This window comes from Vigna umbellata, chromosome 5 (genome assembly GCF_029865625.1).
Source record: "Vigna umbellata cultivar VRB3 chromosome 5, Vumbellata_1.0, whole genome shotgun sequence".
NCBI classification, from domain to species: Eukaryota; Viridiplantae; Streptophyta; class Magnoliopsida; order Fabales; family Fabaceae; genus Vigna; species Vigna umbellata.
Window position 1 is genome coordinate 12760539 of NC_142169.1, and position 72089 is coordinate 12832627.

Here is a 72089-nt window from a genome sequence, read left to right on the forward strand (position 1 = left end):
CAAATTGAATTGAAGTCCTTAGACCGTTACTCTCATAGAGAGGATGTGTATATAATACAATTCAATCTAATAGACTCTTAAATTTTTCTTTCTTCTTACAAAATTAAGCTTATGATTTTATGAAACTTGAGAGTATTTCTGTTTTCTTTTGAGCTTTTCTTTTTTTCAAAAATATTTTCTTTCATATTCGTGTGCTTATTCTCTTATTTTTTTTCTTTTACATTCTTCAATATATAGGCTTCAAGAAAATGTTCGTTAGATAATATTTTGCTTTAATCTTCGGATCTTTTTAGCCTTGTCGTAGGTAGCATCCGTCGGTTAAGGTCAACCTGTCAAAGCATGTATGCTTTTTTAGTTTTTTTACCAAAAGTAGGTTGTAGGAACTTTATAGCACGACTTTTGATATAGAGAACATTTCGTGAATATCTTTTTTGTCTATAACGTCCACTTCTGATTTGTATATGATTAAGTAGGTGAATACTTGACATAGGTAATCTCCATATAGTATAGTAGATATGCATGCAGACATATTCATTTTTCTTATCACTTTTGTTGTTTTTAAGCGTTGTGCATTTAATGACATTTAATGTATGTTCAGAACAACAAAGTGTTTTTCACGTTTTCTACCGTTTAGATAGGATTTGATCGTTTAAGCTTTTCACTAAGATACCAAGTAGTTGATGAAGACTTCATCGTTGGACAAATCAGATTGTTTGGCACATGGTATCATCTAGACTATGAAAATGCTTCTTTAAGTTGTTTATTTTTTTGCAAAAGCGCATTTAGCAAGGTGTATTTCATTACAAGTTTTTGGATCATTGTTTAAGAATTTTAACATACTTTCCGAAAACATCTTTTGAGACTTTTATCTATCAAGACATGTTGAGAGTTTGTTTTATCATCTCTTCACAATGTAAAACACTATAGTTGCAAATCAAAATAAATTGTGGTTAGATTTCTCTTTATATCTCCACTTAATCTGACGAGTTTTGTTCAATATCATGAAAGACACAGATTTCTTAGTGCCAATAGCTTTTCATTGGCAAAGATTGTTTACAATTACAAGAACATCGTCAAAACCTAGTGCCTACTTCAATTGGAATAGTTAGTTTTGGATTGTATTCAGTGTTCTAGTTACAATTTCGTTATCAACCTTCCTGTTGTGAAAGTTGCGGACAAATGCGACTTCAAATGTGGTCAAAAATCTTAAACCAACCAAATTTAAAATCACAAAATTTCCGGCAAAATTATGGTGTAAGAATTCCTTACAGAATCTTAAATAAAATGTCTAAATGAGCTAAGATCCCAAGGTATACCGTTCATCGAAATATATTTACTGTTATTTCTATTCTTGAACAGAGCCAACAACTTAATTTAATGAGAAGTGTTTTTGCATGTGCCTACTTCTAGTCTTATATGATAAGATACAAACAAAAGTTCTATTACATAAAATAAAAAAGATAGATATAAGTTTATATATATATATATATATATATATATATATATATATATATATATATATATATATATACATATATATATATATATATATATATAATATTTTCATTGGTAAAAGACTTTTTAAAGTGGTATCAAAAATAAATTAATAAGAGTTTGACCTAAAGCAGCAAACAATTTGTGTATTGACCCTCTACGTTAATGTGGTTTATCTATATCTTAAGTACAAATCTTGAAATTTATATATGTCATTTTTTAAAATTAAATGACTAAATTGAATCAAATAAAAATTATAGATCTAATTGAATTTTTTTTTATGAAAATTAGAATACCAATAAAGAATTTTAGCCATATTTATGAAAATTATAAAGGTTCTCATAATTCTTTTTGACAAAATTACAAATCTTCTAATATCCGTATACATATAAAGAGGAGAAATGAGAAGATTACACATCTATATTCATTTAACATTATAAAAATAAAATAATATAAAAAGTAAATTTTTGTACTTTTTAAAAATAGAACAAGTAAAAAATAAGGAAAAGTTATCAACAATCATAGAAAGTGAATTTTAGTATTTTTTAAAAATAGAAAAAATGAAAAATAAAGAAAGATAATATCATGAAAAAAAAAATTTTGGTAATAATATCACTTCTAGTACTTGTCTTACAAGAGACTTGAGTTGTGGTTTCACTGCTTCCTTTTTCTGATTACTTGATGATAGATTTTGGTACACACATACAAAAGAAACAACCGGAGGTGTTGTGAATATTGTTGTTATCATAGTATACAATGCCGTATGAATGAAATTAAGAAGGTAACGACAACACTAGTTGCAACTATTCATCATGCCGGCCAATATTTGTAAAAGAAATTGAGAAAGCTGCAATCAGTATTAAAATATTTGTTAAGGTATGATAAACTAATCATGCCAACTACAAACAAACGGTCATCGAAGTATCAGCCACACGGACCAGTTCCATTTCTTTTGTACTGAAATTACAAACTCTATTTTATTCATAAACCATTTCATTTTTACTCCACCCTCTTCAGCAACAAAGCTGGTGATCTCGCATAAACTCTTCCATCAACCCAAATGAAAAGACCTTCTACATCGATAGCATTTGCCACATTCCTTTTCCTCCTAAACACGACCAGTTGTGTAGAGTACGAGGTCAAGAGAACACTGATACAATTTCTGGGACAAGTCTCTGGAAAAGATGGCCAACAGAACTCCAGTTTGGTATGGAAACAAGACTCTGATCCCTGCAAGGGCACCTGGCAAGGTGTACACTGCGATGCTCAAAACATGTCCATAAAGAAGTTGCTACTTGATAACCTCAATTTCTCTGGAACACTTGATCTTGCTATGCTTTGCAACTTGCAGCCCCTGGCTGCATCTCTCACATATCTTAGCCTTGATGGCAACAAAATCAGTGGAGGGATGGCCTCTGAGGTTGGAAATTGCAAACAACTCACTCGCCTGCACCTAAGCGGAAACCAACTTGCTGGAGACCTTCCTAGTTCACTTGCTATGCTGAGCAGTCTGAAGAGATTGGACATTTCAAATAACCAGTTTTCAGGATCTTTACCAGACTTGTATAGAATCTCAGGGCTGAACATGTTCCTCGCACAGAACAATTACCTTGGAGGAACTATACCTGCTTTTGAGTTCTCTAATTTTGACCAATTCAATGTCTCCTTCAACAATTTCCGTGGCCATATTCCAAACGTGCATGGCTATTTCTCTGCCGACAGCTTTCTTGGTAATCCTGAACTATGTGGAGATCCACTGCCAAAGAATTGCTCTGATAAGCCTATGCCTTTGAGTGAGGCTCAGACATCAGAAAAATCAAAGGGTGCTTCCAAGGAGCAGATTCTTATGTACTCAGGGTATGCTGCATTGGGTGTCATCATTGTCCTTTTCGTAGTCTTAAAGCTGTGTAGAAGAAAGAAGGGAGAGAATAAAGTTGAAGCATTGAATAATAGGGTAGGGGCCAGTGGAGGTGGTGATGTTGAAAAGCCGAGAAATGTTTCAAGTGAATACAAAAATGAGGTAAGCAGATCTGAGTTTTCAGTCCCTTCTGAAAGTGGGATGGTTTCACAATCACTGGTGGTTCTTTCGAGCCAAGCGGCAATGGAACTGAGATTGGAGGACTTGTTGGGAGCACCTGCAGAACTTATTGGAAGAGGAAAAAATGGAAGTCTTTATAAGGTGATGCTTGACAATGGGATGATGGTAGTTGTGAAAAGGATCAAGGATTGGACTATTTCAAGCCACGATTTCAAACAAAGAATGCGAATACTTAGCCAAGCAAAGCACCCTCGTGTCCTTTCACCACTTGCTTTCTATTCTTCTAAACAAGACAAGCTTTTGGTGTATGAATATCACCAGAATGGCAGTTTATTCAAGCTCCTACATGGTAAATATCACATCTTTCTTTTACTTTTGCATATTTTTTAGTTACACTTCCTTTGATGAACAAGAAATGTGACATACAAATTTATACACTTCATAGTGTTGTCAAAACGGCCAGTCCGACCATCATGGATTGATGGGTTAAACAGATTCACTCACTGGCTCACTTAATTATAAATTCTTTTCTAAAATCTAAAAAAATACTATTTTTTAATTCAAATTTAAATAATTTCACTCTAAAATAATATTAAATTCCAAAGATAATTCAAAATAAAAAATTAACAAGTATAATCTAAAAATAAACTCAAAAAGTGAATAAATAAGTTTATAATATTGATAGTTTCTGTGTTTATAAGATTAAAGTCTTGAATAGATAAATTTATATTATTTTACTCTTTTGTAACATCGTTTTCTTTATTTTCATTTACAATACAATAAAATAGATATTAATTAATAATATTGAAACACAAAACAATAAATAATTAAATTAAACTAGGTGAGTTAGTAAACCCGGTTTATCATAGATTCAATCCAAGTAAGCTGAGTCGTAAGTGAATCGAATTAAAAATGGATTCGTATAAAAAAATATTTTTTTTAAATTCAATCCCACTCAAAATCCTAACTAACATACCCACACTAATTCATATACTAAAATATAGCATGTGCTATTCAGGTACTACAAAAGCCTTAGACTGGACCAGCAGACTTGGGATTGCAGCAACAATTGCTGAGGCATTAGCTTTCCTGCACCAAGAGATAGGCCATCATGGTATTGCTCATGGAAATCTGAAATCCTCCAACATTTTGCTAAACAAGAATATGGAACCATGCATAAGTGAATGTGGCATTATGGATATGGATGATCAAAGAGGTTCAGCTTTTGGCAGTAGTAGTACTGATGGTGGTGCATCAGATATGTTAAAGGGAGATGTTTATGGGTTTGGTGTGATTGTTCTTGAACTGCTTACTGGTAAGTTAGTGAAGGGAAATGGGATTGACTTAACCGATTGGGTTCAGTCAGTGGTGAGGGAAGAATGGACAGGTGAAGTCTTTGACAAGTCTCTGTTATCAGAGTATGCAAGCGAAGAGAGAATGGTGAATTTGCTTCAAGTGGCTATAAGATGTGTCAATCCTTCACCACAGGTAAGGCCAACCATGAACCAAGTTGCTCTCATGATTAACACTATCAAAGAGGAAGACGAAAAATCATTGATCTATGAAGTCTGATTTAGACTATCAAATATTTCGATAACCCTTAATACTTGTAAGCCATACTTATAAGATGAAAAAATAAAATTAGGTCCTCTGTAAATTCATTCAAATTAACTACAATAAGTTGAAATTTGTCCATCTTCAACAATGGATCGTATCATGCCGTTGAACTTTAATTAAATATTTAGTCTATATACTTCAACGTAACAATTCCTCAAAATCTCTGCCCTTTAGTATTTATATTGACAATCTTTTTTATTCTTCTACTTATCAAAACTTTGTATTTTGATTCTTTTACCTTCAAGTTTTGTGTTTTAGTCCTCGTAATAATATTTTTTTATGTTTTAACATTTACTGTTAAAGTTTTGATAAGTAGCAAACAACAACTAATACAAAAAAAAATGAAGAATTTGGACAAATGTAATAGAAAAATATTATTCGTATATAATGGATAATACAGATAATTGTTTTTTATATAATTAATATTAAAACAAAAAACGTGAGCATATAGAAACGAAAGGGTTATCAAAGCTTCCGTTAACTATATATATTCTGTTGGTATGAAGATATACAAGCGAACTAACCGTGTCTTTTACAGAGTATTAGAAAAACTATTCTTCTTTGTATACACACACCACAAAAGATTAGCGCATATTTGTAGTATTAGTCAATAAGACGCTATTATTAAGTAAGGAGGGTTTGCATTATATAGTGAAGAGAGTTTAACATGACCTTAGGATTGGATGTGTGATCTATATTTCAAGAATCCTTCGTAAAAGTCACTAAGGCCAGACTCGTAAAAAACCATTTGTAACTTAGTTTAAATCTTTTAATCTTTAACATAAATTTCTTTGTCTATAAAAATTTCTTTACAATGTTTTTAACATTAGTAGTGTTGTCGGATTAGAACTCACGACTCAACTTGGTCCACCGTAGGTTTTGACAATTTGTTATTTTATGTGTTTAATTTGTATTTTAAAATATGTCTAATTTGTATTTTAAAATATTATATAATTTTATGAGGATGTTACAATGTATATTAATTTTAAAGTAATCAAATTTAAAATTGATATTAAATTGATTTATAAGCATTCAAACTATTATATTTTAAAAATATAAATTTGAATTTAAAGTCTAATTCAATTATTTAGATTTTCATTCTATAAAACTTCAAACTCATGCTTTTACAAAAGAAAAATACGAATATGAATTTAATTTTAATGTAATTATTTATGTTTTTCCAAGATTGAATATATGTAAATATCTTTTAGTAAAGACTCTTCATTTTTTAAACCGTAAGATTTCACGACTTGAATGTAACTTTAGATTGAGAAGAGTCATGTTTCCAATTTCGCACCTTCAAACTAAAATATTCTAAGTTCTCATCTCTTTGAGATCAAGAGTACGTATGTTTGCCAAAAGACACTATGATGTTTAAGTTAACCAAATAATGCCTCAAATAATAGTAAATGTCATAATAATAAGTACCCAAAAAAATGCCCAAATGATTATGCTATTTATAATATAATTTAGGCTTAATAGTACTGATGGTCCCTATTTTTGTCAGGTTTGTTCCAAATGATTCTAGTTTTTTTTCTGTTCAATATTGTCATAAAGAATGTAATTTATGTTCAATTTAGTCCTTTTTGCAGACGACATTTAAATCGTTAACGACCAACTGTCCAGCTATGCAATACCCAAATGAGGTGACATTTAACTGCCCACGTGGAGCTGCCACGTGTCCTAATCGAGGAGGTCATTCGCTGTTGTGATGATGGAAGCGCGCCAGTGGTGGTCACGATTCTTGTTCTCTCTCGTGGCGATGTTGGCTCAATGAAGAAGAAGATGAAGACGTTGTAGCCTTGCCCTTGTGATGGATGCTGGTGGTCTTGCACTAGGTAGATGTGCAATATTAGGATTCTGTGGGTTTCTAATTTGGGAATTTTTGGGCTGATTGTGTTTCGTTGCAGGTTGATGAAAGCACGAGGGAGAAATAGGTTCACAAATATGGTGGTTCTTAGGCGCGATAGGGTTGAGGGTTTCGAACTGCTAAGTTGCGTTAATGGAGAAGGACAAACTCGCGAAGACATCGCGAATCCCAGTAGTGTTGTTTCTGGATTTTTGTGGGTTTTCTGGATTGGATTTGATGTAGGTTTCCGGTGCAGTTAATGATGGTGGAAGTGTGCTTCATGGCGGCTAACGTGAGGTTGATGGTGGAAGGAGAGGATTGGCACAACGGCATGGTGCTGGCGGCGAGGCTATGGTGGCAGCACGAGCTGGGAAGAAGATGATGGTGAAGGCGCGCGATGAAGGTGGTGGCGCGTGGATGTGGTCGCAGCGACATCCTGGTGATGGTCTTTTGGGTTGCGTTTGAAGGTCTTTGGTGATTGCGGTGGCAGCTTGAGAGTTTAGTGTGACGACGCTAGGGTTAGGTGGCTAGAGAGAAATTACGGTTTCAGTTTCTGTTTAGGCCGAGGGTTGAAGAAGATGGTGACGTGACAACTTCTAAATGACATCTCATTTGGGTTTTGCACAGCTGAACAATGGACCGTCAACGATTTAAACGTTGTTTGCAAAAAGGACTAAATTGAACATAAATTACATTCTTTAAGACAATATTGAACAGAAAAAAAAAACTAAAACCATTAAGAACGTTCTTTTTTGTAGTGAACAAACCTGACAAAAATAGGGACCATCAATGCTATTAAGCCGATAATTTATTACATTTACTACTCTTATTTGGATGACTTAAGCTTGGATCCCGTTATCTATTTACTTTATCTAAATAAGTTGTTTTATCATATTTTACTAAGTTCTATAATAATTAGTATGTCATTAACTCTAATAACCCGATAAGTGATCAGTTAGATCGCTAAACATGTTTAAGTTCAATTATTTAAAATATAATCATTTGTGATTTTGAGTTATACCGTCCTAAGATAAAATCAATATTAATGTAATCGAAAAACACTCGGTAATATGAAATACAATTTGAATTGAATTTTTAAAATGGTAATTCGTGTTGAAGGAATGCATCTTTTTCTTAAGCAATTCGATCATAACCAATAACTATATCACTATAAAATAGATAAAAAGAAATACAATAAATTATACTATCATTACAATTTTTTTTCCATATAAGATATGGTTTTACTTTAAGGAAAAATAATTATCATTAGTTATATTAATATTTTACAATCATAACATAAGAATCTTTTTATATAGAATCACAGCTAAACAACATAAATTTATTTTCGATTTTTATCTGGATAAATATATTTGATGATTTTATTTTACCTTTTAGAAAAAAATCTTCACAATTTACAATTAAATGAACTTTCTATTTAATAATACATTTTAACTATTTATTTTAAAGTTATAATATATATATATATATATATATATATATATATATATGTGTGTGTGTGTGTGTGTGTGTGTTTCGGATATGGGTTAACGTCGTATACTCAAAGCACTCAAGATTGTGTGGATGACTGGATCGACCTTGAAGACTGGACGAACATTACGTAGCTCGCTCTCCCTCCTTCTCCAAGCCGGATGGGGGCGTACCCGTTTTAAAATGACGAAACTGTTATAACAAAAGATGCAAGTAATGCATAAGATGCAGCATGTGCAATTTGGGTAAAAGTCATACCTGAAACCTTTATTTATACTAGTTGTGATGGGTTTATGGACTTTTACCTTTCACTGGCCTGATAACGGCCCAATGACACCTTAACCTGCATTAGGGTGTTAATGAGTTATCACTATTTATAATCTAACCATGCGATTGCTCTAGTGGTTGGTCGGCCGGGATGGTCGGCATGGTCGGCCTGGTGATTGGTCGGCCGAGATGGTCGGCCGGCCTAGATAGAATCGTTCGATACACGGGATCGGGAGGAGCATACAGTACATACGGTCAGCCTGATGGTTGGTCAACTAGGATGGTCGGTCGACTAGTATAAGTGGTTGGCCTGGTGGTTTGTCGGCCAAGATGGTCAGTCGACCTAGATAAAGTTGTAAAGAGAACCATACAGTACAAAATATATATATATATATATATATATATATATATATTCAAATATATATTTTGAGATTATTTTATTTTTTTATTATAATACATTCTTTCTTATAGCAAGACACACGTCCCGTTCCCAGATTTTTAGTTCAATTTAATTATTTAGATATATACTTCTTCTAATATGTCCTTGACCTTTCACATAATTTAGAAACACCTACTTTTCATAATTAATAATTTCTCTTAATTTTAATTAAATTTAAAAATATATGAATGAAATTGACCGATACTTGCCGCTTATTTAAGATTTCATAATTCCCTGTGAAGTTAACCTGTCAACTCATTCTATCAATACAAAATATTCAATAGTCGGCAACAAATGGTGCATACAATACTGCGGCAACTGAAACCCACGCGCGAATTGTGGCGGTGAAATTGAAATTTGAGCATCTGTTTTTGTCATCATTTAACCTCACACTTTGGAAACTATCGCCTCTTTCTCTCTTCGATCACTTTGTTGTTCTAACCCACAAACACGACAAGGACGAGACAGTGTTTGAGCCAAGAGAAAGGTGTTTCACACTTCACTTTACTCTTCTCTCAGCACTCTTTGACTTGAGCAGCTAAAAAAAGTCTGCACCCTAGGGTTCCTTCACCTACCTGAAAGCCTCAAGATAAATCACAGTTTCAATGCCCTTTTCAAACAATGTGCACCTCAGAAAATAGTTGGTGAGTCAAGTTTCAGATATATTGTGCTTCTTATGTTTTTTTTTTCGAAAACAAGACCCAACACATGTTAGTTTTTGTTTACCCGTTGTTGTTGGTCCATCGCTGGTTTTACCTTTCGTTTAAAATGATTACCCAATACGAAACATAAATAATATGTAGTTGGTACTTGGTTGTGCTCACTGCTCAATTCATCGTTGCTTCATTTTTCCACAACCATCTACCACTTCTCTGTGTGCATTTATTTATCTGAGTTGCAAGTGTTCACTTTCTATGTTATGTGTAGTTTGGAAATGTTACTAGGATTATGTTGTGTGTGGATGAGTTTGAGTTTGGGTTAGGCAAGAGCATGCTTTATGGGTCCACGTTTATGACTTTTGGGATTTTAAAGAGAAAGCATGAATGGTAAGTGGTCCTTTGACCATACCCATTTGAAGATGGCTTGGATTCAGCATCAAATCCAACAAAAAGATGGTTACTTGATCTATCCACCACCGGTTTTGCCTCCCCCTTCACCCCCAAGCTGGGGTGCATTTCACAAAGAATCAATGTCTTCGTCATCACCATCATCTCCCTCACCACCCTCACCTTCATCCTCTGGGGCTAGAATTAGTCCTGCTGTGCTTTTCATCATTGTGATTCTGGCTGTTCTATTTTTCATCTCTGGCCTGCTCCACCTGCTTGTTAGATTTCTCATGAAGAACCCTTCTTCCTCAGCATCTTCTCAATCCAATAGGAACCAGGAAAATGCAACCTCTGATGCTCTTCAAAGGCAGCTGCAACAGCTGTTCCATCTTCATGATTCTGGTCTGGACCAGGCTTTTATTGATGGACTTCCTGTTTTCCAATACAAGGAGATAAAGGGGTTGAAGGAGCCATTTGACTGTGCTGTCTGTCTCTGTGAGTTTTCTGAAAAGGATAAACTCAGGTTGCTGCCTATGTGCAGCCATGCCTTTCATATCAGCTGTATAGACACCTGGCTTTTGTCCAACTCCTCATGCCCTCTTTGCAGGGGTACCCTCCTTACTCCTGGCTTTCCCCTTGAAAATCCATTGTTTGATTTTGATGATTTGAGGGATGATAATGGGGAACATGAGTTCACAACTAGGCAGAAAACGATTGAAATTGAAGAAACTGTGGTAGAGAAGGGGGTTTTCCCTGTGAGACTTGGCAAATTCAGAAGGCTTGATGTGGAGGCAGAGGTGGCTGCTGGAGGAGAGACTAGTAGCAATAATTTGGATGCCAGAAGATGTTATTCCATGGGATCTTATCAGTACGTGCTTGGGAATTCAGACCTCAGAATAACCTTGAGCCATGACCGAGAAGGTCGTCATGCACAGTTCTTGAAAGGAAGAGAAAACTTAGAGAGACTTTCAGTTGAGGGGGATATTGAAGGAAAGAAGATTACAAGTGTGTGTAAAGGTGAGAGCTTTTCTGTTTCCAAAATCTGGCAGTGGTCACAGAAGGGAAAATTTTCAGTTTCTTCTGATACCCAGATGAGTATGCCCTCTTCTCTTATCACGGATTTGCCTTGGATGAGAGAAACAAGAAGGACATGAAAGGTATCCGTAGTATACCCCTTCTCCACCTCTTACTTGAATTCATTTGAATCCATTGATTACAGCTTCTGTTTTTCCTCGAAATTTCTTCAAATATTTGGTGTTCTAATCTTGAAGATGTGGTTATTGATGTACTACGATTCTGTGACATGAGATGGAAGAAATTTATGTTTCTATAAAAACAGATTTTAGGAATGAACTGATACAAATGTTACTGATAACATACAAATTGTAACAATGACCCAATCATTGGAAACAGCCAAAATTTCATGAGATTCACAGATGGAAAGAAATTTTATCAAGGGAGAGAAAATATTTGTCAAAACTATGTAGCACGCTTATTTTTACCCCATAAATGCATTGGGTCACTGAACCGTAGTTGTTTCGAGATTGATATATTGATAAATATCAAACATTTGATATATCGTTGGTAGGAATAGCAAACGATTATGATATGTTATTCTTAAATTTGATTCCATTTTTGTTGTGATCTTGTAAGTGATATTTGATGATACGCATTTGCAGTTACAAAAAAAATCAAAAGCCTTAATAATACTGTAGTAGAAACTATTTGATAAAACCCAATTGATTTGTTATTTTCACTCGTTAAAATAGTTTGATTGGAGGAGTCTATTCGTAAAACCTTGTAGAAAAATAGTAGCTAAACTAAACTTTACTTTTCTATCAGTTGAAATTAGTTCATGCAAAGCTTAATTAGTAAACAAGCTTTTACGTAAATTTTAAATTTCTAATTTTTTTTAACTAACGGAAATACTGTCTTCGTTTTAATTATATTGTCTTATTTTATTAACATTCAATTTGATATTATCAAATTACTAGATAGGACGTTATACGATTGATAATCTGCAAGCAGAAACTAAGAACATGTTTACTTGATGGACCATTTTTTTTAACAATTTTTTGACAACAGATGATCTGTCATTGCTTTATTGGTTCGTATATTTGAAACGGACCAATCATACACTATCACATATATTGTTATTAAAAATTGTCAAAAGAAATTACTAAAGATACATTTTCCTTACTTGATTACAATCATCCTAAGTAGATATACTGAAATACAAGTAAATTCAAGAGCGTAAATTCATAACAAAAGATACATAATCTTTTAAAAAGATAAACAAGTCCATAAACAACTAAAAGGAAAAGAAATAAAAGATACATAGTCTTTTAAAAAGATAAACTAGTCCACCACAAATATTCAGAGAAACTAAACTGTTACATTATCATTCTCTTCTCGAGATGGATCAACACTTATATCCGTTTGTTTACATTAAACAGATGAAAAACAATACAAAAACACAAGTATAAGAAAAGAGCAAGCTTGTATATAAAAATAACATGCATATACCAGTTAAATTTATGGAAAATGTTTTTTTAACCATTCATTTTTGCCAACTTTTTTATAACACCAAGTGATGGCATTTGGCATTTGATTAGTTCATTTCAAATAATATTTTCAGAAATAAAATCTTACGCAGAGGGTGTTTTAGAAACAAATTTTGTTTCGCGAGTTTTGAAATATCATTTCAAAAAGGGGTTCATCTTCTTCCTCTCAAAAACTTGATATCTCTCTCTCATTGTTACCCGTTGTTCTCACCAACCACCATGACGTTCATTGAATATGTCTTCTCTGTTGGTTGTCTTCTTCATCTCTCTTTCGTCTCATTTTGTTTTCGCATTTTTGTGTTGTATTCCTCTCGCGATTTGCTTTTGCTTTCTCATCCATTGGGACCTCGAAGGTGACCTCCCCCAACGTTGCTCCACCAGCGTTGTATCATTCCGTCTCTCTATCTCTCTCGCACTCTTATCAACGATTAAAGGTGTCTCCTTTCTCCAAGGTTTGGGCTTTGTTCAACAATCAATCCCTGATAATCGATTACATGGATCCTGTAATCGATTACCAAGACATAACTTGGGCAAAAATGGTCATGGACTTCACATACCTTGGTTCAAAAACTTATATGGGCTTTTTTCTCCACAATTGAGTGGGGAAAATTGTGTTTTGATATACTTGACACCATTAATAATGAGAAACATAAGGCATCCATGCAAAATATGGAAAAAAAAAATCACCCATAGGGACACAAAAATGACCCTAGGAGTCATGTTCTCCCAACTAGGGAGTCACGTGTAACTTTTCGTACAAACCAGCAATCAGCCCCTAGTAATCGATTATGAGGTCCCTGTAATCGATTACTAGGGGAAAATTATTGGTTTGTATGAAAAGTTACATGTGAGTTGCCAACTGAGAGAACTTGACTCCCCAGGGTCATTTTTGTGTCTCTATGGGTGATTTTTTCCATTTTTTTCATGGATGACTCACGTTGCTCATCATTGATGGTGTCAAGTGCATCAAAACACAATTTACCCTACTCAATTATGGACGAAACACATGTTGTTCATCATTGATGGTGTCAAATGTATAAAAAAACAGTTTTCCCACTCAATTGTGGAGGAAAAAGCTCCTATAGGTGTTTGAATCAAGGTAGTTCAATTCCATTACCATTTTTGCCCAACTCATGCCCTGCTATGTCATTTAATGTTGTTACAATGCACAAATTTTAAAAGGCATTTTCAATAAATAATATATCTGTGAACTAGAGGAAAAGATACACGTATAAAATACATGATGTCAACTTTGACCTTTATTGACTATTTTAATCATAAATTTTCCCATAGATCTCCAAATGATGCAATTGTTTTTGTATTAGAAAATAGAGTAAAAAATCTTTCCAATGACTACTAATTTGTTCAAAAAGTTCAACATGACTCTTCAACTGGAAGAACATGACTCTCCAACATGGTTTTACTTGTGTTCTTGTGAGTTTTTCCAATTTTTGAGATGGGTGAGTGAGTTTAATTGTCATGGGTGGTGTTTAGTGCACCAACGAAAACATTAGACTATTGAATTATTGAGAAAAAAATGTCATTTAGGTGCTTTCATGTAAGTTATATGAGGTCCATGAGCATTGCTAGCCATTTTCTACCCTGGCAATCGATTACAAGGGTCTTGTAATCAATTACCAGAGGCTTGGGAGGTATTTGTACAAAAAGTTCAACGTCACTCTCCAGTTGGGAGAACTGACTCCCCAACATGGTTTTGCCTGTGTTCTTTGTAAGTTTTTCCAAATTTTTATATGGGCGAGGGATTTTAATGTTCATGGGTTGTCAAATCAATTAACACTCCATGTTGAGAATATAGGTTGGTTCAATCTATGAATATTAACATTGCAAGAAGATGTTGTGAATTGGAAATGTTTAATTAAATCCATTACAATAATCGTTAAAAGTATTAATGTTAGCATGATGACAACGTAGACATTCCATAATTTTATCAAGTAGACATTCCCATGCTCTTGAGTCAGTCTTCCATTCAAAGCAACAACAAATTTGGTTTTGAAAGAATGTCACACACACAACTGCATGAAAAATAAATCAATAAGAAAATTTTTACAATTGAGGTGGTAGTGCTACCTCGTAAGCTACTAGCCTAATAATTTTGAGAATCTCATTAGGTTTGAGAAATTTTGGTGACAACTTCCTTCAAGCTACTAGCCCTTCTAACTATCGTTGGTGTAACTTGTAGAAACAAATATCTCCTCCGTCGAACTCCAAGGATTTCCTCCTCTAATCTACATAAGACTTTTGTCTACTCTGAGTTGCTCGTAGTTGTTCCTGTATTACTTTTACTTTCTCTATTGTTTGTCGTAACAACTCAAGACCCATAGTTTTTACTTCGCCATCTTGGTACCAACACAAAGGTGTTCTATATCTCCTCCCATATAAGGTTTCATATGGTGCCATACCAATACTAGAATGATAGTTATTGTTGTACATGAATTCTACATTCTCCTAAGGGTATATATAAGCTACCTAACTAGTCTAAAGATCAAAACTAAAACTATACATGAGGTAACTTACATTACAAGTAACTAAAAGGAGAATAAACTTATTTATTCTTCTTTCTTTTAAGTCCAAAATATGGGAAGTCCCACATTGCTTGGACCTTAAAGAAAAGAAGAATACATAAGCTTCTTTACAATCAAAGTAAGAGAAAGAAACTAGAAAGCAAAAATACAAGCCTACGAAAACCTATGTTACTAAAGGCTAAAGTACATGCCATGAAATATATGCTATGTCTTTTTATGCTTCTTGTAACTCTTTTAATCTCTTCATCCTTGTCCTATCTGTGATCACATCATCCCCCCTCCCCAGGGTTGGAGAGGATTCAACCTCAGATCTTGAAAAACCTGTAACAAAGAGAGATTAATGTCTTATTGAGAAAGCATGCCATTATCAAATGACTTTATTTCTTTTGTAATCCAAAGGAACTCCTCTTGGATCAAATGTCAATCTACAGAAAACATCAAACATTTTATGAATGAATTTATGTTTTCCAAATAATGTATATAGACAAGGAATATTAGAAGAAGGTTTCTTTGGAATTGAATTGATTTTCTTAATGAAAACTAGGAATCCTTCTTTAGACAACTTTTATTTTTGTATTGAGTTAAGTGTAAAAAGCAACTCTTCAAGATTTTGAAAACTTGTTGTGTTAAGTTTCTTTTCACAAGGGTTTCTTTTATACTTTTATAGCCCTATGAATCACTACATCCAAATTCTCATCATCATGGAATTCCGTTATATCTTGAATATTGCCATTAAGTCTACTAATAGACCTTTTTATTTTTGTTGTTCATTTTCTTTAATATTAATGTGATGCATAAGCATTTTGAGGTTACGGGCATACTCCTACACACTTCGTCTACCATGATTAAGCCGTTGGATCTTAACCAAGACTTTCCTAAAGTAGTGAGGAAGTACAAAATGCTGAATTATAATGTCCTTAAAAAGTTCTATACAAGGATACAATCCAAGAGACATACTCTTTAAGAGGCAAAAAAATCAAGTGAAAACTACTAGATAATGATATAAAAGGAACCTAGTAAAGCAAGAAAAAATGGCACAAAAAATGGCACAAAAAAATGGCAGCAAACTAAAGTACTTAAAGAGAAAAAATAGCAAGGAACATGAGGAAATCAAAACAAAGGCACCTATGAAAATACTGCAGCAAAATAATACACATAAACAAGAGGCATTTACAAAAACAATTATAGGCATACATGAAGAGAAAGATCCTAAAATGATGATGATAGAGGCTTAAATTAAGATTTCAAACACACACACAAACTGGATGAGTGTCTCATCATAATCAAAATAGTAAGCACAAAACAAATTGATGCATTGGTGATTTTTTGCAAACTGTTGCAGCTATATGTTTCAAACAAATTGATGTATGTTTGAACAACACTAATTTTATGTTTCTTTAAGACCTCTACTAGTGCAGAACATATAAGCAAAGCATACACACTTAAATCCTAATTTGATTCATCTCAATTCAGCATATAAGAGCAATGATGCAAAAGACTCTAACAAGTGCAATTCAAGAAAAAATTTCTTGAAAACTCCTAAAGAGGAACCACAAATGACTGAAATCAAAGGTTAAACATAGAATAAAGATTTAATAAAGACCAACCAAGATAAGAAATAATACCTGGAAAAGAAGACAAAAGAGAATTTAGAAGCCTACTTGTTGAAGACTTCCAAAAGGTACTTATTGCTTGTGTTGGAAGGTTCTGTTTGTAGCATCTGGAGAAAAACTTTTTAGACACTTAATTAGAGTCTTTAGATCACTCTTACCTTGATGAAGTATAATATCCAGAAGAAAGAGTCCAATCAACAAACATATAAACAGTAAGGAATTAGTATCAAACAGAATATGAATGACAAAAACAACAAGCAAATTGTGGAGTATTGAATGAATTAATAACAAATGAACACAATAAAGGATGAAATTAAGGTGGAATAAGCACTGAAAGTTGTTCCTAACATGTAAACAAAGCCATAGAAAAAAGTTTCACTCAAAACAGACTTCAAAAACGCAATTTAGAAGCAAAACAAACTAGACAAAACATCAGTGTCCGCGCTGACCGAGGACTATAAGCGATGAATGCTGACAAAAAGAAGAACAATGCTTTAGCATGCCTTCCTAAAAATCACCAAACCTAAGGCTCTAGATATAAATAAAACTAAGAACTAAACAAGAATAATTAAGAAATGGAATTAAAAGACTAAAATTGAAAGAGAGAAAGGAGAGGAAACTTATGATTTGAAGACATTCCACTTGGAATGATCCAAGATAAATGCCAAGGGGGATCCCCATTTGTTCTTCATAAAATAAGACCGAAATTTAAACTAAGAGACAAATTTCTATCTCAAAGAAGTAATCATTTGAATGCAGAACAATCTCTATATTCAAATTTGAAGGTGTACTTACAAAGGAGACCTTAGGCTGCATATATAGCACTAGGAGATGAAGTAGGTGAGAAAACTAAGGAATGTTGGACTTGAAGGCCTACAAGTTTGGACAATAGCTTTCAAGGTTGTTTTAGGTTCTACATCTCTTAATTCTACATAGTTTTAAGGGTATATAAATATAGTATAAAGATCAAAACTAAAACTATACATGAGATAATTTGCACTACAAACAACTAAAAGGAGAAGAGATTTATTTATTCTTCTTTCTTTTAAGTGGAGTCCCACACTGCTTGCACTTTAAAGAAACTATAAGAAAGAAACTATAGTGTCTAATAGGTATAGAAACAATTATCCAATATTACATTTTTTTTTCACCGCGCCACTTTTATACCAGTTATATGTCTAACTAGTATAGAAAAATGAATTTATGTAATTGTTTTGAGTGCAACTGGTATAGAAATCTTTGCAATTTATTACAATTTTGCCACTACACCACTTTCTATAGTTGTTATAAGTGTAACCAGTATATAAAAGTTTTTCATATTTACAATACTATCATCGCACCACTTTCTATACCTAGTGGATTTTAATAGGTATAAAAAGTATATTTTGCACTTGTGACAAGAAGTCATCAATTCTGTTACAACACAAATGAATTACATGCAACAACAATTGACAACAACTCATAGGGCCCAAATTGCCCTGCATTAGATTTCATATGACTTCTTTGATAAGCTTCACAACAATAAGCCTATATCATCATCTTTTCTTGAGAGAGGAGTGTAGTGGTGGTGCAGCAAGACAACAAAACTTTACACATACAAACGTGTTTGTGATGATTGTTTGATATTGTCATTAGTACAAAAATTGCGTATAACGTCACGCATTCAATGTCCCATAGTAGAACAACCAACGTTAACAATGACCGATGACATTGTTGTAAATAAATTCATTTCGCACCATGTCGATTGAATTTCGTAAGCGTCGTCTTTAAGGAAATAATGTCCAATCGTACACAAAGCCGATGTAAAACTATGACCTTAGTAATCACATAACGTCAGCTAAGGAAACAACATACGTCAAATACAAAATAAATAACTACTAAATAGTGATTTACTAAATATGACGTCAATCGTAACAAACATTGGACGTTGTATATTACAGCCAACAATTATGTTTTTATTTTTCTTTTAAATCAACCCATAAAACATCGAATTGGTAAGGACTTCGACGTTTTATTGTCAACTTGAAGCCAAAGCCTCAGTCCTTTTTTATTATTTTTTTCTTTTTTCTTTTAACTTACCACAGAACGTCGAACTCTTTTATCAATTCGACTTTTTATTTGCCAGAAATTATGGATTTTATTTTTTCTTTTAAACCAACCCATAAAACGTCCTTATACTAAAGGCCTCAACGTTTTATTATGCTATTGAAGTCGAAGGGTCACCGCATAACACGTCGAACTCTGTGGGGATTGGACGTGATTGGCTCCCAACAATTATTCGTTTTTTCTATAAATACAGTTTCAGAGCCCTGGATAACCTCTACACCTCCATTTATAAAATTTCTCGTAATATTCCTTCATGGTTTCTTTATGTTAACTTTTTTTCTTTGATTTTGTATTAGCTCCTTCAAGGTTTGATTCTTTGTTATGTTGAAAAAGTTGAAGGAATGATACAAACTCAACGAAAACAGTTGATACATTTCAAAACGTTGCAACTTCCATTCATAAAATTTCTCGTAACAATCTGTTAACTTTTTTCTTTGTTTTTCTATCAACTCTTTCAATTTCACAAAAGCGAATTTCCTTGTGGTTTGATTCTTTGTGCATGGTGAAAAGCTTGAAGGAGTGATAGAAATCCAAAGAAAAAGGTTGAGAGATTTGGATTTCGTACCCTTTTAAAACGCTACAACCTCTATTCACCAAAATCCTTCTACATTTTAACTATCCCGTGGATCTTTTCGTGGTTAGATTTTCATTTTTTTTCCTATGTTTAGTGCTATTATGCTTTTCTTTTGTTTTTGTTTTCATTTATGAATATACGTTCTGTAAAAATGGATTTCTTTTAGAAATCCTTCTAAGAGTTTTACGTCGAACCCTTGTAGAACTTGACATCCCACTATATATTAACGACGAAACGCTTCCTAATTCGAAGTTTTATTATGCAAAGTCACTATGTTACACGTCGTATTCTTCTGGGGCTTCGACGTTTTACTGACTAGTCAGAAGCCAAAGGGTCAATCTCTTTTTATTATTTTTCCTTTTTTTCTTTTAAACCAACCACAAAACGTCGAACTCTTTTCCGTTTTATACATGTATTATTGTTTGTTTGGATTTTACTATCTAGTAGTGACATTATGTTTGTCTAGTAAATAGAGAATACAATCCACTCCACTGAAAACTGACTTGTCATTTATCAACGATCTTTACCCATAGTTACATCTGTCGATATTGTCTTGTACCTGATCAGTCATGTTATTACTGACAAATATTATCCATCGAGAATTATAGATAAATATATCTACGATAATTACTGAGAAACTACCGTCAGTAATTCTGACCTATAACACTTTTACTAATGAATTTTTGTCTGTCCAAAATCTAACGAAAAATAATAATTAGTAATGAACACTAATTATTGGTAAATCTATTTTTTTTTTCTTTGTAGTGGTCAGGCATTCTATTTTGTTTTACTATTTCTTTTTAACTAAGACCATTTCTATGGGACAAGGCTATTGTCTAAAATGAATATGCTTTATCTTGGTTTTGACCTTTATACGAATAATTTTTTTTTCGTTAATTGATTAGGAATAAAAAACAAATTATGCATCACCCTAATCCCCTACTAGTTAAATAATAACATTAACAAACACGTTGGAGCATTATTATTTAATGGTTACAATATTTTTAACATGCAATAAATGTGTCCAACACTTCCAATACCTAAATCAAAGAATAAAAATAATTTGACAAGAATTTTTTTTGTCATTAGCTTCGAATAACTTCACCAAACCAGAATTAATCAACAGTTCATGGTGAACACATTTTCTTTAGCGACGAAATCCTTACCTAGTTAGTTAGAAAAAAAGTATAAAAAAAAAAGATAAAAAAAACTCAAACTATATTATTTAGAAAATGAAAAGACTTGTTCGGTGTGTGTATGTTTTTGAGAGTTTTAGTAGAAAACAAAAGAAACCATTGATCATGAAATAAGCACATTCTCCAGCAGTCAAACGAAGGAGGGGCCATACTTTCCAAGGTCCATGGAAGACTTAGCCGACGAAGGAACAGAAGCATAACGAGACGAAAAATCATAAGCATAATGTTCCTCTCGTTTCTCTTTAGTTCCTTCATCAAAGTTTCGGGCATAACTTCGAGCATCATAGCGGAACGAGCCTTGCTTTCTATACCCAATGGCGCGATTTTTATTATTCAACCGACGAACCAAGTTTTTCCATTTGGAACTTGCCACATGTTTTGACCATTCCCTTATCTTCCTCCACCATTGCACCTTCTCTCTCACTATCTTCCTCTGCGACGACGTCGTTCTGGAGCTTTCTCCGAAGCAGGAAAAGTTGAAGCAACAACCTCTCTCGAAGAACGCATTATCTTGCATGTCGTCATCGACGAATCTTATCCTGTTCGACGATGGTGTCATCTTCGCCGGAGAAAGGAGAGAGGTAATCGGAAATGTTTGTGATATCAAAACTCTCTCTCCCTTTCTGTCTTGGGTTTTGCATTCTGCGAGATAATGAACCAATGAAGAACCTGTTTTAGCAAAATAACACCGCAGAACAGATCGGTTGCCAGATTAATAATTAGTTACCAACTTCCCTTCGAAAGTCCCTAGCTATGACAGTTGGCTCCACATAATAGTTTTTCCCAAAACCAACTTGCATAGAATTAGAATCTTCTAATCTAAATTAATCGTAACATTTCATTGTATATGCTTCTTACATTTTCATTCTATTTTATTAGAATATTCTATCTTTCTAGATTCCTCAATTTTGTATGACCATAAATAAATTACCTTGTTAATTAATAATATATTTGATCCGACCTTAACTTAGTACCTTGTTAATTAATAGAATATTTGATCCCACCTTAAATTAGTATCTTATTAATTAATAATATTTTTATCCAATGTTAAGTTAGTTGATAGAGTCAAATTTTAAATATGAAGTATTATCCATTTTAAAACTCTTGCTACTATTATTAAGACAACACTTAAGAAAAATATATTTAAATTGTGATTAATCATAGTTACTAAATAATATGAAATTATTAAATATATCAAAATAATAGACAATAATGAAATAAATAATAGACAAAATGATGATGTATTTACGAATTAAGTATGGTCTAGACCGAATAAGATCGAAGATCAGAGAGGTCAAATATGACTTAAGTTGGAGAATCTAAACAAAATCGAGAGTTGGAGAGATCAAACAAGGTCGAATATCGTTAAGGTCGAACAAGGCAAAAGCTAGAGAAAGCAAACAAAACCGTGAGTTAGAGAGACCAACTAACGCTGAGTACTGGAGAAGTCGAATACGGATGAAATTGAGATAAACCAAACAAGACCAAGGACCAACGAGGCCGAACATAAAATGGACTATTTTTTTTTTTATTTCAAACTAATCAAAGTAAATTTTCAATTAATTTGTTCATGATCTTACAATTAATTAAAATAGATTCTCAAATAAAGGCAAGACCTTTATACATTATTCATAATAAATTCAATCAAAGTACATTCAATATTAAATCCTATTATGTTTAATTATATCTATTCTTTTATCTCGTAACCAAATTAAAAGTTAATTAATTAATGTATATTCTTGACTAATTGTTGTTAAAAATTTTACCATTAATCAAAGCACGTTATCAAATGGTAGAAAAAACTCATTTAATCATATGAAAGTTCTTAAATTCAACCAAAGTATTTTCTCAATTACAATTAAAAACCTTTAGACTATATAGATAAAAAAAACCTTGATAGTTAGTTATGATGTAGAACCATTACTTTTTACGTAATTGAGAGATAGAAGACATAGATGAAGGATACCTCAAACTAATAATAGAAAAACAAAGACATTATTTCAACCTAACTTAAGAATCCATAATGAAATTACAGAAATAACCCTAAAAGCTTAACTCTCCATAGATGGAGTGAAACACATTATAAATGAAAATAAAAGAGTGGAAGATGTGGTGGATAATAACTGCACCAAACCATATACTTTCCTTGGTCTCTTTATATAGATCTTGATTGGGTTTAGATTCTGATTTTTCTATTGCTAAAATCTAATTTATGATATTGTAATATCTCCCCAAATAATTAACATATTTGATTAATTTTTAAAATATTTGAAAGATATTCTTGGTTGATATTTTTATATATAATTAAATTAATTATTTTGTAAAATATCTAATAAATTATCAACAACAGAATTTTTTCTCAAAAATTCAATTCATCCTTTCTTATTCTATCCAAAATTGTTGAGAGACCCAAAATATTTGTCTTTAACCGTTTTTTTCTTCTAAAAGTTGTTCTAAACGAGAAGATAAAGATAAAGAGGATGATGATGTGACGACCTATCACTAGACGAAGTGGTGTGTGGAGGACCAGAACACATGACAATATCTTGTTGGTCAGATTCATGAGTGGATGATTGTCACTTGGCAACATCTTAAATGATCTGACATGTAAGGGGTATGAGGCATGTGAATAGGGAAATTGAGGGATGTAGAGTAGAATTTATGAATGACCCATTTCAAAAAAAGGAGTGTATAAGTGAAACTAGGGATGCATTCAAATCCTTGTATATTTCTTTTTATAACTTCCTAATTTTGGACTTATTTTGTAACTTGAAATAATTTAATTTCATGCTTTGAATGAATAAACTTTAACTTTAGCTGCATCAGTAAACATTAGGATATCGAAGAATAATTTATGCAACTAAAAATCACTTTTTAAGACATTTTATTCACAAACTTAATAAGTCCAATTATCACAAATCCTATTTAAATCAATATTTTAAACATAAAAATTCCATAAAAAATTTGAAAATTAAGCCTACAAGGCGGGCATAAATATGCATTCATCAGTACATCAACCCCCCTAATCTTCAATTGTGAGGAACTTCAGTAAAATAGTTGTAGTTGGCCTTTGGTTTACGAAACATGGTACTGAGAACAGGTAGTTGGTAGTCATTTTGTACTATAAAGAAAATTTGTATCTTTAGCAATAACCGTACTAGTAGCCCCTTGCGTCAAGCAGCATAGCGACGAAGAAGTTTAAATAATGGGATGAAATGTTTGACTAGATGTGAATGGTGAATAATTGTCATGGAGTTGTCTTTCATTCAGTACTCATTTCTTTCCTTTTACCTTTTATAATTTGTAGTTTTCCACTAACGTATATGAAGTGGAGCATAACCTATTTTTCATACAATTCCCTCAATGATTGTTGTCAAAAATTCACTTTTACTCATTTAAAGCTTGATAAGGTAAGAAATATACAAATATGAGAGTTATTCAACCAAGACTAGTAAGCTATTTGTTAAGACAAGATCATCTATAAGATTAAACTGTCTAAATGTTATCACATGTTTTGAAGTTTAAGAAACAATATGAAACAAAATGAGCAAAGTGTTATATTTGAAAAAATAACACTTTGGTGTCACTAGTGCATAAACATATATTTTCACTAAATCTTTATGAATTATATTAGTAACAAGTTTGTATGCACTAAGTTGAAGGGAAGTGTTAGATATATTATCTCTATTTTATATTTATCTTTTATCTTTAGTTAGTTTGTTATTTATTTCTTAGTTGTATTTTGGACTTAATCTATATTTTTTTCGTTATAAATAGAAGGCCTCATGTGTATATTTAATTCAAAAGAGATTAATTACATTCATAATTTTTACTATATTCAATGACATATTTATTTTAAAAAAAAATAATTTTTGAAAGCATGGTTTAATAATGGATACGTACGGAAAAATAGTTTCATAACTTTAACATGAAAAAACTTGTGTTTATATTTTCTTGATGAATCAAAGGTACACGAAATGATGTTTCATTTACTCTTCACAATATATGGAAAAATATGCTTTGAAATAATATTTTTTTTCTTTTTTCTTTATTAGGCGATAATCGACTTTTAATAATAAATACTAAATTAAATTATTTAATAAAAAATTAATAATAGCAGTTATAAAGTTGTACAAATGAGTAAATGTCCTCGCCCTTCTTTAGGTAACATGCGTTTCAGATTGTTCATTTTTTTTAATAATAAATATATTTTTCGTTTTTAAATTATTTATAAAAATTGTATTTTAGTCGTAAACTATATATATATATATATATATATATATATATATATATATATATATATATATATATATATATATATGTATGTATGAAAATTATGTAAAAGATCCTAACAAATACATAGGAAGTGTTTCTTTTGTGATCCTTATCATATTTAACCTTTTTCCTTTATGATGTTCGAATGAAGAGATCATCAACAAAACTGCAAACAGGAATCCTTGTATAAATTCTCAGCATGATAAAACATATACATTGAAGAACTAACACAGCACATTTTACAAAGTTCTAGGCCTGCTAGATACACAATCCACAACCAAACTAATCTTTCTGTTACAAAGTTTTCTATTGAAAAAAATTAAAATACCTCCCACAAAAATATCCATTGGTCACTTGACGTTCATTTACTTGGACAATGGGCGAAAATTCCCTCCTAACATATTATTTATTCATGTATCAGGAGGAGAAATGAAAAGATTGGTAGCATGGAGGGGCACTATAAAAAATGCAACCAATTTATGCTGTGTATGATTTATCTAAACTGCATAACTTGTAGCCAAAACTCAGACATGGTAGACCATGCCAACTTCTAGGATAGAAGCATGAGGGATACTTAGAGCATAAGTTGGTCCTCTAGAATTTCTTCTTAAGAAATCATACCCATAATTGATCACAACTTTCTTTATCCAACTTGAACCTCTCTTTGCTTTCACATAAGAGTGGCCCATTATGAATGCCATTCCTCCTTCCCTTGCTTGCATTAGTTCCTGCAACTCCTCCCTTGCACCCAAATCAATCTCTGGACTGTCTGGCACAACAAACCTCACTCTCTTCCTAACTATTTCAGGAGACTTAACCACCCTCATTTCTATGCAATCTTTCATCTGAGAATTTTTGTTATCATCTTCACACATCCTTATACCTTCTGAATTTGATGCTGAGGTTCCTACAACTGCCATTTTTGTGTCATCTTCAAAACTCTCAAATCCTTGGTTGGACTCAGAACTATCTGACCGAATGAATTCTGCTATGCTACAAATAAGATCTTTCTCAAACTCAATGTCATCCTTGTGAAAGTCCCTATAACCATACCGAGCTATGCACCTATAAAGCCTGTATTCTTTTGGGCCAACTCTACCAACCAAGAACCTTTCTTCAGGTCTCACATGTGGCACTGGGACAGATTTGACGCAGAGGAAGATCACTACTTGATGAAAAGCTGGGAGATTGGTGACAAAGTGAGAGAAAATGGCTGGGATCCCAGACACAAGTTCAGTGTGTATTAGGCCAATTCCTCTTACACGCACAATTCCTAGAGTGGGGCCTAAACCAAGGAGCCAGTTGATGGACACCTTATTCTGAACATCAAACTCGTACTTTTTAAGTGTGCCAAAGTGCCACACATACATCACGATAAGAAATGTGAGCGAGAGGGCAATGGGCACCCATGCTCCTTCAAGGAACTTGATCAGGGATGCAGAGAAGTACAGTGCTTCGATGGACCCAAAGAAGAATATGAAGCAAATGGCTAGGAAAATACTCTTGTGCCAGCATAAAACAATAACTAGAGACATTAAGCAAGTGGTGACCAGCATCACAGTTATGACAGCCAAGCCTGTTCATCCAAACAGTATAAAAATTCATTAGACATGCTATAAGCCATTAAAAACCATGATCAAGATTTCTACAATCTTAATGTACTGATCTTTTTTTTTTTTCAAACATCAGAATAACACCATAAGATATAATCTAGAAACTATTGAAAAATGCAAATGGACCGAACTAATCCTTTATTGGGTCTTTGCATTAATCTGTTGTTTTCACGGCAAAGTACATCATACTGATTCTTTCCATCAAGAAGTAAGTAAAAGATTGAAAATTTAATTACCAAAAGGGGAAAGGGAGTAAAGAGAAAAGAAAATTAGTTTAGAGAAACAAAAATCAAAGTGACAGAGATGTTTCAAACATTCAGTACAAATAAATTTGCGTGTGCATCAGGAGAAAGAGTACCTGATGCGTTTCCCATGCGTTTTGTATCTCTAAAACCAACAGTAATAGCAAGGCAAAGTAGCATCAAACACCAGTTGATCTCTGGGATATAAATCTGGCCGTGTACCTTTGATGATGTATGAATGATCTTGACTTTGGGGAAGCATCCCATTGCAGAACATTGTTTGATTATTGAGAAAGTACCTGTGATGATAGCTTGACTTCCAACCACAGCTTGAAGTATGGCTATTGCAAGAACAGGCCATCTAATTTTCTCTAAAACAATTTCGAAAGGAAGAGTAAGCCAAACAGTCAAAGCTTAATCATTCTTTAACAATGTCCCCATTGTGAGAAACTCAGATCTTACCAGGTACAGATACGTAGAACCCAATTCGGTAATCACTTTCAATAGTATGATGCTTGGAAAGATATGCAGCTTGTCCCATATATGCCAGAATTAAAGAAGGGTATACCAGAAAAGTAAAAGCAATCTGCAAGTAAGTGGTTTTCAGTTAATGCAGTTGATTATTTCCCTGCAGCTTCTAATCAAGAAACATCCCCCAAAGCTTCACATTCATGAACAATTGAAAAACAATGATGTATTTAAATCATTGATTCCAAATTTTACCACGACCAATGATGCATTGCTTTCAAATCAAAATTAGGAATGTAAATCATGAGTTTAGTTTCAATTTGAAAATGATGCTACCAACATATTTTCTATTAGACAAACATCATTTCCCTTCAAACATTCTCTCATAATTTAAAAATGATGCTACCAATTGTGCACCTTAATCGACAACTGTGAAAAGTGCCCTAGATCAGCAAACATGGCTTCAGAACCTGAAACATAAGAGGGACAACGTCAGAGGAAGTTAAAACATATGTCAAGCATGTAGCAGTTGTGAAGTACAATTACTATATATACCTGTTATACACAGTAGAATTCCCCCTAAGGACATCCAACCTCCTCTTTGAGTCTTCTTCAGAAATTTGAACATGTAGTAGGGAGAGAGAGCCTCATAAACATGAGGATTCCAATGTAAGATATTATACATACCGATACAGCTAATGCATAGTAGCCAGGTCAACACAACAGGAGCAAATAGAAACCCCACGCGATGTGTTCCATAATGTTGAAGTGCAAACAAAAATATCAGTATCACACAAGCAATTGGTACTTCAACATCTGCACAAGCAATTATATTTCAGAAATGCAGAATAATGTATAGATATATGCTAAGAAATTGAGTTCTAAGTCTAACAGTAGATTGTCCTACCTAAAATCAACCAACAAACATTAGAAGCTCTAAGATTGACTTAAACATGTACATTCTGGTTAGGAAATAGAAACCTCTTGCAATGAGAGATATTTTAGGACTCCGAATTGTTTAATAAATATACACAAATAGTAAGTCACATATTTAACTGTGGCTTTTAGGGAAAATATATCCAGTTCATGCTGTAATAATAATACATTACCCTGATATGTGAACCTCTTTGTTTGCTAGGATAACTACTTTCAGTTCAGTCAACTTCTCAAGGTGCTGATGCAATAGTGCTATACTTAAAACTACTCAAGTGATTAATTTATGAAACAAGTGGTTATCATTAACCAGTCTTATAATATCTTAAAATATCCCCTCTTTAATATTGTTTCCCTCGTTGTATTTCCAAAGGGAAAGAAAATGTACAGATGATAATAGAAATGTTTGAATATAGACCTAAAGACACTATAGGATTATAGGGAGTCAAATATTATTTCAATTGAGGGCCCACATGATTTAGACATTCAGTAAGGTTCTAATGTAAAAGGTAAAAGACCAGTGCCTAGTTACATTTGTATTGGAATCAGAATTTTCAGAAACTGAAGAAGTGGAGCAAACATCAATTGACATAGTCAACTTATTCTGATTTCTGTGTGCTGAAAAGTTACCAATGCAGCAAAACAAAGTATAGACTACAGTAGTATACTTTGAATGCATCTGGAAAAAGGTTGAATAATGGGATGGAATCAAATCTATATGCAACTGACCAAAAGTCATCCAATTGAAATTAAGCAGCTCAAGGTGAGAGGTCATTATTAAAGATGATAAATACTTAACGGGAATCACAAATGACCTTAGAAGAACAAATAAAAGTCCAGCAAACGGAGCTGCATCAAAAGCCTAATTTTAATAGAGAAAGGACCACATTTTAGTGTTTAAAGCACTGCAGTGATTAAGTTTCAATTAAGTTGAAGAGTACCTGGATCATCATTAATTATTCATAGTGGAACAGTATATGACAAATTTACTAGTGTCCTTACCTAATTTTGTCATCCAATCAGATAATCACTTTACTGTTCCAGATTGATCCATAATGGTTTATTCAAAAACCTTATCCATACCACCCTGCTCCTATCGTAACAACTTCTTTTAGTAATTTCCTATGCTCATCATATTCTAATGAAAATTAATTAATAAAGAAATTACTGTTTTCAATTCTTCTGTGCTTGATATTCTATCAGCCACAACCCACAAACTTTATCATATATTCAATATTATCAATTTAGCAGGGATTGTTTATTTTAATATAAATTTTAGCATGACATTGATTTGACTTCGATCAAAACAAGGAAGTTGGCCCTGATTACATATTTATGGGGACCCACAATAATGCATGCACTTGGAGGCATTTGGTTCTCCCTTTTTGTCCACTAACTCGAACGCTTTGATATAGTTAGCATAAAAAGGGAAGTCATTTAGAATTTCAAATAGGTTGTATAGAAAAAATTAAACAAAAATATATTGTGATAGCTAACAACAATAATTTCAGGATCAATATCTATTCAGCATATATGCCATTCAGAGAGCAACTTCCCCCAAATCAATAGCAGTATTGTATGATGCAACCATTAGAACTATTCTAAATGTACACAATTCTTTAGAAAATATTCCAGAGAATAGTTCCAGATGCCAAGCATTTTGCAATTTACTAATCAAAATTGAATTCTTAATCCATTAATCCAATTCCATTAGCATAGTTATGTACGTGTATCCAACTGTAATATACAGTATATGAAACGAAACTTCAAACCATCTTGCAGCTTATTAAGATTAAAATATATTTTTTCAATTAAATTCATGACATGTTGCTTACTGCTCTTTCGTGTTCATTAGAGGCTAGCCGCAAACTAGACTTAAAATTGATCTCGAACAAAACATACTAAAAGGAGATTAAATCAACCAATTACTTGTATTTAGAAAGGAACTTACACCTATGCTGTTCTTTAGACATAGAAAGCTCCAACCCTGACACGGCAGAGAAAACTGCATAATAACAAAAAACCAGATAATTCAGTCATCAAGAACCACCATCTCTGTCCAAAACCATGATTTTAGCTGCAACATGGTTTCTCGGATCTGCCGAATTGCGGATTGCATTTGTCCACAATTTCCAGCTCTGTGAAAGATTGCGAAGAAACCACGAGAGCAGTTTAAAACCTTGGCCATGACGAAAACACAGATAACGTTGGAAATCCCAGTACCAGAAATAGCAGGTGTAAGCACACCATCCCCAATAACCATGCAAGTCCCTATCAGAGCCAGAACAAGCAGCACCCTCTGCAGAACCTTGTGTTTCTCGAACACCGATTTCAACCCCAACCCAACATTCTTCTTATCAATTGGCACTGTTCCATCCTTGGTGTACTCAGTTAGTTCTTCGTCTGCAAGCTGAACATTAGGCAACAACCCCACCTGAGCATGCCTGCATAGAAGAGAGTACAGAGCAAAAGTCCCTCCTTCTCCATTGTCATCTGCTCTGAGCACAATGAAGACATACTTGAGGAGTGGAACCAGTGTGAGAGTCCAGAACACAAAAGACAACACTCCATATATCTCTTCATTGGTCTCTGAATGCTGAATGTCCTCAGCAAAAGTGCTTTTGTAAACATAAAGTGGGGATGTACTTAAATCGCCATACACAACTCCTAAGCTCTGATAAGCCAATGTTAACACTGTCTTCCATGATCCATCCTGCAAGGTGTCATGAGTGGTACGTCAAAAACAAGTTTTTTTTTTCCTTTTCTTTCACACATAATACTGATCAGGAAACTCTAACATGCCATACCTTAAAAGAGTTTTTGTAGATCACAGACTCCAGATCCATCAAGGAATGTCTCGGAAAAGACCAACCTTTAAATTTTCAATTTTTGCTGAGATATCAAAGGAAAATGAATGCCACCCTCATGAATCAACACCCTCCCCTAGTTCAAGCTAGTCCTTAGGATAAAAAACTAATTTTGGCAAAGGAGAGAGTTTGGTACAACGCCTATGCTGTGTTTTCTCTTTTCAAGTATGTGCTCAAATGCAGACAAAACAATAACAAACAAACATAATAAAAAAAAAAACACCAACACCAACCAATTTAGATAACAGGTTTAAGTGTTGTCGTCAGAGTGAACAGATTTTTGGAATAAGAGAGAAAGAAAGAGAGAGCAGATAAGCAAAACTTCTCCAGTGAGTGAGTGGTGATTTTGGATTCAAGTTTTCCGTTTCCTTCTCTAAATGCCTGTTGAGTTTGCAGTTTGGTTTAGAGGGAATATAATATAATAGTTTTCAAATGTGAAATTGGAAGTTTGATATATATATATATATATATATATATATATATATATATATATATATATATATATATATATATATATATATATATATATATATATATATATATATATATATATATATATATAATGATGCATAATAAATATGAAAACGGATTGAATTGAACACGGAACAGTGTTTTACATATTATTTGACCTGTATTAAAGAACTTCATAGGTGTGTAATACTTAATTAAAAAATATATCTATGAATATTGGAGAATATTTACAAATAGTTGAAAAAAAATGTATTTATAAATATTTTTAAAAAAATTAAAAAATATATAATATAAATTAAATTAAAGTTTAATTTTAATTTTAATTAAATTTATAAGTAATGAAAATTACAAATAAATATTAAAATATTCCGATCGATAATAAATACTCATGTCTCCATCAAATTTTATTTCCAAATACCTTATTTTTAACCTCTTACTCTCTCGTAAGGGAGGATAAGAAACAGGGAGAGGGTTGCATCTAAGCATGCACTTATTGGAACTCTTGAGTGACCAGACAACAGCGCTGACCACTTCTCAATAGAAAGAGACACTTCTATGTCTATCTCTTTCCCTCACAGTCCTAATTATGGGGACGTTTCAGTTTCACAGCTGTTAACACCTAGCTGTTACAAAACCTTCAATTAGGTCAAGGAGTTAAATTATTCCAAATTAATCTCATTTTTTCAAACCAATACAATGAATCAATTTTCATTATCACTAACTTTTCCCACTTCATTATTCATCTTTATTTTATTTTTTTCCTTTTCAATTCACAAAAATGTGAACACAATATCTTGGTTATTTAAATTTAAAGCATTGAATCAAATGTCATGGACCGATGTTTTTTCTGATAGTTTTAATCTTCTTTAACGACTAAAAAATATTTAATACGATAATAATACTATTTTATTGTTGTGTATAATTCAGTATAAACATTTATTTTATTTGAGATTTAATGAGAAAATCTTTCATAAGTTACTTGGTCAAAAAGAGAATTTTGATATATTTATTTGAGAAAATGGGAAAAGTGTGAACTTAAAATTTTGACTTTTTTAATTTATAATATAAAATTAAATGTTGTTTAATGTATGAGAAGATTAAAATGAATATAAATATTTGATTATTAATATATAGAATAATTTTAAAATGATATCAATATATACAATTAATATTTACTTTTAAATATGTCTAACGAACAAGCATAAATAGTAATATAATAATAATAATTAAAACTACGTATAAATTTAATCATCGTATTAAAACATGTGATTCAAATTGAATTACGAATATTTATTGGTATCTTAACAAATATATTACTCGAAGACTACCTTTTAAGTTAACTAAAGTAGCATTAGTAATGTATTTAAATCATTCTTCAAATATATTGTGCTTAAATAGTTTACTTATATCTGAGAATATTTTAATTTAAATAATTATATTTATATAAATTATAGAGTATGAGATGAGATGAATATTATCATATCCGTTTTCAACCAATTTCTGTTAAAATTTATGAATAAATACTTATTTTCATATTTATTCCCATTAAACAATGTTTTTCCTTTTATATTTAGGATTTCTTACATCTTATTACAGAATACAATTTATCATCATGTAAGTGGTGTAATTACATTCCATTTACTATAATAAAATTTTGAATAGATTTTATTACTTTGAAAAGAAAGTTGAGTGTAACATTTAATTCTCTTTAATATTGATAAGTAGTTAAGTTTTTATGATAGCGTTTAATACTGCTTTGTCCTAAAAATTGCCTTTAAAATATTTATATCAATAACTTCAATAATCAATTTCTCAGTTAATTTCTTTCAGAAAGCTGTGTTCACTGATTTGAGCACGTATTATCTTAAAAAAAAATTAGTAATTGAATGTAGCATTATTTAATAATATTGTTTTACATAATTATATATTATATGTTAAATTTTATAATATCATTAATACAAATATGCAGTCAAATATTTTTCTTAAGTATAGCCAAATAATATATTTAAACTATTTAAATAAATTATTTCAATGTTAAATTGTTAATTAATATAAAACTCTAGAAAATGATATTTTAGAAGTGATACTAGTTTAAATATAGTGAGACTTGGTTATTTTATTAAATGATTTATTTGTAAATAATTTTGTTATAAACGAGTTTTATTATTTTAAAACGTATCATTTCTCTAAAAAACATATTTTCTAAAGTTTTCTCCCTTCTTTGTAAGAGTTCTAACTCTTAAGTCATCTCTTTGACAATAAAGAGGTATCTAATCGACTACGGCAACGAGGTCTACATTCTTATCCGATTGGTTTCTATAATAGAACAAGTAAGTTTCAGCTCATTTTTTTCTCTTCGCTCTTTTATTGAGTTCATGCATGGAAGCTTCCATTTGCATGTGTACTTTGGCCTTTTCTCTGAGTTTCCTTGTCAATCTAAGATCCTAAAGACTCGTTTCTTTTTCAATTTGGTGATTTGTAGGTGTTTCTAAAAATTCTTTGTGCGAGAAGTAATCAGGGTGTTCTTAGAACTTTGTATCGTCGGTGTAAGGTAAGGGAAGCTAGAACTTGCCTTAGAATTGTATTTGTGGTTTGAATTTAGTATCTCTATTTATGATAAAATAAATTAGATGTAATGGTAATAATAGTTTGAGTAATGTGTATGTTTAAATGATGATAAATGATAGTGTGATGTGTGTACATTTGAAATTGCGTGATTTTGATGATTAATGATGTCATGATTGTGTGTGATAAAGTTGTTTTAGTGTTTGAAACTGGATTCAAGTGTTTAGGATGAGTGGTGGTCAAATTCTTGAGTTTTAAGGTTAAAAAGGGAGGTTTTGATGGGTGAGTTTGAGAAAGAGAGGTTGAGGTGAGAAAGCAACTATCTAGAAGCTATCATGAGGTAATTTGAGACTTGTTAAAAGTGTTTTGTGAGTGAAAATCTGTCATGTAGCAAAAAGGTGGTTCATAGTTGAAGTTTTGAAGTGTTTTTGTGTAAAAAGAGGGTTTTGAGTAGGGAGATTTTGAAACATTAAGTGTAAACTATTTTGGGCAGTTACATATCTGTTATTAGACTTATTAGGGCTTGAAATATAAGTGTTGTGAGCTATTTTGAGGTGTATCCTTGAGTGAGATCTCTATATATTGGATTGGGACTTTCTTTCTAAAATACGAAATACGTGAATTTCAAAAATCTTATCTATTTTGCTGTGTATTGTGACAAGTGTGTTCTAGGGTTTGTGTAACCCTTGTGTTGTGGCTTTGAGAACTTGGTGTTGGCATAGAGCAAGAACTTTCACAGTTGTGATTTAGTGTTATTGTTGTTGTTGTTGAGTTAAAGTTTGTCATCCTTTGTGAAGATTCAAAGGAGGAGGTCATCCTTCGCAAAACATTCGAAAGAGGTGTTCATCCCTTGTGGCTTTCAAGGGAAGTGAGTTTCATCTCTTGGGGGTAACAAGAGAAGTGTTATAAACCTTAAACTTGTTTATTTCTTTGTGATTGTAACGGTTTGTTGGTTTTGTGATAGTGAATTGCTAATTCTCATTTGAGATTAACAATTAGACAGGATCCTTGTGATCTAAACCAATATAAAATGATCTATGCAATTTTCTCTCTTCTTTATAGTTATATGTATCAGCTTGGAAAGAACCAATAGCAAGCATGTGGCTCAAGAAGATACAAATGGAGTAGAATGTGTCGTGTACTACTTGAGTTTAAGAGATGTTAAAACTCGATATAGTGATATTAACAAATTTTACGTTTATGCTTGTATTATTCTTGTTGTAAGCTAAAACATTATTTAAGGCCTCATGAAGTAATAGTATTCTCAAAGAACAATATATTGAACTTTTTGTTATCTAAGCCTACAATACATAACTGTGTGGGAAAATGGATGAGACTAAATTTTCACTTCAATTTGAAAGTTTAAAAGTGATTAAAGGTCAAACCATAATTGATTTTATGGCTAATCATTCTTGTATTAAAGAAGTATTTTAAGTCAAATATGATCAATGTGTACTATATTTCAATGAGTTAAGTATTGTGAATGGAACTAGTGGAGGAGTACTAATAACTTTGCAAAATAACATTCGTACTAGACTATTGTATGAAATTTGACCCAATTGTTCGAATAACAAAGCAAAATATGAGGCGTTGATTTAATCAAATTACATGCTAAAAATGTATTGATTGGAGGAGATTCATATAGTTAATGATTAAATAAGTGACCCAAGAATACCAATGTATATAAGGCATTAATTTAATCAAATTACATTGTCAATAATGACTTTTTTACGATGGATTACCGACAGGTCAAAATCTGTTGATAATAATGTAGTCGGTAATATTTATTGATGAAATTTTATACTCGTTGATAGTTACTAAAGGAAAAATTGGTCGAAAATTACAAAAAAAATCTTAGTAAATTTCATCGGTAAATATCGCGATCTGGTTCACTTTATTCCTCACCTCTTCTTCTTCTTGTTTCTTTGCTTTTCACTTTTATTTTGTGTCTTCCTTCGTTCCAAAACCAAAATGAAAAAAATCCAAATAATAATCTTGTTTACGGTGATGGTTTGCAACGTTCGTGCAATTTGCGATGATTTTTTGATGGAATACTGACTAAAAAACCTTCCTTAGTGTACTCTATTTTGTATATTTACATTTTATTATATACGTTTCTTAGCTTGCAAGGAGCATGTGTTACTATAAATACTCAGCTCCACTATTGTATTTTCACTTTTCGAGATAAATGCAAATTAGATTTCTGAAACCTAGAATTAATTCTCCTTGAAAGTCAGGCTAGAGAGTACTAGGGATCCTCCTCTAGCCATCTTCCAAGCACACACCTCAATTTTCATTTTCCATTAATTCTCATGGTGCTTTCATTATTTTCTCTCTCCTCCGTGATGCATTGTTCACAGATCTACAATAGTCTTTCTCACGATGCGTCATTGCCTCCTTAGCACATTACCACATCATTCATCTTCATTTTGTCTCCCGCGCATCAGAGACACAACTTTAACCACTTTTCATTTCCCTCACGCGAGCCTCAAGCGTCATTTGCTCTCTCTCTCTCTCACTTACTAAACCCTAGCTTCATCTCCAAATCACAGTTTCCACTCCATTTTTTGACTTTATAAGCCTACATATTCCTTAGGTTTTCATTCATTTCCACCAATTGATTTCCAATTTTTACCAGTTAAAACCATTTTTCTACTAATTAAAAACCTTTCCACCGTTTGTTCTTCATTTTCCACTGTTTAATCTTGAGTCTGAACCGATTAATCAGTTCATATAATGTTTCTTCCCTTTTCTAGGGTTTTTGTGAGTTCTTTATCAAATTTGGATCGTTCTCTTTCAATTTCTCTCTTCCATTAGTGACTAAGGTTTTCGCGAAGGTTATCGTTGTTCAGTTTTCGTAGATTCTCTCTCAATCTCGAGTTCCAATCCTTTTTCGCTGTGTTTCACTCTCTAAGGAAGCTCTAGGAGGTTCGAATCACGCTCACATAGCTCCAAGAGGTCTTCTCCTCAGGCCTACTCCATCATTTTGTGTAGCTTGCGATATGCATATGTACTATAATGGAGGTTTGATGGTGATGTTGGGTTCATTCATATGGTTGTTGTGAATAGTGCTTGCATGGTTTGCACATACCTAATGTTGACGGTGGCTACAATGTGTGATGGTTCTCTCACGGTTTCAAATTTGGACTACGTTACTCCAAGTCCAATCGATTCAAATCCTTGATGAAGATGAAACAACGTGTACGTCTGACACCAACCTTCCTTCTTTTCCGTCATCGACGATGTCGTCAGACATTATGCTTGTCGTTGACCAAACAACACATGATGGGTAACTTTGGTTCTGCCTAGGTGTTGGATGGCTATCTGTGTCGAAGAAAAGAAATATGGTATTGGATGATGCTGAAATATGGTATAGGCACTAGTGTTGGTTAGGGTTGTTCACCTTCGATATTTGTATTATGTATTATTGATGAATTTATTTATGTATTTTTTGTCTATAAATGAAATATGTATTATCGACAAATTTATAGAATTTTTTTTATCAATAAATAAAATTTCTTATCATCAGATTTATTGATGGAAAAATCTGTCGATAATAAATTTCGTCGACAAACTTTTTTATATTTAAAATTTAAAAATTTATTGATAAAATTCGTCAATAATTCAAAATTATTGACGAATTTATTTCCATCTTTAAAATATTGTCGATATAATTTTATCGATAAAATTACGTTGGTAAAATTTCGTCAATAATTTTATAAATTTTTGTAGTGGAATGAATGAAAAAGATATGATTAACTTTAATGAGAAACATATTATTCATCCATTTAGAATCGCGTAATCAATCACGAGATATCAAGGAGCAATGTTTATTAATAGAAAGGTATTAATACATTAGACAGAATTAAGAAATATTAAATTATTGGCTTCAATGCCTTATTACCGCACAAACAAATGGTTAAATGGAACAATTAATAAGATGTGGATTAATTTGATTCTAAAGCACATTGGTGAAAAACCAAAAAATGGCATGAGACTTTGTTTCAAATTTTGTGGGCTTATCGAAGAAAAATGAAAGATTCAATAAAGAGTTTGTCTTATAAATTAGTTTATGAACATGATATTGTCTTACCAAAAAGTATAAATTTTCAATCTGTGAAAAATGACCTGCCTCGATCTAACTATTGTGACGCAATGTATGATGAGTTAATTGACTTGGATGACATTAACTAGGTTACATGCTTTTGAAGATCAGTTACGGTAGTATGAGCTCACTAACACAAAAATAACTTTTGTGTTTTGAAATTCGTCTGATTTCTATCTACTGATTCTTTAGTATACACAATTTCAATAAAGGTTTGTCTAAGTTGTAAAGGGTTATATAAAACATGGTAATAATTCTCTAATTTCAAAATATCGAGAGAGTATGTATCTTTGCTCTTCCTTGATGAGACATGCAATATTCAGGATTGCTTCAAATTAGTTTGCCTTTCAAAACCTTAAAAAGGTTGGTGGTTATTGGAAAACCATCTTCCACTTAAAAAAGAAACGAAGAGTTTCAAATGCATAGGGGAAAAAGTTCAAAGGATTTTTGGGTAAAATCCTATCTACTCTTGGTTCACATTAAAAATAGTCTAAAAACAACCAATTAAAAGGAATTAAGGTGGAAACTAACTCTTCTAATCAACACTAAAAATATCCTGAAAAGTCAAGACTCACAAACTAGGTCTTAAAGGAGTGTTTTTAACCCTGAAAAATTTCAGCACTTGGGAATTCATCAGAGAATACTATCACAACTAAATCGTTGAGAAACAATTTTAAATTATCTTCATTTTTATGCTTGAGTTTTATCAATTGTTAACACTATCTTCATCAGCTCATCGATAGCTCTTGTGTTTACGTGAATCATTTCAGTTTCTATCACTCACATCTCTATCTTTTCATGATCTCTCCAACTAATATATGCTACACTCTCAAGAATTTTTTGTTTCACAATTTAAAATCACTTTAATTAAACACTTATCTTTCCATCAATTTAATTAACCATCATATAAAATATCTTATTATAAAATATCTTTATTATGGATAAACTTTGTTAGTTTCTTTTTCCCTTTCGTAGATAGATTGAAATAATATAAAAAAATTATGGATCTTTTGAAGTATGAGTCTCTTCACATTGATATATCTTTTTGAGTGAAAGCATTTCAAACTGAGTTTGCATAACAAGATATTCTGATTCCATTTATAGATTTTTTAATTCATTAGATACAATACTAATAAGAGATGAACTCAAAACCTTAAAGAGTCTATAGGTCTTATTCTTTGCATGTTGCTCTACTTTCTCTTTGGTACAACGTGAGACATAAACTTTAATGGAATTTTAGAGATTTTGGAGATACGAGACATATGAGAGGTATAAGAGATAAAAATAAAAATATTTCCTAAAAGCTAATTTAAATAAAAAATATATTAAGTAAATATTCTCAACATTCCTCATTGCTTAATATTTGTTTATTTAGATTTCAAATTTCATTAATTCTTCTTCTTTTTGTGCTTCATTTTTTTTCCTTCTTTTTTTCTTATAATTATTCTCCTCTTTCTTCCATGTGATCACATCTTCACTCAATTTGACATATATCTCTTCTCTATTCGTACCATCTTGTCGACTATGGATTTCGTGATATCAAGAGACATTATTCTTACGAGACCTATTGATGGAAAACACCGAAACAGTGGTCAAGCACATACAAAAAGAGTTGGAGCCATCTGTGAAAGGTGGGCCCAAGTTGTTATCATTATGAGCCATGAATTAATTATTAGTAGAGTAGGATTGATGACTTGAGTCCAACCAATGGAACCATAACTAAGAGTACGGCTCGAAGGGTCCAAGAAGGTTGGGGGGAGACACCAAAAGAAAGTGGACCATTTCACAATATCTTCATTTGAATAACTTGAAGGTGCCTAGCGAGCCTTACTTTTCGCTAATGACCAAGCGTTGAGTGGATTCTACTTTCGCTTAGTGTTTTCCACCTTCCAGACTTTGTTGTTATTCCTTTCACACAGTTTTAGCACATGTTAAATGAGTGGCCACGTAGAGTGCCACTTGGCAACGAATTCATTAATCACAACTAATCATCAACGAAGTAGTTAGTTATGCATGGGCATTGGGGCTATTATAAATACCATGCTTCTTTATTGTATTAAGGACTTTTAAGAGAATATGTTCATATGTTGAGATCACTCTAGAGCACATTTTACCCCTTGAGAGTCACGATTAGAGAGCCTGAAAGAGGCTCCTCTAGCCATTCTGAGAACCTCTTCAAACCAATTACGCCTTCATTCATTTTCATTATGTTGCATCTTGAGTTCGAGTATATGGCTTTTAGTTTTATCGACCTGGTGCTCATCAAGGGTTTTGTATTATGGGCCTAGTTAAATAGAGTTTTCTTTTGGGGCCTTGTATAATGGGCCAAGTAATCTAAGTTTACGTAGACCATGAATCTGGGCCTAAGGTTGTAGTGTAGTTTTTGGGCCTAAAGAAGATAAGCCTTAAGGAGACACTTAGTCTAGGGTAAAAATTCTAGCTTGGGGTTCAAACCTTTTAGAAGAGGGGCCACCCTCTATGCACATGAGGGGAAAGATTATAATAGCTTGTGGGTCCTTGGCTAGAGATATCTCTAGGTTGCTCTCTTTTTGTGAGCCACCTTGCCATGTGTCTTTCTCCTAATAGAGAGGATTAGTGACCATGTGTCCTCCTTCTATTGTAGAATTAGGGTTTTGCTCTCCAATTTTTCAAACACCTATAGGGTTTCTTAGGCATATAAATAAAGATGTCTCCCCATATAAATAAAGATGTCTCCAATTCATACTACTCACTTAGTTCACCAAAGGCTAGAACACCCCTACTGGGTTTCTTCTAGCCAAATTTTCTTGGGAGTTGGCCCAAGCTCTCTTGAGAGCACTTAAACACTATCATCCCATCATCATTAAATCACCAAAACTGAGTAATATATTTCCATTTCTTTTAGCTTTCGTGCATCATTCATCATTGGGCTCACCCACCTTGCTTGAGTCATATAGCTAGGAGGAGTAGCCTACCATCACCTATAGTGGAAGAAAATTTATCACAGTCATTATTCCATTCTTTGACGATGAAAGTTATTATCTATGGACACTAAGAATGCAAACTTATCTAGAGGAGCTAGAATTATGAAAAAAGTGGAGGAAATTGACAATTTGTTGCTTGAAATTCATACCATAACTCAAATCAAAATGTAAATGGAAAGAAAGATAAAAAAGACGAAGTCATGCTTGCTTGTTAATGTTTTGATAAATGATCCTTACATTAATCTTGTCTCTAAACTCACCGAAAGAAGTTTGAAATTAGTTAAAAAAGAAATGAAAAGAATGTAAAGATTCTATGTATGAATGTTTTGAAGAATTTTCCAACAAAAACAATTCATCATACAAAAATTATAGGTTTTTCACTACTTCTTCGTCGTCAATAAATAAATAATCGAATTAAATACGCTATTGACTAAAAACAATCAATTTATTCTAAGAAAAAGCATTAAACTTCATAAAGGCTACAATAATAATATCAACGTTTTCTTCCTTCCAGAAAAAGCATTAAACGTGACTACTATCTTTCACGAAGATGTGCACTAAGAAGCCACAAGAACAACGAAATTGTGAAGAAAGCTACGTGTGCGACGGACCCCCTCCTGCCACAAGCCCTTTGTGTCTTTCTTAACGTTTGTTTGGTTCTGCCTCATAATTCAATCTACGTGACCACCATGGTCCCATGGAATCCTTTCCATAGTCTTGCATACAAATAAACCAGACAATGCTGTTGCTTTTCTCAAGCAAAATCATCAAACTTACCATCGCATTTAACATTTTATACATGAAAGAAACTAAAGTATCACGTAATCGCTCACTTTCACCACAATTAAATACATGTAATTGGCTGGGCTAAGATAGTGCTTGCCGAGTCTACAAAAAAGTGACCTTTAATATGATATGCAGGAAGATAAGACGTGAAAAAAAAAATCAGGCTAGGATATCATAAAGTGCAGATAAGTTACACCATATATATAAGGCATTCCCTCTATCTAAAGTGTGGAAAGAATTTTGACAAGTGGTTAGGTGGCACTAAAAGACCAAGAAGTTGTATACAATGCCATTACAAATGGGGCTCTTTGAAGGGTTACTTTCTAGGTAGGTGACCACAACATGTCTATTATCAACAAGAAATAAATGGGTCCAAGTTTTCCCAATATCATTGCCAAACCTACTACACTTATCTCTTATCTAATTTTTGTTTTTTTTTTTTTTTTTTTGCCAAGTCTGCTCATTTTTTCCCTCTATTAGATATTTCATATCCATTAAAAATAAGATAATTTATTATACATAAGTAAATGTAAAAGTTACTATAAAAATTAATTTTGTAATATTAAATTAGATTTAGAGTTTACTTTTTAAGATAACATAACTAGACACCATGGGTGATAACGATGTTTCTAGCGAGGAGGATGGCAAGAACCAAGTCATGTCATGGTCCTCCATACTGTTGCCGCTAACAAGCTCCTCTGCCCAACCAAAGAAGACAAAGAAGTTTTTTTTTTGCATACGTGAACCAAAAATGGTGTAGATGCGAGAAAAAAATGTAGTGTTAAATGATTATTAAGTGCCCCATGTTAGCACTTTAGTTTTGCCACTTTCTTTCATAAAATTGTCTTTTTAGTTCTAATTAGTTTGTAACTTTCTTAGGTTATGGTAGATTTTAAGTTTAAGTGAAAAAATAGAGTTTCTTAGAAATTATTGTTAAATTTCTGTTTTTAAATTAAAAATATGTCTAAAATAAAAGGTGACCATTTCCATAGAATTTGAATAAAACTAGAAGATATTAATTTCGGGCTATCGAGGTCCTTCAATAGAGTTCTCAAGGTGCTTTAGCCGGACTCCCGAGGTCCTTTATCTGGGTTTCCGAAATCCTTCAGAGCTAAATCAGAAAACACCCATTTGGGTAAAGCACCTTGTCAACATGGGGCACTATGATAAGGAAGAGGCCTTTTTGTAAGACCTAAGGAAAAAAAAAATAAAGTTAGGGAATTGTGTGTTAGATGTTGATTTTGTTTGTTATAATAAGAAATAATATGTGATGCTTATGTATTTATGTCTTCGTTTAGACTTTGATATTTAATAAAATATTTTAATTATGATTTGTTATAATTTAGTTTAATTAGTATGAGATTAAAAAATATGTTAAAAATAGTTTTATAGTTGCATAAATATCCTTTGAATATTTTGAGGTGTATTAGTGAGCTGAAGCTAAGTTAAGTTTATTGAGGTGGGGAAATAAATTATTTAAAGTTTCACGAAAAGATAAATCCAAGAATAGTAAATAATCAAGATCACAAGAAGTTAATCCAAGCATAACATGAAAAAGTGAAAAAAATTTAACTAAGCCAAGAAAAGGAAACAGGTAACAAATTTTGGACCTTGCGACTTTCTCTATTTTTTCTACAAAAAGGCTTTCATAATTGATAAATGTGTATGATAAAAGATATTTTGGGGAAAATATATCTTAAGTTATTTTATTTTATATATTTAAATAATTACCTTATTTAACAACATCAATAAATATCAAAAGATAATATTTGTCAAATCTTTTTTAATCTAGTAAATATCTTCTCAAATATTTTTAGATCTCCATAAGAATCAAATTTATCTTGAAGATATTCGATTATTTAGAAAATAATTGGATGATATTACATTATCATAAAGAAGATTATAACAATAAAAAAACCTAAAACAAAGTCCAATCCAATTTCTCTATAAAAAGAATTAGGGAAACATATTAGGGGAGCTTAGACCAACCCTTTCGAGGTTAAAATTTTGTCCTCTCTCTTCTCTCATATTCTCTAGGATTGATTTTGCTGTAATTTCTTAACTCGATTCTAAGGTTAGATGAGTAAATTTGTTTATTTTTTTTATTATCGTTGTCATTTATTTTTATCTATGTCTTTTGCTTATTAATCAAGTAAAATTAATGATTTTTACATTATAAAAAGTAAGTATGGTGTTAAATCTAAATAACATATCAATCATATTATTTTTGTAACACCCACTTGGATGTCACTAAAAGTTTCAAGGACTAAAATGTTGTTATTCCATTTTACTTATAAATAAACTTTTACAAATATATAAACTTATCACAACTTAAAAATTAATTATTCAATTGATAAGAGAATTTCTTAATTAAATTTATTTTGCATAAACCTAGGGTTAAATAAATATTTACAAGCCGTATTTAGTTATATAATACATAAAGCCTTGAAACTCTATTTAGAAATAAAATATAATTCCCTTAAAACCTAATATAATTTCTTTAAATTAATGAAATACACATTGGAAAATATACGCTTCGGTTTAAGCGAACCCGAAGCGTATAATAGTGTGGTGGCAGAGTCGTAATAATAACTTAAATATATGCCTCAGTTGTTCCATAACCGGTGCCTAAAGCACGCTACTAACTCGGTTCTACGTAAAACCGAGGCATAAAACTCTGTCCAAACCTGCTCCACTGACAGCTGTTGGGTCTGATAAGAGCAACTAACTCGGTTGCCTAGCAACCGATGCCTAAAAGACACTACTAACTCGGTTTTAGGCGAAACCGAGGCATAACTCCTGCCACCTAACACGGTTCTGACATTAACTCTTCATTTTCACTTCTCTCTGCCCGTGACTCCCATTCTTCTTCTCTTCTCCGTGCTTACTCCCCCTCGTGCTCTCACTCCCCTCGTGCTCTCACTCTTCTCTCCGTGCCTCCGCCGCTGCCTCCGCCGCTGCTGCCTCCGCCGCTCTAGATCCACCGCTCCAGATCGCCATCGCCAAGTCGCTCCAGATCGGCGAGCCTCCGTCGTTGCTGCCTGCCTCTGCCGCTCTCGATCCACCTCTCTAGATCGCCGCTGCCTCCGCCTCTCCAGATCGGCGAGCCTCCGTCGTTGCTGCCTGCCTCCGCCTCTCCAGATCGCCGCTGCCTCCGCCTCTCCAGATCGGCGAGCCCTCCATCGTTGCTGCCTGCCTCCGCCGCTCTCGATCCACCGCTCCAGATCGCCGCTGCCTCCGCCTCTCCAGATCGGCGAGCCTCCGTCTACTCTTGTTCTTCTGCTTTTGAGGCCAGGCCAGTGAAGACTCACAGTCACAAGCACTTCGAGTTTCTGAAATTGTAAAATGTTAGGTCTGTTTTGATCTGGGATTGGGATTGGGGTTGGGATTGGGATTTTCCGGTTGTGTGAAAAACATTGACTTGCTGAAACAGTTTCTTGTTGCTGAAAAAATTTTTGCTGAAACAATTTCTGGTTTCTGAAACCATTTCTGGTTTCTGAAACCATTTCTGGTTGCCTACTGTAAACAGGTTGCAGGTTGCATCTGAAAAAAAAAAATAGGATACTGCCTCGGTTATGTAAGAACCGAGGCATATTTCTGTATGCTTTTTATCTCAGTCCATGACCCGAGGCATAAAATCGGTCTTTTTTACCTCGCTCACATATGCTTCGGTTGCAAAACCGATGTCAATAATAAAAAATAACCGGTGCCTTTTCTTGTTAATGTACTAGTGTATAAAGAGAATTAGGGAAACATATTAGGGGAGCTTACACCAACCCTTTCGAGGTTAAAATTTTGTCCTCTCTCTTCTCTCATATTCTCTAGGATTGATTTTGCTGTAATTTCTTAACTCGATTCTAAGGTTAGATGAGTAAATTTGTTTATTTTTTTTTATTATCGTTGTCATTTATTTTTATCTATGTCTTTTGCTTATTAATCACGTAAAATTAATGATTTTTACATTATAAAAAGTAAGTATGGTGTTAAATCTAAATAACATATCAATCATATTATTTTTGTAACACCCAGTTGGATGTCACTAAAAGTTTCAAGGACTAAAATGTTGTTATTCCATTTTACTTATAAATAAACTTTTACAAATATATAAACTTATCACAACTTAAAAATTAATTATTCAATTGATAAGAGAATTTCTTAATTAAATTTATTTTGCATAAACCAAGGGTTAAATAAATATTTACAAGCCGTATTTAGTTATATAATACATAAAGCCTTGAAACTCTATTTAGAAATAAAATATAATTCCCTTAAAACCTAATATAATTTCTTTAAATTAATGAAATACACATTGGAAAATCTCCTCAAAAATTCTATTCCCCCTCTCATAGGTCTACCAAAACTCTCAAGCATCTGCAAAACATATGCATTCCTATCTGAGTTTCCATATAACACATGTTATACGATCATTGCTAAGTACAAGCAACACAAACAAATGTATGAGTGAGTTATTTGAATAAGAACAAAGCATACATAACAATATCATTTATCATCGAAGGATATAACATTTCAGTACCTTTAACATACAATTTTTATGCTTAAAGAATTATTTATAAATCTAGAGACTTTTATATCAACCTAAACTCTAATTTGTTCTAATTAAAATTCCTAATTTAATTTCCAAAATAATACAACTAATTTTAATTTAACTCACATCTATAGGTCCTTAGCATTTAGCTCATTTCAAAATTCAAACCTTTATTCTTAACAATACAACAATAACTATACCATCAAATTAAATTTCCCAACCCATAACTCTATACTATTCAGTTTCCCTTGGAAAATAATCTTTTGTTCATGTTTAGTCACCAATTACATTTATAGAGTAAACATATATCATTACTACCCTGCACGTACTTTATCAGCCATTTTCATTTCATTTCAATCAGAATATAAAATTCCTAAGCCTTAGATTATACTACTCTTTCTTAATGAAACCAATTTCCAAATTCCAATTTCAAAGACACATATCTCATACTTACAAAAATTATTTCATATTATGCAAAATACAATACATTAATGCTCTCATACACTTATATCCGTAAACACAAAAACACGCGACAACATTCATACCATTTTTCCAGAATCAATTTCATCATAATACATTCCATTACCCAAATACATTAATTCAATCGGTATGTTTATATCTTGTTTATAATTGATATGTTTATATCTTATTGTTATGATTGTTTTATCGATAGTTTATCTCATATATGTTTGTGTTTGTATGTTTGTGAATGAAATTTTTGACGATGATCACATAATCTGTTATACGTGAATAGATGATATTGTAGATATTCTAAAGGTATTATAGATTCGTGAGATGACGGAGAAATATTTGTGTTTTTTTAAAAAAATTATATTGGTATAGACTTTTTGAAACAAAGTAATTGTAGTTGTTTTATTTCCTTAGTCGTTTTAATTACTTTTGGAATAATGTAATTGAACAAAACTTTTGGAACTTATTATGTTTTGAATAAATTATATATGTAAAAAAAATTAAGGTTTTGAAAAATATATTTCCATACTATGATAAAGTATTAAAATTTACCAATTTTTGTAAACATGTGACGTCCCAGAATTTGGACGTTACATCTTCCAAAATTGAAACTTAATATTGAAGTTTAATCTTCGTTCACGACCGAAACCAAAAAGCTACTTTTTTTAAGTTGATATGTTTTGATTATTTAACTGAAATGCAATGTTCAAAATAACCGATGCCAAATCTATGAAGAAAGAGAAAAATCAAAGATATCATGTCAACTATTGAAATGACTCATAATAGTATTTCTTTTTTAAGTTAAAAATAATATAATAAACATGTACGTTATTACAAAATTATCATCATTCCACCAATTCTAATAATAGTCGATATAATAATGCTATCATATATAATAGCTGGTGAATTATATCCGTCATATTAAGTCATCACTAAATCTATTCTTTTCATCAGTGTTTCTTACCTTTTGTCATGCTTTTCATATTACCTTTCAAGCACCTTGGTTCATGATCACAGCATCTTATCTTAATTACACCTATATGAATGCAAGTATAACTCTAGAAATAAATTTCTAATATAACTTTTACATTAGTTTGTCTCTTACACTTGATGTGCATCTCATCTCGTACACCTATCCAAACTTTATGTAATGTAAAAGCTAACCACAAAATTTAATTTTATATATTTTTTATAACCCAATAATTATTTAAGTCTTAAAATTAATAATATAATTTTTTTGGTAATTTTCCATTTTGAGAGACTTATAAACATTTTTTTTATATTATTATGATATTTTTGTTTAAATATTTCAAAGAATATTTTGAACTTAATCATTTGCGATCATGTATTTCAAAGAATATTTTAAATTAAACATATAGGTTCCATTTATGATATGGAGAGTTAAGAACTAGTTTATAAGTTGTTGTAGGAAGGAAAAGACCATTAAGAATAAATAAAGGATAGAATGTCCAAAGTTAGGATTCAAAAGTGTCTGGTGTTTCCTAGAATTACGCATTCCCTTGAGGTTAGCGCGAAACTCTGAAGGTTCAAAAATGGATGAAAGTGGAGGCACAGGAGGGGCATTTGTCTTGTCTGAGAGAGCAACCCATCCAAACCCCGGTGATCTGCTCGCGATTGTCCTTGTCCTCGTTCGCTGTGAAACCCCGCTCTCTGACCCACCCGCGGAATCCGTTCACCCGGAATCCGCCATGGAAGATGTATAACATAATATCGACGCCGGCGTCTAAGTTCCGCCAGTTCAGGCGACTCCGATCCCGACCGAAGACAACAACAGAGACAGAGGAGGAGCACGCGTTTCAAATCCTATGGCGGCACCAGATACTGGACCCCGACAGCGACATCGTGGCGTATTGGAACAAGGTGTTTCTCGTGACAAGCCTCCTCGCTCTCTTCGTCGACCCTCTCTACTTCTTCCTCCCCACAGTGGGTGGCCCCGCCTGCTTGCAGGCCGACCCCAAACTCAGCATTATCGTCACCATCATCCGCTCCTTCGCTGACCTCTTCTACGTCCTCCACATGCTCATGAAGTTCCGAACCGCCTTCGTGGCCCCCAACTCTAGAATCTTCGGCCGCGGTGAACTCGTCATGGACTCCCGCGAAATCGCCACGCGTTACCTCAGATCCGATTTCGTCATTGACCTCGCCGCCACCATCCCTCTCCCCCAGGCACGCTCACAAACACGCTTCTTTCTGCTTTCTTCTTTCTCCTATCTGCATTGCTTTAAAACCACTTTTTTCTCCATGCTAAAACACTTTTCCGTCTTCGTTCCATGTTTTAAATGTTATTCGTTAATCAAAGTTCAGATTTTATATCAGAGAAAGAAATTATTAATTAAAATTGAAGTTTAATTTCAATATGTATAACGAAATTTTAAATTGAAAGGCAATATACGTTAACATTGTGAAATTTCAATTCTAATTGGAAAACAATAGGAAAAGTGTCGAAGGAAGTGTGTGGAAGTTTTGTTCATGAAGTATGGATTGGTGGTTCCAATTTCGGGAACCAAATTGACATTTAAAAAGTGAATCATGAGTATTGATCTGGAAGAGTTCTAGTATCTTGCCAGTGTAATGCGGGACTTCTAACCGTTATGTGCATTTTGCTTTGCAGATTGTGATTTGGTTGGTGATTCCAGCGAGCAGAAACGCAAGAACTGATCATGCCAACAATACTCTTGCTCTTTTTGTACTTATTCAATATGTTCCTAGGTTGTTTCTCATCTTTCATTTGAACCAGCGTATTCAGAAAACCACTGGCGTTATTGCCAAGACTCCCTGGATTGGAGCCGCATACAATCTTATTCTCTACATGCTAGCCAGCCATGTAAGTAGAAGCTACTAGCATGCACTTTAACTCAATGAAATTTTAACTATCGTGGCTTTTTGTTGGAATAGGTTACAGGAGCCACTTGGTATCTATCGTCAATAGGGAGGCAATTTAACTGCTGGAAAACGCAGTGCCAAATAGAGAACAAATCACATACCCTCTCTTGCTTTTCAAGTTATCTTGATTGCAATAGTTTGAACGTCCCTGATAGGCAATACTGGCTAAACATCACCCATGTAATCACCAAATGTGACGCGAAGAGCAAAATCAACATAAAATATAAATTTGGGATGTTCGCAGAGGCTTTCCTGAACGATGTTGTCATTTCCAGTTTCAAGGAAAGATACTTCTACTGTCTTTGGTGGGGTTTGAGAAATCTAAGGTATGTTATCTTCATTTCGTTATATATACATATATTCTCATCTGTATTATTCCTCCCTTCTTGTTATGGTAATAACTGTTTAGTGACAATTGTTGAGTTTCATGTAAGGATCGTACATTAATAGATTTTGTGTCCAAGTTAGCGTACAATAATTACTATCAAAAGTGCATTTTCTAATGTCATAATGAAAACACCAACAAATGATTCTTTACATCGTCTCCCATCTCCGTCATCAAAGACCCACAAAAGAGAATTATGAGATGGTTTAGTTAGATTTGTGACGCTAACTTCAAAAACTTGGAAATTGTAGTTTCTCGCTCTTCTCTAATTTATTTATTTTTCTGCACGATTCTATCCTATTTAGACTTGGAATGTTATTTATACATATAATAATAAGTGGACAACTCCTAATTAATGTCCACGCACGTTATTTTGAGCTAAGGAAACAGATAAATTAATACACCTTTCTACCAAAGATTTGGGCTATTTCTATATAAGAAAGTTACAGAATTATTAGGACGTCATTTATCCTCGTAAAATACTCATGCAGATTTTCCTGCCCTGTTAATTGTGTGCTTTGGAAGCTACATTTTTGTGTTGTTGCTTTATTACTTTTCTCTTCCAAATGTAGGAAACTAGATCTTTAGTTTCAATTTTGATGGCCCTATAGCAACTGCTTGTTTGAAAATTTAAGATATACGAGGGAATGTAGAGAGTGGGTAAACGGGTTTTCCTGGCATCACACGTTAATTTCCTTTCGCAGTTCATACGGACAGAACTTGGACACCACCACATATCTTCCAGAGACATTATTTTGCATCGTCTTATGCATTGCTGGACTGGTTCTCTTTTCGCTTTTGATTGGAAACATGGAGGTAAGACTAGGAGAAACTATGTTGATTTGTAGAAGTAATACAAATAGCGATTTTGGTTAACGAGCATGTTTTTTTTCCTTGTCAAAGACGTACTTGTCATCAATGACAGTTAGACTTGAAGAATGGAGGATTCGGAAAAGAGATACCGAGGAGTGGATGAGGCATCGCCAGTTACCACCACATTTGCAGCAACGTATCCGTCGTTTTGTTCAATATAAATGGCTTGCAACAAGAGGAGTTGATGAAGAAGCCATAATGCTTTCGTTACCTTTGGATCTTCGTCGAGAAATTCAACATCACTTGTGTCTTTCTCTCGTGCGGCGTGTATGTCTCTCCCATTCCTTGATGTGATGCTGCAAATACATAGCAATGCAATACTAAGTGAATAGCAGTTGAGAAAGCAAATTGCATGTAACATTGTATTTATTGGTTGAAAAACTTGCTTTATTAACATTTGTACAGGTCCCCTTTTTCTCCCAAATGGACGATCAACTTCTTGATGCAATTTGTGAACGTCTTTCATCATCACTAAGCACTGAAGGCACCTACATATTTCGAGAGGGTGATCCGGTGGATGAAATGTTGTTTATCATCAGAGGGCAATTGGAGAGTTCCACGACCAACGGAGGAAGGTCTGGATTCTTCAACTGCATCAAACTCAGGCCTGGTGACTTTTGCGGAGAGGAATTGCTGACATGGGCCCTGATGCCAAACTCAACCCTCAACCTACCTTCTTCTACTCGAACTGTCAAAGCTCTTTCTGAAGTTGAAGCTTTTTCACTACAAGCAGAGGATCTTAAATTTGTGGCAAGTCAGTTCAAGCGCCTTCACAGCAAGAAACTGCAGCATGCGTTTAGGTATTATTCCCATCAATGGAGAACATGGGGTGCTTGCTTCATACAAGCTGCTTGGAGACGATATCAGAAAAGAAAGGCAACAAGGGAGTTATCCCTGAAAGAGGGTCTCTACTACCTGTCTTTGCCTGAGACGGAAGAAAGTGGACATTTGGAGGATGATGAAACCGGGGAATCCTCAGGGAAAACGAAAAAGGTTCAGAATCTTGGTGCAACTGTCTTGGCATCAAAGTTTGCTGCCAATACAAGGAAAGGAGGACATAAACTACCCGATCCTGTTCCCCAGTTGTTCAAGCCAGACGAACCTGATTTTTCTTTAGACCATGAACTTTAGTGGTGAGCACAAGAACCAATCATCAGTCCAAAAACGTATTAAACACTGGTTCAATAGGAAGTTTTATGACTTGGATGTAAATGGTACCAGTAGAATAGTAACCTGATCACATTTTTCTTAACTCTTTCTTTATTTGCATTCATTTGCACCAACTGTATCATATACAAGGTTACCCATGACATTTAGAACCTTTCTTTATCACTTGAACTCTCTTCTCCCTTTCATACTCTTTCGTCATGCTTTTCGTAGTACTCTTTCTGGTCTGTGATCCTTGGTTCATGATCACATGAACTCCTGATATGTATTTTATCTTCTAGCGCGCCTTACACCTATATGAATGCAATTACGCCTCTAACTTATAATATAACTGGTATATTAGTTTGTCTATTACACCCATATGTGAATCCTACATTGTGCACCCATGATTAAATAATGTAAAAGTTACACTACAAATTAGATTTAATTCTATATTTTCTTAACAACCTTTTTTACAACCAAAATTATTTTAAGTCTTAAAATTAGTGCTATAATCTATTTTTTGTAATTTTCCATTTTTATAGACTTATAAACATACCTTTCTATATTATTATGATTTGTTTGTTTAGATATTTTAAAGTATATTTTTAACTTAATCTTATTTTTAGATTTATGAGTCTACAAAATAATATATTTAATAAATTAAAATAGAATGAGTTTGTAGAAATAAAACATTTAGGTTCCATTTAACGTATGCGTATAAAGTACGAAGAAATATATAGGAAGAAATAACAAAGCGCCTTAGAAGAAATAGTTTTTTAAGTTGAAGGCCCAAGCCCTATAACTAGGAATGGTAAAAATATCTGCGCCCGCGGATATCTGTAGATAAAATCTGCGACGAATAGTTAGTATCTGTGGATATTTACTACCTGCGGGTAGCGGGTAATACCCGCTTATAAACGGATCGGGTATTGGTATTATACTATCCGTACCCGCGGATATCCGCTACCCGCAAAAAATAAAAATAAAAATTAAATTTATATTTTATTAAGATTAAATTTAATTAAAATTAAATTTTAATGTATATTTAATTAAATTTTTATTATATTTTATATATTTTTTGTAATTTTATTTAAATTTTATTTTAATAATTTATAAAAATATATTTTTTAAATATTTGCGGGTATCCGCGGGTTTTAAAATATTCGCGGACATTTTTTAAGCAAATATCCATGCGGGTAGAGGGTGGATATCCGTGTCCGACCTGACCCATTGCCATCCCTACTCATGACAACTATAGCCCTAAGAAGGACTAGTTTTATAAGTTGAAGGTACAAGCCTCATGACAACTATTTATTTTACGAGAGGAGCATGATATTTTAACAACTTTTTTTAACAATTTTTTAACAACAGAGTATGTGTCACTATTTCATTGGTCCGTATATTTGAAACGGACCAATCATAAACTACCACATAAGCGGTTGTAAAAAAGTTGTCAATAAAAATTGTTAGAAAAAACATTTTCCTTTACGAAAATAATAAGTATTGTTATACTGAAAAGTTTGATTCATTTAATTTTTGAAAGGACCATGATATTTTAACAACTTTTTTTAATAATTTTTTGACAAAAAATTGTGTCACGACTTTATTGGTCCGTATATTTGAAACGGACCAATCACAAGCTACCACATAAGAGGTTGTAAAAAAGTTGTCAAAAAATTATTAAAAAAATATTTTCCAATTTGAAATTGGACTTGATGAGTTAAGTCGACCTAGAAGCTTGGTCACCGACTTAGATACAAGTAATACACAATAAATCATTTAAGAAATGTGTGGTTAGAGGAGCTAGGTGTGATACAAGGAACAACGAATAAAACATAAAAACAGTGAAACGAAAAACCAATTCGAAAAAGGTTTTTTATTGATAACTTTTTTACCACTGTCTACGCGGTAGTTTGTTATTGGTCCGTTTCAAATATATAAACAAATAAAATAATGACACAATCTATTATCAAAAAATTGTTAAAAAATGTTGTTAACATAGTCCAAATCAATTTGTTATTCACAAGACAACCCCTCTTCCCCTTAATTTTCTCTTCAACTCCCTCTTTCCATTCTCCCTTCACTTCTTTCCCTGTCTCCATTTTCTCTTTTCACCTCTCTTACGCACCTCCAAATGAAACAAGAGAAGGGCTATGAAGGTTTGACAAATTCAAGACTATTTCAGAATAGTTTAGTATGTTTCATATTATATTGGTATATTTTAGACAATTTAAAAAATCTTTTTTAAATCATATTTTGGATTAATTAATCCAAAAATTACACTTAAATTCTAAATTGATAGTAAATAATATATTTTAAAATTTAGAAATATATTTCGGATTATCTAATTCAAGATATTTTTCGAATTAATTATTTCAAAATATATCTCTAAATTTAAAAATGCATTTTAAAAATTATTTAATCTAGATATAATTTTTGAATTAACCCATCTAAAATACATTTTCAAATTTAGAAATACTTAGATTATCTAATTTGGAATGCATTTCGGAATGTTTATTTTTCACAATAATTAGTGTTGTTTTTTTTAGTTTAAACAATTGTTATGACTAAAAAAATAGTGAAATTACCAACGGATACAATCAATAAAAAATGATCAATTTTTTTCGGTAATTGACAATTTTTAATGGTCTATCGACGGTTAATAATCCATAGGTAATTTTGTTGTACGTAACCATTATCGACGAATACTGGTCTTCGATAATTAACGATGAATATATTTGTCGATAATTATTGACGAATAAATCCATCGGTAATTACTAAAGAATGAATCCATTGGTAATTACTGCAGGATATATCCTTCGATAAATTTGTCGATAAGTGGTTGACACAAATCATTGCAATCTGTATTATTAGTATATCCCCACATTCACACAATCAGACTTGCACAAAAGAGCAAAGAACCAAGATTTTATCAATTTATAAGCACTTACCCAAGCATATTATATACATTTGATCACTTCGTTTACATCATACAATTCATTGCTACCTTTCATAAAATCTAATTACTTAAATATATTAAGTACACACTTAAAATAGAGTACATTACCTACATAGTATAAATGAACATACATTACATATTTCAACAGCTAGTTCATCACAGACATAAAATTTAACCATATATATTGATATCACTTTCTAACCAACAACTACTTCAGGTAGATTAATTCATAATTACCTAAGTTGTCAGACATGATATAATGTAGTTTTGTTTAGTATCAATTTGAATACCCTTAACTAGAACATGAGACTCCTCACTACACGCACTCAATCTGGAGTAATCCACTCCATTTAGAGTAAGTATAGACTTTTGGGAAAAAGCAATCACTTACATCATCAATACAAGGTATAGGTTGTTTCCAGTTTTCAAGTCCACTTTGCGCATATGTAAAAAATCAAATACAAGATGATACCCATTTAACTCTATCTCCACAACTACCTTCTTAACCTCAAGATCCTTCTTAATCAAGTCAACAACATCCTTAGGAAGGTCACACCATTCACCATTCCTATAAAACATCAAATGTTCTAGTCTCCCACTCTTTTATAATTTGAAAAACACCTAACTAAGTTATGCCCAATATGAGGACCAACATTTGTCAACTTGTTTCTACATTCACCAAATCTCATATGTTTGGGAACCCTGCTCGTTGGTGACACATACGATGGTCAATGGAGTAAAATTAATTACGAAGCTCCACTATAATGTGCAACATATCAGGTTGCTCGCTTGAGCTTCAGATTGGGTACAAACCTATCCAATGCCTTAACAATTTTTGCTTCCATTTCTATCTACTAGCCCAATATCTATAAACACGCTTAAATATAAAAAACCCATGTGCGACACTTAGGCAATTTCAAAGAAACTGTGGTGCCAATGATGAAGTCATTTAATAGCCCGTACTGGGATAACTATATTCGCATGGGTCTTGTTCAAATCTACTAGCACAACATCTATAAACACACTTACATATAAAAAGCTCAGGTGTGACAATTATGAAGGTGCTAGAAAACACTAGAAAGGGGGGTTGAATAATGTTTTCTAGATCTTTTCACGATTCTGATAATTTGATCATGATGTACATAGCACTTGTGAGTTATTCATACTTCGTCTATAAATGTTATTTCGCAAAGATCGTTTACAAGACTAACTCAACTTTCTCCAAAGAAATACAAGCAATAAGTTATGGGAGATGTAAATGGTAGTTGATAGCTTAAGGCTTGAGCACTTTGTTACCAATGAGGAGCATTGGTATCTTGAAGCTACTGTGAAATTTTGATGATGATAAAAGCTGAAGAATTGAAGACTCTAAATGCATCTTTGTTAAACGCATTTTGTAGAAACAAAATATATAGGATAAAATGTAATGATGTAAAAACTCTTAGAAGTTTTCGTATTTAGTGAGTCATTGCACAAATAATCGATTCTCAAGAGCAATAATCGATTATTAGGAGCCAGTTTAGAAGAGAGTTGCTTGCGCAAAAAATCGATTATTACACAGAATAATCGATTATCACTGTTTCATTTAATTTTGTCCAAGTCTCTGGAATAATCGATTATTGCTCAAGATAATCGATTATCACTTTTTTTTGAAAACCCCATAACGAACACAAATAATCGATTATCACTTATGATAATCGATTATCAGTGGCAGTTGGGAGATGTCTTTTCAGTTTTTGACCCTGCACGAAACTAGGCTTATAAATAGAGGTCTTCACAACTCTTAGAAAGCACTTTTCAATTGAGAGTATTAGAGCTTTGTGCCTAAGGGAAGCTCTCTGTGAGTGAAAAGGATCTATACCATTTTGAGAATACAGTTTGTCTGAGGAAGTCTCAAAGTGATAGAGTGCTCTTGTCTGGTCTTGTGAATAGGAGAAGCTCGCGATTTGTGTGTCAATGGTCGGAGCAGTTCTCTTCAAGTTGGCAGAGCTGTTGCTTTCGGTTCGTGCGTCGAAGGAAGCTCTTCCGGTTCGTTTGTCGAAGGAAGTTACTTGTCACACACTTTTGGTTCATTTGTCGAAGGAAGGTGTTTTCTATTCTTTGCTCATTTCATTATCTTGTAATTTGTACAACTATATTTTTAGTGAAAAAGGTTAATCATTATTTATAGTGATTAACGACTGGACGTAGAATCTTTTGATTCGAACCAGGATAAAAATTCTGTGTTGATTTTCTTGATCCCTAAACTCTTAGCACATCAATTGTTCGATAAAAGTTCGCTAAGAAAATCAATTTTTGATACCGACTATTTTAACTTGTGTTGTGATCGTTACACGCTTTCCACTATCTATATTTTTTTCCGCTGCGCGACTCTATATCGGTACCGATTATTCCGACAATTGGTATCAAAGCTTGCTTTGATAGTTTTTCAAATTTTTCGAAAATGGGCGGTCATAACCAAGTTTATGCTGAGGGAGCTTCTATTTATAGATCTCCTTTGTTTACGAGGGGAAATTATGTGTTTTGGAAAATTAGAATGCAAATATTTTCGGAGTCTATTGACAGGGGTATTTGGGAAGTTGTTATGAATGGACCAATTGTTCCCACTATTTTTGTAAATGATATGCAGGTAGAAAAACCATTTTTACAGTGGACTATGGATGAAAATAGAGTGGCACAATATGATGTTAGGGCTAGGAACATAATTTTATCTGCACTAACCCTTGATGATTTTTTCAAAGTTTCTGTTTATGAAAGTGCTCAGGAAATGTGGAAATTTTTAAGAGTCACTCATGATGAAGTATCGAATGTGGCTAAGTTGACTTGTTTGAATTTATGCTCTACATCAAACTCCTCAAGCTCAAGCGATTCTAATGAGCAAGAAAATCTATGCTTGATGGCCAACGATAAATCATCTGAAAGCAAAATCTTGAAGGAAAAGAAGGACTATCAAGGTTCCTCTTCAAGCTTCAAATGTTATGAATGTGGTGAAAGAGGCCATGTGAAAGCTTATTGTTCAAGCAACAAAAGAAGTAAAGAAAGAAAAAAAAAAGAAAATTCACAAGAAGAAGAAGGTTCACATTGCTTGGGAGGATAATGCATCAACCACCTCTAGTTCAAGTGATTTTGTTGAAGAAGCCAACTTGTGTTTGACGGTTAATATTGATGACATTGCAAGCCAAGTAAGTTGCTCTAGCCTTGACACTAGTGAATTTGATGTACAAAAGACTTTTCTTGAATTGCTTGATGAATCTGAAAAATTGAATGTTGCTCATAAAAATTTGAAAAAAGAATTTAAACAATTGCAAATAAAATATGATAAGGCATTAGATGAGGAAGTAAGTTTGAGAAATAAAATTTGCAACTTGGAAATGAAAGAGTCTTCAAATGTTGAACATCTTGTTGAATGTCTTTTATGTAAGAGTCGTATGATTGATATTGATATTCTTGAAAATCTTCTTGAAGTTGCAACTAGAAATAAAATGTTGAAATTCCTATACTTGTTAAAAAGGTTTATAAAAACAAAAGTGTTTTTAAAAGTAAGAACCAAATTAAAAGAACCAATAGGGTATGGGTTGAAAAAGGAACTGTGTCTTATAGAAACCCAAATGTTGTCACATGTTTTTATTGTATGAAAAAGGGGCACACTTCTAACAAATGTAGAATTAAACATTTTGATGTTCCAAATGGAAAATATGTTTGGATTCCTGTTATAAAGTAAATTGTCTCTAACCTCAAAGACCCAAATGAGATTATGGGGACCAAAACTCTATTGTTTGGTTTTGCAGGTTAATTTTTCAAAAGGAAAAGAAGACTCTATGGTATCCTGTTATTTTTTAAGAGCTTCGAAATAATTTATGAATGTTAGATGTGTCTTAAGTTGAAAATTTGGCCAAAATTTGTGTTTTTCGAAAATTAACGTAAATAATCGATTATCAAGGGTAATAATCGATAATCTCATCCTCAAAATTTTGGATTTTGACAATTTGGCTCGCACATAATCGATTATTTAAATTAATAATCGATTAGCTTAAGTCACAGCGTAAAAAAAAAAAACTTTTTAAAATTTTTTTAAGGAATCTGTCTTTGATTTTTAAAGGGAATATTACTTTTAGGGGAGTAATTTTTAATGAATTAAAAGGACCCAAATTCTTTTTAAGTTAACAAATTTAGGGGGAGCATAAAGATTAGATGTTTTTTTTATTATGATAAAAAATGGGGAAATCTATTTTTGATTGACATATTATGTGATAACTAGTACCTATATAAGGGGAAGATATATGAGTTTGTTAGATATCTTGCTTTTATCTCTATTATGGATTAATTAATACTGTTTCTACTTCTTAATTAGAGTTGAATTTCTGTTTTTCTTATATTCCATGAGGTATTCTGTTCTTTCATGTTATGAAATTTCAATTTTATTTCTGTTTTGAAATGCATCAATTCTTTTGTTGAGGGGGAGAAAAATTTGAGGGGGAGTTTTTCCACTTTTTTACTTTTTGCTTATGATAAAAAAGGGGGAGAAAACTTCTAATTTAAGTAGTGCAGTTATTACTAACATGTTTGTAAGTATGAACTCTGTGCAGGAAATTAGAAATGCTTTTAACAAGAAGATATTTTTGATCATCATCAAAAAGGGGGAGATTGTTACCAATGAGAAGCATTGGTATCTTGAAGCTACTGTGAAATTTTGATGATGATAAAAGCTGAAGAATTGAAGACTCTAAATGCATCTTTGTTAAACGCATTTTGTAGAAACAAATGTATAGGATAAAATGTAATGATGTAAAAACTCTTAGAAGTTTTCGTATTTAGTGAGTCATTGCACAAATAATCGATTATCAAGAGGAATAATCGATTATCAGGAGCCAGTTTAGAAGAGAGTTGCTTGCGCAAATAATCGATTATTACACAGAATAATCGATTATCACTGTTTCATTTAATTTTGTCCAAGTCTCTGGAATAATCGATTATTGCCTAGGATAATCGATTATCACTTTTTTTGAAAACCCCATAACGGACACAAATAATCGATTATCACTTATGATAATCGATTATCAGTGGCAGTTGGGAGATGTCTTTTCAGTTTTTGACCCTACACGAAACTAGGCTTATAAATAGAGGTCTTCACAGCTCTTAGAAAGCACTTTTCAATTGAGAGTATTAGAGCTTTGTGCCTAAGGGAAGCTCTCTATGAGTGAAAAGGATCTATGCCATTTTGAGAATACAGTTTGTCTGAGGAAGTTCTCAAAGTGATAGAGTGCTTTTGTCTGGTCTTGTGAATAGGAGAAGCTCGCGATTTGTGTGTCAAAGGTCGGAGCAGTTCTCTTTAAGTTGGCAGAGCTGTTGCTTCCGGTTCGTGCGTCGAAGGAAGCTCTTCCGGTTCGTTTGTCGAAGGAAGTTACTTGTTGCACTCTTCTGGTTCGTTTGTCGAAGGAAGGTGTTTTCTATTCTTTGCTCATTTCATTATCTTGTAATTTGTACAACTATATTTTTAGTGAAAAAGGAATCACTATTTATAGTGATTAACGATTGGACGTAGAATCTTTTGATTCGAACCAGGATAAAAATTTTGTGTTTATTTTCTTGATCCCTAAACTCTTAGCACATCAACTGTTCGATAAAAGTTCGCTAAGAAAATCAATTTTTGAAACCGACTATTTTAACTTGTGTTGTGATCGTTACACGCTTTCCGCTATCTATATTTTATTCCGCTGCGCGACTCTATATCGGTACCGATTGTTCCGACACACTTAAGCAAATTTCTTTCATCAACACCCAATCGTTTACCTAGAGGACTGCAATAGACAAACAAATTTTATATTAGTTCACTTGTTAAGGCTATATCTAGTTCTCCTTTAAGTTAACTTAGAGGGTTCCATTAGATATTCAATGAAGTACAATTGAGTGTTTTAAACCATTCCTAGTCCTATTGAGTAACTATTGTTACTTCTGACTAGTTGAGTTTGACTCACTCCTGATTCCGTAATATTATTCACCACTCCCGATATCCCTAGACGATTATAGTATCATTGTGATACATAGTCTAGTTGAGCTTTTACCCACTCATGGTTATTATTGACGGTCCCAGTATCATTGTGATACATCATCTAGTTGAGTTTCACTCACTCCTGGTTGTGAAATATTTTTCACCATTCCTGGTATCCTTGATTAACGAATAACCTCCACTTACCCTATACTAGTTGAGTATTCGTACCACTCCTGGTTTCCCAGTCAACAAGTAGTTGTTAATCACCTTTGACTGATTGAGTATTCACACCACTCTTGGTCTTCAGTCAACGAATAATCTCATGTTACCCTATATTGGTTGAGTATTCTCACCATTCCTGGTGTTCTTAGTCACCACTCGTGGTACTAAGCAACCTTGCCTAGATTTCCTCAACTTTCCAGAGTCAAGTTGTAAGTGTTTTAATTCTCTCCAAAACTGGATGTAGCCCTAACAGGTGAACCAATATAAAATTGTTTTTGTGTTGTAATCTCTTCAATAAATGATTGGCTCTTGATGAAGGCAATATTTCTAAGTCCTCACGTTAGCTTTAAGCTTTCCGCTAGCGTTTACATCCTCAACGAGTTATTGCTTAAAGATCTTTGGAGGAAGTTGAGTTAACTCTGTAAACAATTATTCAACCCCAAGTGTTACGTATATCAGGCTTAATTCTTAAGTCGAAGAAAAACAAAGAATAAAAAACTAAAGAACATTATTCAGCCTCACCACCTCCTCCCCTCCCCCTTCCTTTCTAATGTTTTCTCACATCTTCAATGGCAGTATCTTATTGGTTGTCCTTGGTAGTGGCAGATTATCACGTGGTACCATCTTAGACAATTTGACTTAAGAGGGGTGAAAATAGGAAAAATCAGGGGGTGTAGTAGTAGAGGCTACTTGTTTGGCCCATTTGCTGAAATAGGAATGTATTAATGAAAAACTAGGGGTGTATTCAGCTATTTGTAATTTCTTTTTCTAAATTTTGATTTTAGGCCTTATGTTGCAACTTGACAATTTAATTTCTCGTTTTAAATGAATGAAAGTTTAACTTCAGCTACTCCAATAAACATTAGATTATCCAAAAGTAATTTATACAACTAAAATTCACTTTTTAAACCCTTTTAATTGTCAAACCCAATAAATTTAATCATCGGAAATCTAATTCAAATTAACCTTTTTAACACAAGAATTGCATCAAAAATTTGCGTTCATCAATGGTGTTGATTGAATTTCAAAGACAATTTTTTTGTGGTAATGATTTTAGTGTATGCATTGACATTTTGGGGGTTAGGAAATGAGGTATCCTAATATTATACCAACCATTCAACTCATATAGAGAGGAATCGTGGGAGAGAGAATGACAAAACGTCCAAGTCACTAGATCATTTGGTCTTAGGCATGAAAGGGACTAGCCTTGTGAGTAGTAGGGTGATAACCCTTTTGTTTATGATTCTACAGAGTATAAATACTACTATAAATGCAGAGTGAAGCTCAATATCAAAGGCATATATCCGAATAATTTTGTCTAGTATAAGTATTTATATTTGATATGGTTGTTTTGTTTTAATGAATGAGTGATGTATGATAACATCATTATGTTTGTTTATGAAAACTTTTTCTTTTGCACATTAACTTACCCTGTTATTCTTTCTTTTGTGATAATCACCTTTAGTATGAATAGATAAGGAGTTGTTTTTTAAACATCTCTCATGAAGGACAATAATTGTAAAATATTATTCCTTATCATCTACTAGTCTTTTCTAATTATTATATATATATATATATATATATATATATATATTATTAAATTTATTTTTCTTAAATAATTGTATTAATATTGTTTGAGATAATCTATTTTATTTATCAATCTTATAATATCTATTTTATTAGTTATAAAATATTAAGATTGGAATGTTACAACAAAAATCATGTCAATATTTTATTATTTAATATTAATGAAATTATATTTTTAATTTTAAATATAAAAGAATTTAGGAACAATTAAAAATAAAAATGAATGTATTAAGTTACCAAGTGTAGACAAATAAAATAGAATTTATATACTATTTTACTGATAATATATATATATATATATATATATATATATATATATATATATATATATATATATATATGATATTAAAAAGACGTTTAATTTTATCATAACTACTAAAAGAAATAATATATAAGAAATTATTTTTGTAATTTTAATATAAATAAGTAATTAAATTTAAAAGATAAAATAATAAATAATTCATATTAATAAAAATAAAATTAATAATATAATACATATACACTAAAAGTAGTTTCAAATTCAATATTTTATTATAGATATAAAGAATCTGAAATTCAGTAATTTAGAGCAGGATATTACATAGCACTAAAGTTAATCTAAGATGAAAAGATTCGCATCTCAGGGTGGGTGGAGTGACTGGAAGACAAATGTCGGATAAAAGGTAAAAATAATAATTGGATTCAGACAATGTTTTACCGACTGCACTATGAAATTCAATTTAAACATAAAATTTGAATATTTATAAATTTACAGATATATTTTAAATTTTAAATTCCATTTTAGTATCGTACTTTTTTATTAAAATTTTAATTCAACGTAAAAATAGTTATTAATATTACACATATAATGTTTTAAAATAATTAATATACATATTTTATTTAATGAAAATTAAAATAAAATTTAAAAAAATAAAATTGATCTAACGTCCGAAATTCGAATAGTCCCTTCGAATTAATCTACAACTCAGTAATTATTTTTTATTTAAATAGTGAACTATTAAATTGGATTCATATTAAATTGGAAAACTTTTATTAAACAATTCTGCATGATAAATTTTGACAATTACCAGTTGACAGTTTTTTATGGGTGCATTTAAAATATTCTTTTAAAAAATATTTAAAATAGAGTAATACATTTTTAACATATATTTAACTTTTAGTTGTTAACATATTATAATCCTATTAAATTAATTACTGCATACGAATGTCCTATTAAATTAGTTATTGCGGACGAAGACATGATCTCGTGGTAATATATTAAATGCACTGTATAAATTGACTTATATTTCATGGTAACCAGTTTACGGAGCAATGTTTCTTCTATCTCATATATTTCTCCCATTACCTTTTATTTTACGTATTTGTCTTTCATTTGTTAAAATCAAATGAAAATTAATGATGGGTTAATGATTTTGTAACCACCAACAACTCTTCTAATTCGTTCTATGTGCACCTCTTTCCTTTTTGTTATTTTTTTACTTTTATTCTTCACTTCTTCACTTTCACGATTAAGCTGTTTCAAGGTTAAGGTTAAATAGGAGTGATTGTCTGGTGGTGTTGTGGACAGTAGAGGAGGAAGAAGGTTGGTGGTGTTGTGCACAGTGGAGGACGAAGAAGGCATTGAGAGCTCAAGAGGTTAGTACATTAGTTGAAGTAAACGCCTTAAACACCTTAACCGTTGATGGAGTTCCTATTAAGGGTGGCGCAGTCCGATCGTCGGTTAGACGTAGTTGAAATTTGAATTTTGGCTGAAGTCCAACCGCACTTCGACCTACGGTTGAGGTGTGCCGCACTTCCAAGTGCAGTTTCATCCAGTTTTTTTATCCAGTTTATTTTGCATGGTTCTTTATTTTCGTAGTTGCACGTTTTATTATTATTTCCTTTAGTATTAGGAGAGTGGATGAGAACAGAGGGAGAGTTAGGTTTTATTTTTCTTTTATTGGCCATGCAATGCATAGGAAAAGATAGAGTTACAACAGAATAGCGGAAAAGATTTTGGAATGATATTTTCGAATAACAATTGAAGGGCTAGGAATAGTAAGTGAGATTTTGTGTTATACATTAGAGTGAGGATAGTACTGTTTCTACATGCAGAGGGAGAATGGAGATGGGTTTCTAATAGATTGGTATGAGGTGAGTGTAGAGAGAGAAAAATGCATATTTATAGTTGATGGAGGGAGGAGTTAACCATGAGATAAGTGATGGAAGGAGAGAGTTATTATTTGATATTATCAAGTTTTGATGCAAAGGTTGAGGTTTTCACCTTTTAAGCTTGAAATCTTGCTTTTAGAAAGATGTTAGGTGAAGTGGATTGGGTCCATTTGGCGCTTCAAAGAATTAGAAGAATATGTTGTTGAATGCAGTGCTACGATAAGGGAATGAAAGAATATGTTAGTGGGTTTTAGAGTAGAGTAAAATAAAGAAAAATGAAAGGAAGAGAAAGAAGGGTTATAACAGTAGTAAAAGAGAAAGAGAGGAATGAGTTGGTCGTAAGTGAAGGAAACGGGAAGAGAAAAGAATAAAGAAAAAGAAAAAAAAAAGACCAAATATGAATATGGTTAGTAAAACTGAATTTAGATACTAACCTAATAAACAAAAAACACATAACAGTCACAACTCCTAAAGCGCAACCCTAAAACGCAACTCGTTAAGCGTAACTCCATGTGCAGCAACGAAAGCCGCAGATCCAACTACGGACCACTCACATCGCACTTCCAAGTGCATTGGCCATGCAACCCAACCGTAGGTCCAACTACGGTCATCAGGCGCAGATCCAACTGCGGTGCCACCTTATCAGCACATCCAAGTGTGGTGGGCATTAACCGCAATTCCAAGTGCAGTTATGCCTACAACTCCTCCCAGTTCCAATGTCCAGTTTAGATCGAGCACAAAAACCATGCTCAAGCGCATATAAACCAGAAATCAAGCACAAACATATATTCTATCATACAACAACACAAAACAATGAACAAAAGAGGGAGGAGGGGGAAGGAAGAGCACGGAGGGGTGGAGCACCAGAGAGGAGAGAAAAGAAAGAGTTCAACCTTTCAGAAAGGAAGTGTAGGTTTCAAATGTAAGATGCGCAGAAACTTTGAGGATGAGTTAACTTTTTTATAAAATCAAAATATTCTCACTAACACTGACAGGCAGTTGAAATTACAAAATGATTGAGAGGTGCATGGTGAGTCTAGTGAGGTGTAGAAAGAAACACTCCCAAATTACGTAGATAAAGTGTGATCTGTGTGACCAATTATTATTAAAAAGAAGAATCAATACCAATAATTATTAAAAAGAAGAATCAAAATATCATTGTCGTTCTTATATTTTTATCCTTCTTATTCTACTCCTTTCATTATGTTACTCTTAAAATATTTAATATATTAATTTCATAGTTATTTATTTGAAATCATTTCATATTTTAAAGTAAAAACCATCATGTAATTAATATTAATGAATGTCTACTAAAAATGCATTGTTATATGCAGCTCATTTTAATGCATGGGTGTCATTTACGTAACCTTTGTCAGAAAGGAAAACAACTATATGATACACGAACACTTCAATTTTCACCCGACATTTGCTTAATATTTTAAAACTATATTAGTTAAAATATATATTTTTAAGTAAAATTTAATCTTATAAATTTAATTTATAAAAATATATTTATATTTATTTATATATTATAGGTTAATTTTAGTTTTAGTTGAAGTACATTTTTTAATAATATTTTTCTAAAATATAAAATAATTCAAAAAAAAAATAAATAAAGAGTAACAATATTAACCTTTTCTATGTATTGAATAGATGTAGTAGTTTAAAGGTGTTCCCATGTAACATTTTGCGAGAAAACAAGTGAATAAATAATAAACAATAGCAGGAATTTGATTTTTTTATGCTCTTTTATCATTTATTTTGTTATTCTTTGTAATAACATAGTGATATACTTCATATAATAATCAATAATAACACAGTGATATACTTCATATAAATAATAATCATAAAGTACTGAAATTAGTTATGATAAATGGATAGTTTTGGTTGTTCTAAAACGAAGAAATTTAATAAACTGTGTTGTTTAATATAACTATTAGATCAGATAGAAAAATAAATTCTAAGTCTGGAGTTTGATTTGGTTTGGTATATATGTGATTGTCTTTATGATATCTTCGAGGAGTAGGTACAACACATAAGAGAACCAATCTCAAATCCATCGACCCTTAGCGTGGCACGTCGATGTAGAGAAAGGATGTCTTGGACAGTACAAAATACATCGAAACCATCCATGAGGTTCAAAAAGTAGTAGACGGAGTCGCCGTTTCTGTAATAGCCCTCCACTTGCACCATGGAAGGGAGAATAGCAACACCTGCCCCGTTGCACTGGATACGACCACCATAGTTGAAGTTGGCGAAAGCTGTTGTGCTACCGTAGATGTCCAACCCAGCTCCACAATTTATATATGTTATTCTTTATTTAATTACGGAATACACAAATAACAATTTAAGACAACTAAATAATAGTAATTGATGCAGCATAAACACGATTATATATATTGGACAAAACAAGCAAACACTAATTATATTTATGATTTTGATAAACAATTTTTTATAACAATTTTTTCACAATAAGTTATGTGTTATTATATTTTATTGACTTGAATTTATTTTAAAATACTATTTGAAACGGACCTAAAAAACAGTTGTAAAAAAAAAGTTGTTAAATTCGTTTGAAATAAAATCACGCTTTATCGCGAGAATCACATCCCTCGGTCAGCAGTGACTCCAATGTTGACCACGATGAACCACCCTCTTGCGTAGCGAATTTTGCCTTCTCAGCCAATTCCCTGACTTTCTGTCTTGCTTTTCTCCCCTTGTCCCCTTCCATCATCTCCATCACCGTCTTCTTTAGCCCTTCCCTTTTCACAAACCCTCTCACTGATCCATCACACGTTTCCACCCTCAGCCCCACCTTCACCTCCTCTTCCACCATTCTCGCATTCAAATACTGCTCTGCCATCATTGGCCACGCCAAAATAGGAACCCCAGCGCACACGCTCTCCAGCACCGAGTTCCACCCACAGTGGCTCACAAACCCTTCCACACTCCCATGCATCAGAATCTCTCTCTGATCCACCCACTCTCTCACCACCATCCCTCTACCCTTCACTCTTTTTTCAAACCCATCGGGAACACCCCACTCCCCTTTCCTCATCACCCACAGGAAACTCACCTCCGATTCTTCCAACCCCAATGCTATCTCTCCCAGTTGCTCAACTGAAATCTCAGCTTGCGACCCAAACGCCACGTACAGAACATGGCGCTTTTCTTCAAGCTTCTGGTCCAACCACGTCACCCACCTGGGTTTCAGACCTTCATCGGGGTAAACCTTCGGCGTCCATTCAGCCAAACAAAGAGGGCCAACGCACCAACCTTTAGGAGAAGACCCCGCTTTCAAGTAATCAACAAAGGTAGACTCAAGCTCGTAGAAGCTGTTAACCAACATGCCATGACTTCGATGTGTGGATGATATTGAATTCATGTTGAACTTGTGTGCAACATCATTGGGGTTAGGGTTTCTGAAGGAAGGGTCAAAGTCTTCTTTGCAGACTCTGATCCACGGGAACTGAGTCAACGCAACTAACTCGTTGTCCGGTTGGGAGCCGTTAAGAATCCCCTTTGTCATTGCTTCAATGGAAACGCTTGAACTGTAGCAGCTCATGCCGTAGTAGACAAACCGGGGGATTCCGAACATAGTGGCCGAGTCTAGAGTCCACCAGAGGAAGCCGTCGGTGACCATGAAGTTTACAGGTGGAAGTGTCTGGAGGAGTTGTTCGAACTGAGGTTGTATCGCTGAAGTGGCAGTGGCGAACTCGTAGAAGAGTGAAATGGAGGGAAGCCTGTCTGTGCTCTCAACTCCAACGGGGATGTTTGTGACGGTGGGGAACGACAGCGTGACCACGGAGGCGGTGGTTCCCTCTAGGAACTCCGTGATGAAAGGGTGGTTGGCGGGGGTGGTGACGACGGTGACAGATATGGAACGACGGAGGAGGAGTTGGGCGAAGTGGAGAAGGGGTATGGTGTGCCCTTTTGACATGAACGGGAAGAGAAGAACGTGGGAACGTGTGCCATCGGAAGGAATTAGACCCATTCCTTTTTCAGCCTAACCTTCTCTGTAACTTGTCACAAGCTTATTCGGTGATGTGTCGGGGACAGAAGTCACTGGGCATGGGACGTATTGTATTAGCTACATTTTCATTTATAGGCTATCTATTATTCCTGTTTATTAATATGTGAATTTAGGGAGGAATAATGGAACTTTGTCTTTCTTTGTGATGTCATTTCAAGTCTAAAATATCTATTTGGTAGATAAATTAAGATTTAATATAAAATTTACATACATTTTTTTACCCATAAACCCTTGTTACTCACAGATTTTGCATGATTTAACAACAAACTGTTTTTTTAAAATCCATGTATAAATTAAAACATATCTTTCATATAAAATTTATATATGGATTTTGAAAAAAAAAATATTACAAAAATTGAATTTTAAAGAATACTATGTCTTTTATTGTATCGTTTTTGGTTCTTTTGTAAAGAAAAGTCCGAGAAGAATATGCTCCCTTGCTGCTTCCAATTTTATATGCTCTCTTTGAGGGACATGTGTCTTGTTATGTCTCGAATCAAATTCCATTTGTCATTCACTGTAAAAAATGATAGATTTACCAATCAATTTTTTTTTATAGAAAATTATAAAAATTCATCAAATAATAATGTTATTTATAAGATTTACCAACACATATCATCCTTAATAACTACTTAGAGATATATTTATTAATTATCGATAAATATATTTGTTGTTAATTATCGATGAATTATATTTATCAATAATAACATCACTTAGGTATGAGCTACAAGCTTAGATTGATGAGCTATCGAGTTCATCTTGTTGAACTGTGAATTCATCCACAACTAAGTTCCTCCACTAAATAAACATACAACTAATAAACTCAACTCAATCATAAATGAGTTGTTAATATGAAATTATTTATGAGTTCATAATATAAACAAAATATTTAAAAACTGAGAAAAAGAACTTTACTATTCACTCAACATCGTGTTTTCAAAAAATAGTTTATGGTGAAGAACTCCACAAAATTTCAACAACAATGTTGGTAACATCAGCAAATAAAAGAAATACTTCTTTAACTCTCACAAGAATCTCCCTTTTAAAAGCCTTCTTCTCTCTATTGCAACCCTTTCCCAACATCTAACTACACCGCAAACCTTTTCACAAAACTTGCAAAAGGGCGTCTAAAACATTGCTATGTTAATTGCGAACAAAAATCACCAAAATAACAATATCATAGAGTTGAGCTTAAAATTGGTAGTGCCGAGAGTAAAATTGGTAAGGCTGGGCTTAAAAATGGTAGGGTCGACCTTAAAATAATTATGATTGAGCTTAAATGGAATACATTGTGCTTGGCAAGTCTCTAACATGCACTCTAATGCCAACACCTGCAATTACAGATCGCATGAATTCAAAAACACTATCACCTTTGGAATCTCGCAATTTGATTTGATCTCGTCTACTAGAGGGAATCTAATGGACCTGATCAATAAGCACAAGACCAATCTGCTCGTGAACTCAGTCTGCACACTTTTCATCTAGGAGAATCATTTCAAGCAAGGAAAATAGCTTGAGATTGAAAACCAAATTCTGCAACTCGCGGTTAAAGCCTTGAGAGATTCGATATTGGAACTGAGTCAACATCGATGATGTTGGTGGCATGTCTAATCTCCAATGTTATGAGCTTACTTAATGGTGGGGCCAGCGACAACGAGGCCCTAGGTTCCAATAGCGGTAGATTGCGAATGGGAGAAGATGAAGAAAGCTCTTTTATGTTTAGAGATGAAGAAAAAGGACACTTCCTTTTACGTAAAATTGGGTTTGGGCTATTTAGGCGGGAAATTTCTCGTTCTTTTTATTGATGACTATACTAACATACAAATCTGTTGATGACAAACATTTTAAATTCAACGAATTTTAAGATTTATAATTATCGAGAAATTTTATTGATAGAAAAAATTGTAGGTAAATGAATTGTGTGTTACCGACAAATTTACAAACGAATTTGATTGACATAATAAATTTGTTAGTAGTTTTACATTCACCGATATTTTTTCTTAGTTTGTAAAATTCCATTGGTAATTTCAAGAATTTTTGTAGTGATTGATAAATGAACGCAAAGAGAAGTAGAAGTTTGCAGTTAGCTTTCTTTTATGTTTTTTTTTTGTGTTTGTTGTTAATTGACCCTCCTTTTGTTAATTGACCCTCCTTTGTTCCAATTTGAAGAGAGAAACTTAAGCTTTAAAGTATGATTTGGTTAGGATTGAATTTGTTTTTATGGGATGTTATTGAAAAGGAATGGTGAGGGAGAGGACACGAGGTTGACTGAGATAAGTTTTGTTGCTGAGTAGCTTGAAAACTGTAATAAGATCGTGAGTTAACTAGGTGATGCTTAAAATAAAATTCTCTTTAATAAAAGATGAAAAAAAAAGTTAATCCTTGACCTACACCAAAACACAATTATTTCTTTGAATTTTGGATACCAAAGCAACCCAACCACATTGCTCTTATCCAAACCCATATAATTTAGAGATGTTTGTATTCCACTTCACCTCCAACATTTTTCCAATTATTATGCTTCATTTTGGAGTTCTATGTGGCTAACTTAGTATAGAGTTTTGAATGGAAATTCTATGAGTATTTGAGTAGAGGAACTCTTCTCGTCCTATAACTGGTGTTTATGTATACATTCAGGTGAGATTCCTATGTTGGTTTTTATTTATCTACTGGTGAGATGAAATTAACATTAAATGCT

At 32.8% G+C, this 72089-nt stretch overlaps 6 protein-coding genes across 6 annotated transcripts; 3 read left to right on the forward strand and 3 right to left on the reverse strand.

Annotated features, from left to right (window-relative positions):
* The first annotated feature begins 2554 nt into the window (after positions 1-2554).
* LOC148197724 (putative inactive receptor kinase At2g26730) lies at positions 2555-5104 on the forward strand. Its single transcript, XM_088115006.1, has 2 exons — positions 2555-3881; positions 4551-5104. The coding sequence occupies exons 1-2, from the start codon at positions 2555-2557 to the stop codon at positions 5102-5104; spliced, it is 1881 nt and encodes a 626-aa protein (XP_087971132.1).
* A 4494-nt stretch (positions 5105-9598) lies between these two features.
* On the forward strand, positions 9599-11780 carry LOC124842903 (RING-H2 finger protein ATL46-like). Its single transcript, XM_047319503.2, has one exon. The coding sequence runs from the start codon at positions 10232-10234 to the stop codon at positions 11390-11392; it is 1161 nt and encodes a 386-aa protein (XP_047175459.1). The 5' UTR covers positions 9599-10231; the 3' UTR covers positions 11393-11780.
* Positions 11781-20964: 9184 nt separating this feature from the next.
* LOC124842900 (uncharacterized) lies at positions 20965-21393 on the reverse strand. The gene has a single exon (XM_047319497.2). The coding sequence runs from the start codon at positions 21391-21393 to the stop codon at positions 20965-20967; it is 429 nt and encodes a 142-aa protein (XP_047175453.2).
* A 3875-nt stretch (positions 21394-25268) lies between these two features.
* LOC124842898 (potassium transporter 8-like) lies at positions 25269-31649 on the reverse strand. Its single transcript, XM_088116027.1, has 8 exons — positions 31173-31649; positions 30589-31078; positions 30317-30370; positions 27988-28248; positions 27850-27902; positions 27427-27550; positions 27081-27335; positions 25269-26685 (listed from the first exon to the last, which is right to left on the reverse strand). Exons 1-8 carry the CDS (start codon positions 31209-31211, stop codon positions 25634-25636), a joined length of 2328 nt encoding a protein of 775 aa, XP_087972153.1. The 5' UTR covers positions 31212-31649; the 3' UTR covers positions 25269-25633.
* A 16959-nt stretch (positions 31650-48608) lies between these two features.
* On the forward strand, positions 48609-52633 carry LOC148197725 (cyclic nucleotide-gated ion channel 18-like). Its single transcript, XM_088116755.1, has 6 exons — positions 48609-49326; positions 49772-49984; positions 50056-50369; positions 51133-51244; positions 51332-51568; positions 51707-52633. The coding sequence occupies exons 1-6, from the start codon at positions 48697-48699 to the stop codon at positions 52430-52432; spliced, it is 2232 nt and encodes a 743-aa protein (XP_087972881.1). The 5' UTR covers positions 48609-48696; the 3' UTR covers positions 52433-52633.
* Positions 52634-67732: 15099 nt separating this feature from the next.
* LOC124836680 (UDP-glycosyltransferase 90A1-like) lies at positions 67733-69492 on the reverse strand. Its single transcript, XM_047311856.2, has one exon. It carries the CDS (start codon positions 69350-69352, stop codon positions 67943-67945), a length of 1410 nt encoding a protein of 469 aa, XP_047167812.1. The 5' UTR covers positions 69353-69492; the 3' UTR covers positions 67733-67942.
* Between the last annotated feature and the right edge of the window lie 2597 nt (positions 69493-72089).

What these genes read in the sequence shown, in the direction of transcription:
- LOC148197724 (XM_088115006.1), top strand. Translation starts at nt 2,555, where the DNA reads ATGAAAAGACCTTCTACATCGATAGCATTTGCCACATTCCTTTTCCTC. An exon ending in TTTATTCAAGCTCCTACATG is followed by an intron (nt 3,882 to 4,550) that starts GTAAATATCACA and finishes TGTGCTATTCAG; the next exon opens with GTACTACAAAAGCCTTAGAC.
- LOC124842903 (XM_047319503.2), top strand. Translation starts at nt 10,232, where the DNA reads ATGAATGGTAAGTGGTCCTTTGACCATACCCATTTGAAGATGGCTTGG.
- LOC124842900 (XM_047319497.2), bottom strand. Translation starts at nt 21,393, where the DNA reads ATGACACCATCGTCGAACAGGATAAGATTCGTCGATGACGACATGCAA.
- LOC124842898 (XM_088116027.1), bottom strand. Translation starts at nt 31,211, where the DNA reads ATGGATCTGGAGTCTGTGATCTACAAAAACTCTTTTAAG. An exon ending in GTCTAAAGAACAGCATAGGT is followed by an intron (nt 28,249 to 30,316) that starts GTAAGTTCCTTT and finishes TTGCTTGTGCAG; the next exon opens with ATGTTGAAGTACCAATTGCT. An exon ending in ACGCATGGGAAACGCATCAG is followed by an intron (nt 26,686 to 27,080) that starts GTACTCTTTCTC and finishes TTGGATGAACAG; the next exon opens with GCTTGGCTGTCATAACTGTG.
- LOC148197725 (XM_088116755.1), top strand. Translation starts at nt 48,697, where the DNA reads ATGAAAGTGGAGGCACAGGAGGGGCATTTGTCTTGTCTGAGAGAGCAA. An exon ending in TGGGGTTTGAGAAATCTAAG is followed by an intron (nt 50,370 to 51,132) that starts GTATGTTATCTT and finishes TTCCTTTCGCAG; the next exon opens with TTCATACGGACAGAACTTGG. An exon ending in GTCTTTCTCTCGTGCGGCGT is followed by an intron (nt 51,569 to 51,706) that starts GTATGTCTCTCC and finishes ACATTTGTACAG; the next exon opens with GTCCCCTTTTTCTCCCAAAT.
- LOC124836680 (XM_047311856.2), bottom strand. Translation starts at nt 69,352, where the DNA reads ATGGGTCTAATTCCTTCCGATGGCACACGTTCCCACGTTCTTCTCTTC.